The sequence below is a fragment of the Cryptomeria japonica genome, chromosome 5 (genome assembly GCF_030272615.1).
Source record: "Cryptomeria japonica chromosome 5, Sugi_1.0, whole genome shotgun sequence".
NCBI classification, from domain to species: Eukaryota; Viridiplantae; Streptophyta; class Pinopsida; order Cupressales; family Cupressaceae; genus Cryptomeria; species Cryptomeria japonica.
The window spans coordinates 487,538,282-487,610,370 of NC_081409.1; the positions used below are offsets into that span (position 1 = coordinate 487,538,282).

The 72,089-nt window shown below is 35.6% G+C and overlaps 2 pseudogenes; both read left to right on the forward strand.

Moving 5' to 3' along the window:
• The first annotated feature begins 17,579 nt into the window (after positions 1 to 17,579).
• On the forward strand, positions 17,580 to 18,435 carry LOC131069790 (calcium-dependent protein kinase 15-like; annotated as a pseudogene).
• A 7,037-nt stretch (positions 18,436 to 25,472) lies between these two features.
• Positions 25,473 to 26,788, forward strand: LOC131051771 (calcium-dependent protein kinase 1-like; annotated as a pseudogene).
• Positions 26,789 to 72,089: the final 45,301 nt, after the last annotated feature.

A 72,089-nucleotide genomic window follows, 5' to 3' on the forward strand; every position in this document is an offset into this window, starting at 1 on the left:
AGCAGCAACCAATTGTACTCAGGTATTATGGATTAAACAAATGTTGAAGAAAATAAAGGTAAAATGCAAAGAACCTATAATCATCTATTGTGATAATTCACCAGCAATTGATATATATCTAATAATCTGGTATTTCACTCTAAAACTAAACATGTTTCTATCAAATATAATTTTCTAAAAGAGAATATAGAAGCAAAAGAAGTAAGATTGGTTATGTGAATACTAAAGAGAAGATTGAATACATCTTTACTAAGCCTTTGCCCAAGGAAACTTTTGAATATCTCAGAGAATAGTTTGGGGTCATACCCTCATCGATAGAGACTTAGACAATTGATTCTTGGCATCAAACCAACAGAATTTACAGAGAAACCTTTTTCTGGCTTAGATGGAGAGCTTCTTCTCAAGGGGAGTAGTTGGTATTTGTAATTGGTTCTATGAACTAGTTGTATTTGGTATTTGTTTTTCTTTGGCATTTGATGTCAAAGGGGGAGATATATCTATGGAATAACTTTGTATTTAGGAATCATTATCCTAAGGGGAGAGATATTCTATATTTTGATTTCTGGTATTGATCTATTCTAGAGATTGTTGGTTTTTGGTTTTTGGCATTTTTGCTTTGGCACTTAGATGGTTTTTCCATAATTTTTGCTTTGGCATTGGTTTTGTCATTTATGTCAACACTTATCAACACTTATTCTTCTAGAGATTTTTGGTTATGTTCACCAACAAGTTCAGTGACTTATGCATTGTCACTGGTATCTGGTTAACTGATAGGTTATATTGTTCACCGGCACTAAGGATGACTTGTTATCATCTGGAGATCACTTGGTTATGTTGAAGACATGGTGTTGGATACTTGGTTTTGGAGATTTGGCTATTGGTCTAATCAGGTTGACATATTTGTTGTTACTAGCAAATTGGTCTAGGTTATGGACCGGCAAGCATTATCTATTCTAGATCAACACGACACATTATGGAGATGGTTTAATCAATTAATAATATTGTTGATCTGACATGATGCAACACATCTTGACTTACTTGTAATAGATTTTATTATATTATTCTTAGTAAGCTGACCTACACATTTGGTCTTTAGGTTTTGGTATATATGTAAGATCTCAATTGTGAGATTGATATAGGAGATGAGATAAGGTATTATAAGGTTGTGATATTTGGTATATATGAATATAAGAAGAGCTACTCACACATACATCATTTGAATATTTGGGGAAGGTTTGAAGGAAACAATCAGAGCTTAATCGGTATTGAATCCAGCATTGGAGATGTTGCTTTGAGCATTACATTATCATTAGATTTAATCATTCAATTGTAGTCAGTGTGACTCTCATTTTGTGATTGAGCAGTGAACTCTAGGCAGCTGGCCTATCTACATGTGCAGACCCCATTTGTAAACACATACTATTTGCAGTAGCATCATTTGATTATGGGTAAGGGTTCCCACCATGGTTTTTCTGCTTACAGGGTTGCCATGTACAAATCTATGTGTTATGTGTTGTGGATATTGATTCTCTTTTTGTTTCATGCATTAAGTTTTACTGGTAATACATTATTAAATGTTAATCTGTTTACCGACATTAAGTTTTGTTTACCGGTATTAAATATCAAGTTTGGTTAAAGTATATTTGGGTTGAAATTAATAGACAACTGATTCACCCCCCCCCCCTCTCAGTTGCCTCCGAGTCCTAACATATATCAATAAAGTATAACGTTTTGAAGGACAAGGTAGAAGGAAAGGAAGTCAAATTGGTTTATGTGAACACTAAAGAACAAATTGTAGATATATTCAGTAAACTGATGTCTAAGGAATCACTTGAGTATTTGAGAGACAGTTTAGGGGTTTCTTCCCCTCCGGTAGAGACTTGATTGATGCATTTTTTCATCAGCTCGATATGCATTATCAGAGACATTATTCATTCCGATAATGATGACTGGTGCTACTACTTAGGGGGAGTAGTCAGCTTTGAGATTCATAGGTTTACATTCTTGCTTTGATATTTTTGTTAGATTGTTGGCATTGATGTCAAAGGGGGAGAGATAGTGATGTGAAAAATAAATTCAGAACTTTACAGAGATATCATTCATAGGGGGAGAGTTACTAATATTCAGGAGATTGATGGTTGTCTTCCACAAGGGGAGACTTGCTTGGCATTTCTTGGTACTTAGATGTTTTTCACATCTAGTGCTACCATCAATGCTAAAGGGGGAGATTGTTGGCATTATGGATGAATTGATTGTGTTACATTGATGTTTTTTCATTGATGTCAACACTAGCTATTATGATTGGTTATGGGTAGATAGGTATTGGTTACCGATAGAAGATCTAGTGTTACCAGCAAAAGAGACTATCTGTTGGACACTTCCGCCATGTTTGGATCAATGGAGTATGTTTGATTTCATGTGTTACATGTTCCTTGAGCATGTTTTGGTTAGTTGGTATTGACTTGGTAATCAGATGTTATCATATACTCTTGTAAACCCTTACCGACATTGGTTTAAGGTTTAATTGATAGAGTTTTCATTGAGAAATCTTGATAGGATGCATAAGTGGTGCTGGTGCGGCTTGCAGATGGATTTCAAGATGCTGAAGATGTGCCTTGGCATGATGGACCCAAGATAGGTCTGGTGTTGCCTTGGTGTGATGGACCCAAGATAGGTCTGGTGCCTATCTAGGTTATGGATCAATATCATGTTAACGTGTACTCTACATGTTACTGGGATGTTTCAGGATGTTCTATGGATTGTTTATTGTTGTTTTGGTCTTAAGCCGACATGGCATATCAATGTAATATGGATTTATGTAATGATCTTATTGTAATATCTTTTAGGTGGCCGACCTAATTGGTTTAGGCCTTAGGGTTGGTATAAAATGATGTATGATCTCATTGTAGATTAGAGGATGGGAATTAAAAGATGTCCATGGTCTTGAAATACAATATAATATGCGAAGGAGATTCGGTCGATCATAGGTGATTGATTTGGGATTAAGGAAGAGGTCAAAGGCCTCCAGTATTGAGTTTAACCAGGACTGTAATCAGGCATGGTAGATGCTATCTTTGGCAGTTCATTATTCTGGATTGTTGTCCATTTTTCTTGAGGTGGTTATACCTCTCTGTAGTCAGTAAGACCCTTTTGTAATGAGAAGTATGCTCTAGGCAGTGTACCTTCCTGCATGTGTAGGCCCCTCATTGTATCACATACTTTATGGAGAAGCATCATCTGACTGCGGGTAGGCTTCCCACCATGGTTTTTCCCTTTCTGGGTTTTCCACATAGAAATCATGGTGTTATGTGGTATGGTTGCTTTGCATTGATTATCTTTTTAATTGTCAAGTTGTATTGTTTACCGATATCTGTTTCTGCTTTATTGGTACTTAATCTAGTTAAAGGTTATTAAGTGGATTAAATGCTATAATTTGTTAACAACTGATTCACCCCCCTCTCAGTTGTTCATCAATTATCCTAACTATTAATGTCATTACTATGGAGTATCTTTTCACTTTACATTTGTATAAACCAATTTATGATGACTCTAATGTGTTTAGGAAGTTATTTGATGGATTCTCTTGTCCTACGATTGGTTCTATCACCCTTCCTGTTGAAGTTCATACTAAATCTATGGATGTCAACCTTGTTATCATTCCTTCTTCTGAGAAATTCAATTTGAAGTTGGGCTATCCTTGGCTATCTTCTATGAAGGCTATTGCTTCTCCAATCCATAAGTGTTTGAAACTTCCCCACAATGGAGAAATCATAATTGTTAACCATAGCTTATTTCTACCAGCCGAGAGAAGCCCAGGTGTCCCTATTGATTTCTTTTTGCCTAAGTAATTTCAATCTCTTCCACAAAGGAGTGATGATCTCTTCCAATCTTGTCATAAATGAAAGAAAGATATGATCTTATCCTTAAGTCAACCTAGATCCCCAACAATTGACATTCCCATCCTTCTTGAAAATGAAATTCTTCCCCTAACTGATAGGACTAATCTTCCTCAACATATTCCTATGGATGTGACTATGCCTTCTCCTCAAAAGAACAACAATATTTCTTCTAAGGTTAGACCTATACCACCTCCCCATGATGGACCCGGTCTCCTTCCTACACCTAATATTACTCCTTTATATGGCACAGATCCACCTCCTTCCTCTTATAGATAGAAGAGGCCCACCTCTCCTCTTTTCTAACCTCAAAAAACCTCAACCTAAACCTTCAATTATCAAAGAGGCTATTCCTCCATCAATAAATGTTCTTTCTTCTTCCCAGCCTTCCGCTAAGACTCGACGAAATAGTTGTGCAAGAGACCACCAACGAAAGTTTCATTCTTGAGCTCGTGAAGTTGTTCCTCAAAGTATTTAATCTCCCAAGACTCCAACAGTTGACATGATTCCCTTTTCTCCTAAGAAAGATGTTGAACCTACATCTCCAAATCATAAGTTGCAAAAAAAATGTGATGGTTTTACTCCTATTCATGTTCGCGCTCCTCTTTCTATAAATCTTGATGAAGAAATGAGTGAAAATGTTATTCATGATGGCAATACAACTCCTAATGCTTTTGATAGTGACTATGATTATGCTGATGTGGAAAAACATTTATCAGCTGAATTTTGAAAAAGCCTAATCCTAGCTCCTAGAATCAAACAAAGTGACTTAGCATATGAGCATAGTCCTTGTTTGGATCTTGTGATAGCTCCATCTGTTGTGCTCAATCTCACTCCTCTAGCGTGTTTCTTGCCTTCCCAAAATATTGATCAGCAAGATCACGAGGTGGATGATATGCTAGATTAGCAACATTAGCACTATAGATCTTCTCCTTCTCTCCTCTCTTGCTCTTTGTAACTATTCTTCTATGTGTATCCCTATTCTTCTATTTTTCCCTTAATGGCTACTTGTGGATGATACAAAGCATTGAGATCTCTTTTGGTCTCTTTCATGTTCACTCAAAAATACATCCTCTATTCCCTTTGTTCCAAGGTAGTGTCCTTTCTTTGGGGAATGATGATTATTATATCACATACATATATGATATACATGAGTTATCATAAAACATATTGACCTCAAGGAAAGTGAAACTACCTCATGTTTTGTTTTCATTATCCTTGGGTTTATTCCTCAATTGGGGGCTAAATCCTTGCAATAATGTGCTCCCCCTCTCTCTTTTTCTCTTGGGTGTATCCTACCTTAAAGCAATTACTCCCAATAAGGCATGCACAATCGCTTTAACATGGGGGCATACACTCTGCTCATATTTTCCTTCTTGATAAATAAAGTTACTTAGTGAATTGGGATTTGCTTTGCAACATTTAGTATCCTTGCTTGTCATGACTCATAGTGAGGGGAACCTTGCTACTTGCAGTCATGGTTTTCCCTTCTCGATCTTCTCTTTTACTTTTTCAATCGATGTTGTAATATCCTAAGTCCACTGCGGGCTTGGTGTATCTTTCCTCCTTGACATGGTAGAAGTCTTTCAATCTTGTTTCCTTGTAATTTACTAATAATATTAGCATACGCTTATACTCTTGCTAAAGTGGGGGCTAAATGTAGTGTCATAAAATTGTGACCCTTGCAATTTTTGACCATATTAGGGTCTTCACAATGGTGAATCGAATTCCCAATCCTGATCAGAGACCCAAGACTTGCTCAATCCCCAGAAACTACAATTTTTCTGTCCCCCACACTACTTGAACCTACTTCCTATCTTGAGATAAGGGCTAGGATAGGGGCATGATGCCCCTGTCCATGCCCTATTTTGGGGGCCCCGTTTATCCTATCTTTGCATTGGTCTTTGCATTTTAAGCGTGAAAACTTCCCCTATGTCGGCCTATGAAAAAAACTCAGTCCAATAACCCTAATTGATGAATATATATGTTGTATTTTCCCTCCCATTTGCATAAGTGGGAATACATGAGTTCACACATTCAAGCATTGAGCATTCTCAAGTCTCCCTTCAAGGCTAGGTGTTGCGTTCAAGTCAAGGATTCAACCATTGAAGAGGATATCCCTTTCAACATTCAATTCTATCTACAACCTCCCTTGAGGTGATTTACATTTCAATCTTTTATTTACATTTACTTGCAAGTACTTTCTTTTATCATTTGGTTAATTCCAAAACTAGGGTTTGACCTGGTAGTTGTATTTGCAGAATCGAAATCTATTCACAAAGGCGAAAAAACCCTTTTCATTTCATGGATTTTTTGGAGGACCGTGTGCACTTTCAACATGGTCCTAACAGCTTTTCCTCAAATTGGTAGGGCAGCTTCATCTCGACATATTATAGCCAGATCTAGGTGCACAGTTTCATCTCATGCTTCTATTTCAAGTTATATAATTAGTTCTTTGCTACTTTTACACTTAGTCTCACAACACATAATTCAACCATTACTCATTCTAAAAGAGGGGTTAGCTTTTCATTTTCACACCATTATCAATTCATTTAGTATTCAATCTCTTTCCTAAGAGGTTGGATCTCCTTCCACCCCTCTTTTAAATGTAATATGGATGAAGTGTTTGAAGGGAAATCCACAGTGAAACTTATTGGTATTTTGGTATGATTTTGTCATTTATGTCAACACCTATAACACTTATCAACTCTGGTACTTTGGAGGATCAACAATGTTCATTGGCAAGCAAGTGACTTATGCACAATCACTGGTATCTGGTACACCGGCAGGATATATTGTTCACTGCCACTTGGAATGACATGGAACACTTGGTTATGTCGAAGACATCGTTTGGACACTTTGTCTTGGAGATTTGTTCATTTGCATATTCATATTTGTATATTTGTTGTTATCGGCAAATAGGTCCAGAATAAGCACCAGTAGGCTTATCTATTCCAAATCAGCATGACACGCTTTGGAGATGTTTTTGTTGTTATTGTAAATGCATTAAGCTGACATGTTGAATCAGATATTGCATCGGTTATTGATTTAATTGTAACTATTTTATTGTAATATCTTTTAGAGCCGACCTACTAAAATTGGTCTTAGGTTATGTTATATATGTAATATCTTATTTGTAAGATTGATATACGATTGAGATAAGGAATTGGAAGAAGGTATATGTGAGAATAAGCAGAGCTATACATGTAGACATCATTTGAAGGTGAAGCAAGGTTTTTGTAAAGGCAATCAGAACTACACTAGTACTAAATCCAGCATATGAAGATTCTATTTTGAGCAGTACATCAATATTGGATTTAACCATCCAATTGTAGTCAATGTGACTCCTATTTGTGTTTGAGCACTGAGCTCTAGGAACTTGGTCTTTTTTCATGTGCAGACCCCATTTGTATACACATACTATCTGTAGTAGTATCATCTTATTGTGGGTAAGGTTTCCCACCATGGTTTTTCCCCTTACAGGGTTTCCATGTACAAATATTGGTGTTATGTGTTGTGGATGTTATTGTCTTTCTGTTTCATGCATTAATCTTTACTGGTACTATAATTAACTGATAAACTGTCTACCGACATAAAATTTGGTTTACCGGTATTAAGCATTAAGGTTGGTTAAGTTGTTTTTGGTTTGAATTTATTTGATAATTGATTCAACCCCCCCCCCCCCGTCTTAGTTGTCTCTGGGACCTAACAATTGGTATCAGAGCCTAGTCCTCTTTTTGCAAGTTTAACAGCTTGAGGAGATCCAATGTCTACTTACTATTTCAAGAAGGACAATCCTAAACTTGATGGAACCAACTTTGGTATATGGAAGATCAGAATGGAGACACATCTAAATTGCATTGGAAAGGACATCTAGGATGTTACAAAGAATGGCTATATTGCTCCTACTCAAAGTCAGCCTAATCCACCTACCTTAGGAAAAGATGAAGAAAATGATTGCAAAGCAAGAGAAGCACTTTTGAGAGCATTATCAGATCAGCAAATCACTGGATTATCAGATAGGTCTACTGCTAAAGCTATTTGGGATCATTTGGAAACATTGAATGAAGGAGATTCCACAGTCAAAATTGCAAAACTTGAAAGCTTTTGGGTCAGGTATGAAAATCTGAAAATGGAAGAAGATGAAAGGATTTCTGCTTTTATGGAAAGAGTAAATGAAGTTTTTTTGGGTATTAAATGTTGTGGAGGAACCTTAAGTGAAGATGAAATTGTTTCAAAAGTTTTAAGAGGATTGCCACCGGCATATAAAATGAAAGTTGCTACTATAAATGAGTTGAGAACAATGCTTAATACATCAATAACAAGGGATACATTGATTGGAAAACTTTCAGCTTTTGAAATTGAGGAATTTGGTCCTGTTACTACTATAAAGACAGATTTAGCCTTTAAAGCATCAACATCATTTACACCATCTTTTGACAAATCTGATTGGAAAGCCTTTTATGCAAGAGAACTTGAGGAAAGCAGGAGAGAAAATGAAGATCTTGAAGAACTTGAAGCACTATTTGCAAGGAAAATGTCTAAAGGTCTAGTTGGAAGTAAGTATGAAGGTAAATCACCCTTTAAATGTTTTAACTATTATAAGATTGGTCATATGGCTTCAAGATGCCCTGATAGACATGCTAGACTAAGAGAAGAAGCTAGAAGAACATACAAGCCTATCCCTGAATATCCGAGATACAGATTTAAGAAGAATAAAGACAAATCTTGTTATCTTGCTGATGAAGGAGTCACTGATGATTCTGATGAAGATCCAATAGACAATGGATGGGTTTTTGTTGCTATAACAGAAGATCAACTGGTACCTACTGTTCAACAGGTAGAGTAGGCCCTAGCAGCTAAAGTTGAAGTTAAGGATGAATGGATCATTGATTCAAGATGCTCACAACATATGACTGGTGATAAAGGTAAATTCTTGAACTTTCAGGAATACAATGGAGGTCTGGTAAGATTTGGAGATGATAAAGTTTGTTCGATCAAAGGAAAAGGTACTATATATCTTGATGGTAGGCACAATACTGATAATGTTTACTATGTAGAAGGTTTAAAGCATAATCTTTTGAGTGTTGGTCAATTAGTTGAAAAAGGATTTCAGTTACAATTCAAGAATGGTAAATGCAAAATTATGAACAAAACTGGTTTGGAAATTGCAACTGGTAATCAAACTACAGGTAATATCTTTCATTTGAATACCAGTGAAAGGACATACTTGATTTCACACATTGATGAAAGTTGGCTATGGCATAAGAGACTTTGTCGTGTAAATTTTGATTGCATGGTAAAAATTAGTACTATTAAGGCAATTAGAGACTTACCTAAGATTGTTAAACCTCACAATCCGGTATGTAAGGAATGTCAATTTGGAAAAAAAGTTAGAGCATCTTTTAAAAGTATTCTAGAAAAATCCAATAATGCTCTTGACTTAATTCACAGTGATTTATGTGGTCCAGCTAGAACTAAAAGCTTACAAGGTGATAGATATTTTATGCTAATTATTATTGAATATTCTAGAATGTGTTGGGTTACTTTTCTCAGAGAAAAATTAGAAGCACTTGGGAAGTTCAAATTATTCAAAGCAATGGTAGAAAATGAAACCGGTAAGAAAATCAAATGTCTGAGATCAAATCAAGGAGGTGAATTCACATCTAAGGAATTTAATACATTCTGTGAAGTGAATGGAATCAGAAGACAATTATCAGCACCCCGAACACCACAACAGAATGAAGTTGTAGAAAGGAAAATCATAATTATCTTGGATGCAGCTAGAAGTATGTAATCTAAAGCAAATCTACCACATGTATATTGGAGAGAGGTAGTAAGAAAATTGATCTATACATTCAACAAAGTTCACATCAAAGGTGAAACCGGTAAGACCCCTCATGAACTATGGTTTGGTATTACTCCTACTCTTAAATATTTCAAAATATTTGGAAGTAAATGCTATATTAGAAGAGATGAGTATATTGGAAAATTTGATCCTAGAAGTCATGAAGGAATATTTCTTGGTTATTTATCTAAGAGAAAAGCATATAGATGTTTTAACAAGAGATTGTAGAAAATTGTTGAGAGTACAAATGTGAAGATTGATGAACAGTTTAGAGGAACTTCAAGGTATATAGACTCTGAACCAGCAACAGAGATACTATCAAATGAACCTACATTGAATCCATCGGTACAAAATGAAGATCCAGTATCATCTGAAAATTCCACTGTAATTGAGGAACAACAACAAACGAAGACACCCCGGTATGTAAGATTGAACCTCTCTGAAATTCAGATAATTGGGAATTGGGAACAAGTGTCAAGGAGTTATGACAAGAGGAAGATAGGCAAATGAAGAGGTATGTCTTATTTCTCAAATTGAACCATCATCAATTAATGAAGCATGTGAAGATATACACTCGATTAAAGCTATGGAAGAGGAACTAGAACAAATTGAGAAGAGTAACACATGGACATTAGTTCCCCGGCCTAAAGACAAAAATGTAATTGGAACAAAATGGGTATTTAGAAACAAACTTAACGAAGATGGGAAGGTAATCATAAATAAAGCAAGTCTAGTGTGTAAGGGATATTCTCAGAAAGAAAGAATTGATTATAATGAAACCTTTGCACCGGTAGCTAGAATTGAGGTAGTCAGATTATTCTTGGCTTTTGCAGCACACAAGAACTACAAAGTATATCAAATGGATATTAAATGTCCATTTTTTAATGGAGATATTGAAGAAGAAGTTTACATTGAACAACCTGATGGATTTTCTTTGACAAATAATAAAGATATGGTTTGCAGGTTAAGGAAAGCTTTGTATGGGTTGAAGCAAGCTCCAAGAGCTTGGTATGCTAGATTGGATAAATATCTTTTGAAGATTGGTTTTTCTAAAGGTAATGTTGACACCAACTTATACTATAAAGTGAGAAATGATGACATCTTGGTTATAAAGGTTTTTGTTGATGATATAATCTTTGGAGGAGAAGATGGATTATGTAAAGACTTTTCTATTGAAATGTAGCATGAATTTGAAATGTCTATGATTAGAGAGATAAAATTATTTTTAAGATTGCAGATCTCACAGATTGATAAAGGTATATTCTTAAGTCAATCCAAGTACTTGAAGGAGTTACTAAAGAAATTTGGGATGGAGAACTCTAAACTGGTAAGCACACCTATGACTACAAATGACAAATTATCACTAAGGGATGAATCAACACCTGTTAATCCAACTAGGTACAAATCTATGATAGGAGGCCTACTGTATTTGACACAAACAAGACCTGATATTATGAATGCAGTATTTATTGTTTCAAGATTTCAGAGTAATCCTAGAGAAAATCATGAATCAGCAATAAAAAGGATTTTTCGGTACTTACAAGGCACTACAGATCTTGGCTTATGGTATCCTAGAGATGAAAACTTTGAATTATGTGCATATAAAAATGCAAATTGGGCAGGAGATGTGGATGACAGAAAAAGAACCACTGGTGCAGCATTTTTTCTTGGAAACAAATTAATTTCTTGGTTGAGTAAGAAACAAAGTTGCACATCTTTATCAACAACAGAATCAGAATATGTTTCAGCAACAACTAACTGTACACAGGTATTATGGCTTTAGTAAATGTTGAAGGACATAAAGGTAAAATACAAGGAACCTATAACTATCTATTGTGATAACACCGCAGCAATTAAAATATCTAAGAATCCGGTACTACATTCTTAAACTAAACATGTTTCTATCAAATTGAACTTTCTGAAAGAGAATGTTGAAGCAAAAGAAGTAAAACTGGTTTATGTGAATACTAAAGAGTAGATTGTAGATATTTTCACTAAGCCTTTTCCTAAGGAAACTTTTGAATATCTCAGAGACCAGCTTGGGGTCATACCCCCACCGGTAGAGACTTAGATAGCTAATGTCTGTCATCAATCGACAGAACTAACAGAGAAATCTTTTATTCCGACTTTGATGAGGAGAGCTACTTCTCAGGGGGAGTAGTTGGCATATTGAATTGGTTGGTATTTTGTATTTGAACCTGGCTTTTGTATTGGCTTTGGCATTTGATGTCAAAGGGGGAGAGATTGATATGGAAAAACACAAGGAAAACACATGTTACTCTTACGGGGAGAGATTGATTACTTTGGGACTGAATTTTGATTTTTGGTTATGATCTCTTTTGGGAGATTATTGGTTTTTGGTTTTCAGCATTTTTGTTTTGGCACTTTGATGGTTTTTCCATCTTGTGTTTCCATCAATGCCAAAGGGGGAGATTGTTGGTATTTTGGTATGGTTTTGTCATTGATGTCAACACTTATAACACTTATCAACTCTGGCACTTTGGAGGATCAGCAATGTTCACCGGCAAGCAAGTGACTTATGCACAGTCACCGGTATCAGGTACACCGACATGATATATTATTCACTGGCACTTGGAATGACATGGAAAACACTTGGCTATGTCAAAGACATTGTTTTGACACTTTGTCTTGGAGATTTGTTCATTAGCATATTCGTATTTGCATATTTGTTGTTACTGACAAATATGTCCAGAATAAGCAGTAGCAGGCTTATCTATTCCAGATCAGCACGACATGCTTTGGAGATGTTTTTGTTATTATTGTAAATGCATTAAGCTAACATGTTGAATTGGATATTGCATTGGTTATTGATTTAATTGTAATTATTTAATTGTAATATCTTTTAGAGCCGACCTACTAAAATTGGTCTTAGCTTATGGTATATATGTAAGATCAATATGCGATTGAGATAAGGTATTGGAAGAAGGTATATGCGAGAATAAGAAGAGCTATACACACAGACATCATTTGAAGGTGAAGAAAGGTTTTTGTAAAGGCAATCAGAACTACACCGGTACTAAATCCAGCATATGAAGATGCTATTTTGAGTAGTACATCATTATTAGATTTAACCATCCAATTGTAGTCAGTGTGACTCCTATTTGTGTTTGAGCACTGAGCTCTAGGCACTTGGCCTTTCTGCATGTGCAAACCCCATTTGTATACACATACTATCTGTAGTAGTATCATCTGATTATGGGTAAGGTTTCCCACCGTGGTTTTTCCCCTTACAGGGTTTCCATGTACACATATTGGTATTATGTGTTGTGGATGTTATTTTCTTTCTGTTTCATGCATTAATCTTTACCGGTACTATAATTAACTGATAAACTATCTACTGACATAAAGTTTGGTTTACAGGTATTAAGCATTAAGGTTGGTTAAGTTTTTTTTTGTTTGAATTTATTTGACAACTGATTCACCCCTCCGCTCTCAGTTGTCTCTAGGACCTAACAAAACTTTCATCTCTCCTTGGAGGGGAGAAAATATGTCCTCTTGATCTCTCCATCATTCACTTTTCACCCCATTACCATATATATAAATAAATGAAATAATATAAGGTTCATTACACTTAGTTAAATCCTATCTCAAAATGGGGACATTACACTGAGTCTCGTAGAATAGTGAATTTCAGTATAATTCCACCTAAATTTTAAATACAAAAACAAAATGCCTAAGAACAATGAGGGATATAAAATAGCTAAAACAAGAGAAAGTTCAAAAAGGGGGAAAGGTTTCAAGAAGAAAGCTCAGTCATCTGACCCTATTGAAAAGAAAATACCACTTAAAAAATCTTTGTTATATGTATTACCAAGGTAAGAAGACACGAGGGAAAATAATATATTTAATGATAGGATGGAAGGTTTGTAGTGATGCCATGATTCCCATAGCTAGTAGGGATTTAATTTGGTATTTCTACAAAAATAGAGATGCCAAAATCCCATTGTCAAACCCTTGGACATTGGACATGGCTAAACTTATTGTGCCAAATTTATTTGTTGATGTGGAAATGATTCAATTATTAGCTGAAAACTATCATTCTATAAGTCAGGCAGTAAGAATGCCTAGTAGCAATCCATTGTTAGTGGTCACAAAGTCAACCATTATTTATTGTTTTATGTTGAACAAACAATCCCTCACTAGGGTTGATTTGGAGCAGTTTGGGATAGATTAAAGTAGGTTGCAAAAAACCTTTAGGAGAGATGATCTCTCACACTACCGAAGGAGGGGAATAAATAATCAGCCTATTGCAATTACAAATAGTGAACCTTTCCTAGTCGATGAGTTCCTTGTTTATTTCCAAAGGACATACTTTGCATTATGCCAAATACTAGGAGATGATGCCAAGACAAAAATTCCAATTTCTTTGATGTATATGGCAATAGGATTTGAAATTCTAAACTAAATCTTGTTTTTGACTTTTCCCTGGGGTTGGAGAAGAAGTTTCACACCTAACATGAATTGGAAAGAAAAGAAAGGGTATGACTTTTGATATTATTCTTTGTTATGCTATTTAATCATGTACCAAAATAGACATGCACTGGACTAAAATCTAAAGTTGGGAAGGGTAGATGATAGTGGAAACAAATTGCCCATACAATTATGGTGTTATATATGAGGCAAGAGATAGAGACAATAGCTATGAAGTTTTCCATGATGCATTTGTTTTTGTCATTTTCTACTCCCTGAATCATCAAGTTGAGAGGTTGTCATTGTAAATGAGAAAGGTAATAAGGCCATTAGCCCTAGACCTAGACAAAGGATACACACATAAATTTGTCAATTGGTTATATATGGGGGAATATACCCTTATCAGAGTATATGGTTGTCCTCAAGCTCCTCATCGACTACTTGTGTTTGTGTCGAACATAATCGAATTCTTAGAATTTATGTGGCAGATGATGTGGTTGGAGAAGGAAGTTATGGAGAAAATAAAGAAGGGGACATTCCTACCCCATGTAACCAAGTGTGCAAGATTCTCCATAGGGTCAAATGTGCTTGAAAAATTACAAGGGTACATAAAAACAAACTATTCTTTGAAACTTTATAAAGAGAGGATGTGTGACCTAGAAGGTCACATCAATAATATGGGCAAAGCTATAACTTATCAGGTGCTTGTAGTTGAGGACTTGATCAAGAATTATGTAAATATGCATGAAATTACCCAGAAAAGAAAGAAATGATATATTTTGATGAAGTTAGAGGAAGACAAAAGAAAAGAGGACCCAGATTTACATGGATTTTATGCTCAAGAAACTAATGCCTTGAAAAAAATTGATTTGTGTATAAACAATTTTGAAAAATTGTATGGAAAATTAAAAGGGAGATACTGCCATTACATCAACCCCAAGGGGTTGTAATCCATGATGTATGAGATCATGAGTTGATGCAAGAAGCCTCCCCTATCCCACCCCCATCAAAGAAACAAAAGAAGAATGATCATGAGCCCTTAGTGCCATACGAGGATACAAAGGGAAAAGGTGACACTAATGATGTCATTAGAGCATTCAGAGCTTTAAAGGATGATGAGAAAGTGGAGCAACCACAAATGTCCCTGTTGGGAGTATTTAAAATTGAGTCAAAGTTTGTAGGCCTATTTCAAAAGTTTGCTCAGTATGATAGAAAGGCACCTAAATAAGTCAGTTTGAATGGCTTAGTTTGCGAGAGGGCAGAGTACAACCGGTTGATTTTCAGAGGGTAAGGCTCGGGATTCATGCCCCACACCTTTCATTTGGCCTATTCAGTGATGTGAAACTTTTAGAATTCAATTTGGATAAGTTTATGAGGTACCCATTTTGAGGGGTGAGCTGGAAGTGCATTTTAGGCACAAATGCAGATTTTATTGAGTAGCCTACTTTGAGCGATTACATCTTTTGCCCTGTTGATCTTCATGAAGAAATTCAAAGTGAATTCAATTCTATGCATAAATGCGAGTGAGCTCACAAATTTTCAAGTCTTAACGAATCCATTTGCTCAGTTTTTGAAGCCGATTCCGTTTGCAGTTTGTGTGTTTTGGCAAGTCCCTGTTTCAACAGCTAGTCGGAGCCCTGTTTCGCATCAGTGTAAAAGTTGCCTCAGCAAGCGTCATGCAATAATGTTTGTTTCAAGCTGATGTTGGTATAAATGATGAGCTATGTTTCAAATTTCAAATCTCTACCAATCCGTTTGATCATTTTTCAAAAGAGCTCATTTTGCCATCAAATTTAGTTACCCGCACTCCAGTGTTAGATCAGTTAATGTTGCCATTTTTGTGTGCATGCCATTTGCATCCGGTCAGTCTGGTGATCGAACTGAGAATTCAAAGATTTAATATGTACTTAAAGGTACCTATGTTCCGAATTCGAGGACCCACAGAGGTCGTTTGATATTTTTGAGAAAGGCGTCATTTGTTGCCAAGACATTGACTTCATCAGGTCTGCAGTGTCGACAAAGCCAGTTGGGCATTTTCGGAAATTAATACCTCTTCGCTCGGGAACTGCCCTGAGAAAATGTTTGGTAGGAGTCATCCTTGTATATCAGAGTACACGCCTATTAGATGGCGAGCTCCAGAAAGGTGTTTTGACAGGTTTGAAAATTACGTCTTCGCGATTAAATGCGAAAATTGTAGCGTAATTGTCTGAAGGTTGTAAAATGCGGATTAATGATCCGAAAATGATGCCAATCGATTCCAGAGGTGTGTTTGAGGTCCATGAAGCTTTCCAAGGGTCAGTTGCATGAAAACAAATTTTTTTTTTAGTCGGACCCACTTTGGGGCCCGACCCGGCTCGACTGCAATTCGCCAGTTGGACAGTGAGAGAGCTGAGAAAGTTCAAAACAAAGTGCAAATTGATATGTATGTCAGGAAATGTAGTTGAGAGGATACCCTTGGGAAGTCCTTGGCTAATGATCAATGTTAATAATGACACAGACTTTCACTTCCGCAAAGCTCAATTTGATCCAGGAGATTGTCCAATTGATTGTTCAAGACCATGTGAAAGAGTTTGCCCTGCTGGTGCAAGTAAATTTGAAAGCTCAATTCATTACAATGATGTGCCTCTTAATGCTAGCTCTATTTCCAAGTTTCCAGTTTTTCCCAAGGCAAGAGTAATTAGTGAACGTTGCCATGGTTGTGGTTGTTGCTTCCCACTTTGTCCATATGGCAAAATCAGAGAAAATACATATGTTAGAACAAATGGTTTGGTTGATTGATTTCAAAGGCTGGACTGCAGCTAGTATATCTGTGAAGGTAACACATGAAACAACTAAAGTTTTACAGAATCATTATCCAGAAAGGCTAGGCGTGGCCATTCTATACAATCCACTAAAGATCTTTGAGTCATTTTGAACAATGCTAAACCCATTTTTGGAACCAAAGACATACCGGAAAGTAAAATTTGTATATTCAAAAGACTCAGAAAGTATGAAGATTATGGAAGAATTATTTGATATGGACAAAGCAGAAACTGCATTGGGTGGGAAATGCCTTGTAGAATTTAGTAAAGATGAGTATAGAAAACGCATGGGAGAAGACAATGCCAAAGACTTCTCTGCAGCGTGGCTCCTCCCTCGCATTTCCCCTCCTTCTGCGTAGTTCTCCCTTCCACATCATCCTCCCTGCACGTTGCATGGTGGAAGACTGAAGTTTTCAAAACTCAACAATGTGCTCGATGTTGAATCCCTTGCGTGGAGTATGGTGGGAGAAGACAATGCAAATCGCATCCCTGCAGCGTGGCTATGGAGTGTAGCTGAGCTTTGAGTGTTTCCCCTGCGTGGAGTTAAGTGGTGAGATACGTGGAGTCTAGGAGCACCATTTAAAAACACTAAAGCAAGAAAAAGGTATAGAGATATTGTGGGCAGTGCATATTATGTTGCCCCTGAAGTTTTACGGCGAAACTATGGGCCAGAAGCTGATGTCTGGAGTACTGGAGTTATACTTTATATTCTTTTAAGTGGTGTGCCCCCTTTTTGGGCTGAAACAGAGCGAGGCATTTTTGATGCTATCCTACAAGGACATATTGACGTTGAAACTGCACCATGGCCATCCATATCAGCTGGTGCAAAAGATGTGGTCAAGAAGATGCTGGATCAGGACATACAAGAACGTCTTACAGCTCAACAAGTTTTAAATCACCAATGGGTTAGAGAAGATGGCGAAGCACCTGATAGACCCATTGATGATGCCGTATTGACTAGGTTGAAGCAATTTAGGGCAATGAACAAGCTTAAAAGGTTGCTTTGAAGGTGATTGCAGAAAGTCTATCAGAAGAAGAAATAGTGGGTTTGAAGGAAATGTTCGGAAGTATGGATACCGATAACAGTGGCACAATAACGCTTGAAGAATTGAAGATTGGTCTTGCAAGACAAGGCTCGAGAATCTCTGACTCTGAAGTTGAACAATTGATGGAATCTGCAGATGTAGATGGGAATGGAACCATCGATTATCTTGAGTTTATCACAGCCACACTTAACATGAACAGGATTGAAAAAGAAGATCATTTGTATACAACCTTTCGGTACTTCGACAAAGACAACAGTGGGTACATTACAAGAGAAGAACTAGAGAAAGCGCTAATAAAGTATGGAATGGGTAACGAGGAGACCATAAAGGATATTATAGCTGAAGTGGACACAGACAATGATGGATGAATCAACTATGATGAATTTGCAGCAATGATGAGGAAAGGTAACCAAGAAGGTGTAGAGGCTATTGACATGGTTGAGAAGAAAGACTTTTGAATGCCAAGCAAATAAAAAAAATCACCATGAAAGCACTCAAGGAAGGCAAAAAATGAAGTCCCAGGCTTAATTGCATTATCCCACATTGGCTGTGCACTGGGAGCTTTTAGTATTTATATGCAAAAACGCATAGTAGTATAATGTCTAAGCCTTAAAGGCTTTTGACAGATGGTGCCTATGGGCGCCCAAGGTGGGGCCATATGCGAGCATGCTTCCCGAGGCGATGGAGGACCCCACGAAGGCACGCTTCCCGAAGCAAACAGGCAAAATTTTGCAGACGAAGGTCGGGTTAACGAGCGAGCAGGTTTGAGAGAGATCAATGGCTCACGCTATTTCGCGAAAGGAAGATGCACGTGAGTTAAACCAGTGAAATAGTGAAAGTGAATGAGAGTCGTCCATGTGTCGGTACAGTCAGCGGTCCAGCAGGCAGGTCTTAGTGAGGTGGCACCCAGTGGCGATGGCGTGGCATACGAGTAAGCAGCCCAGTGGCAATAACGTGGCGGCCAAGTGGCAGAAGATGAGGTGTCATCCCAGGTGGCACCCAGTAGACCCCATCAGCCAATCAGATGCCGCCACGTGGCAAGACGTCAGAGCACATTTGGAGATGAAAAATTTAAAATTAAAATTGTTTATTATATAGTTTAGACTATATTAATAAATGAAAAATTTAAATGTTTGAGCACATTGGGGAATTAATTCGCCCAGGATTCAATTTTTGGCCAAGGTATAAAGTGTTATATATTTTCGGAAAGCTCTCGGAGCGAGGAATCCGATTATGTAGTTAATTTGGACAAATGTGGGATATCTTAGAAGCAGTTTCCATGGGAACAAAATTTAGTTAGAGAGGAGAGACACTTGGCAATTTTCAGTTGTGAATTTGTTTTTCTTCCCTCCTCTTTTTATTCCCCATTCTTCTCAGTTGTAAGGGTTCCAGAATTCTATGAGGAAGTGCTCCAGTTTTCATGGCTTCCATTTTCTGAAATTCTTGACCCAAACTAGTAAAGTTATATGGATCTATTCAGGGTATAGAGGCTACATTGCAGGATGACGGATTGTTTTCTAGTTGCAGGTCTTACTTGTGTCAGGCATGAGTAAATTTCCCATGATATTGTCTCTGTGATATGTTTTTTCATTATTATGAATTCAATCCTAAAGGAGGATGAAATTTGTCATCTCAAGGAGATTGTGTGACTGTTTGTAGGTATCCTTCAAGGAAGGTTTTAAATTCTATAGTCAGTCATAAATGATGAAATGTATTTCCAGATCTGATAAATTTGTGAATGAATCAAATAATGCATTAATATCAGGTATTGGTGCATGAATATCTTGTTTAAGGAAAACAAATTTGCATCTATGATTCATATTTGTAGTTCTGTCTGTGACTCTGTTGCCCAATGAATAAGGCACTGATCTTACAAGTTTGGGGATGTCTTTCAGAAGAACATTTTAAAAGATAAATCTATTTTCCCTTCATGTTTAGGGGTGTTTGTGTTCCATTCTTTCCAAGCTCTGTTTCATCCTATTGTTTGTCTAGATCTAGCCAATCTATAATTTTTCCTAATATGTTGAGCTTGTGAAATGATCTATCTACTTAATGTTGATGCAGTTATGTGTCTGTAATTGTTGTATTTAGTGCATCAAAAGGGTGTCCCCCCCTAGGTCTAGCAGAATTTGAAGTGCAGGAGGATCATTAGGATCCTATGTTATGTTGTCCCAGCCCTGAAGTGTTTCATTGATTGAGATTGGCTACCTCATAGATAGATTTACAGGTGTCTTGGGTTATCACTTTTGGTGAACAACAAAAATGGCGACTCTGCTGGGGAGTAAATGAACTATGAAGAGCCTCTGGTTAAGAAAGATTTAATTCATATAAGGTTGAGATTATCCCATCTGAGTCACCACAACAAAAATGGTGACTCTGTTGGGGAAGCTGAATAGAAATTGCCTAATTTCATCTAGTTAGTTAGTCCATTGTGTATGCACAGAGTGTAAATTGGTTTTATGGTGAAGAAAATGCTCCTTGTTCTAGATCTGCAGAGTGATATGTGTTACATGTCATATTTTATGAAGGAGTAACAAAGAATTGAATAAGTGTTGAGTGGCGTTCTGCTGTTCAAACTATCCTCTATGCAAGAGGTGGCGACTCTGTGATAATAGACCGTGCTGAAAGTGGAAGTTAATCTCCGGATCTACAAGTTTTATACAGCTGCAAAATTTCCAGGTATTTTTAGAGGTTTCGAATGCAAAACAATTTCTTCTGAAAGTTTGAATTACTAAAATAGTTTTCCCACTCAGTGAACAGAACTAGTCTAGAGGGAAAAGGAGAATCTCAAAATCCATTTGCATATTTATTCTGCTGAAATGTCCAGAGTATATGTTCTTTAGTTGTAGTATGCAAATGTGGAAGAACGTAATGTCAAGCAGTGTTATGAATAGATCAGTATAAGGATACTTGCTTGAAGTTTTCTATCCAAGATTTTATAATCATTTGTGGAAGTAAGAAAAATGAATAGTGAAGTTTTTCAGTCTTGTGTATTTCCACATAAAGCCATGCCCAGTAAACCAGAACAACCATATAATAGGAGAAGTTTCATCATGAACCATTATGCTACTCTAAATTTCAGAGATATTCCAGGTTACCCAAATCCCATACCCACAAAAATTAGAAAGTATTTGCCAATTTTCAGTGGGAAGAAATCAGAATCAGCATGTCAACATGTTAAAAGATTTTCAGATTTGATAGGAGAGTTTGAAATTTGCCAAGAAGATGTATGCATGAAATTATTTATTCAGTCATTGAAAGAGGATGTAAGAGATTGGTTCTCTTTTTTACCAGGGAATTCTATTACCTCATGGGAAGAATTGATTTCAGATTTCATGGAGCAATTCGATGAGAAGGTGAGTGATTCCGACTCATTGAAAGAATTCACTTATATACAAATCAGGAAAGATGAATTGGTACCAACATTTAACATCAAATTTTCACAAGCATTGGCTAAAATTTCCAGAAAGTATAAGTTTGATGATAGGGTATGTCTGGATATTTATATGAGTGCTTTTGGTATGAAGATGGGTTTCCTATTGAGGAACAAAGAACCTAAGACTTTGTATGAAGGCTTTAACACAACTAGGGACATTGAAAATAATTTGAAATTCGGGATAGCCAAGAGATCTGTGTCTGCTGTAGTTTCTTATCAAAATGACTTCAATGATGAAATGCCATGTGAAGCTCAATCAATCATTCCTTGTCTAGGTACATCCAGCTCCGCAGTTCTAAATGGTCTTGTTGATGCATGTGCTTCAAATTTGAATGAGAGTCAAGATCCTCCACTATTAATGTCAGTCTCTTCTCACAGTGATGATGGAATGATTAGTGTGCAATGTTGTGATAATGCTGATGCAAAGATTGATATATACAAGGGATATGTACCATTTGATTTGTATGCCGGTTATGCTGACTATGTGACTGCAGATTATCAAGTTAATCATGCATCTCCTAAGGTTAACAATAATGAAAATTATGGTAATGATGACCATCTATCTTTAAATGTTGCTGATGTATTTGATGTTCAAACACCAAATACTGAAGGATTACCAAATGTTGTTGATTACGTAAGTGAAGTTGTGAAATATGATGAAAATCAGATTTTTGTTAAGTCTGATAAATCTGAAAATGAAATTGTGAATGATGTTGATAATGTGTTCAGTGCAAGTATACCCAGTGATGAATGTGTTTTAGAGTGGGGTGGTGTTGCTGATTATGAGGATAATGATTTTTATTCCCAGCACCTTGAAGGTATGCAAGTGAACAGTGAAGATCAATTTCAGAATGAGAACGATCTTGGCACAAGTGTTTCACTTTCTTTTGATCAACAGATGAATGCTAGTTATTCAGCTGAAAGTGGTTATAAGAATTCTTATTATTCATCTTGTGAAGATGATGTAATAGAAAACCAAATTATGTACCTTAGTTATGAATCTGAAAACGAAAGTGTTTTTGAAGATAAGAATGTATGTGACAGTGCTGGTAATGTTCTATTTTCAGATTTAAATGAACCCACACTTGAATGCTTTCAGAATTTCAAGTACCATGATGAGGATGTGAATGTTGACAAAACGCTTGAAACGGATTTGGAGTTCTTTGCTTTTGATACAAATATCCATGGTGCTGATTTCATCGATGAGAATGATGAAGTTTCCCCTTGTGCGGAACAAATTTGTAATGCCGATGTAGTTCCGAACAGCAGTAGCATGGGTTGTAAGAATTTACTTCATGATGAAGACAAGAGGCATGGGTTATGTTATAACTTTTTCAGACCACAAATGGAAGTGTTTCAGGTAGACATGAGTCTAGATGAAGAAGATTTAGCTGAGGATTTGCTTCAGCCAGAGGTATACATTCTTTTTCATGAATGGGATGTTGAGAATGTGGAGTTGTTTGATTGGATAAGAAAGGATAGTGTGAGGTGTGATCAACATAGTGGAGTATCACATCCGGATTGTAATATTCGTGTTCCTTGTTTGCATCAGTTGGTTTGTAGTATCCCTCATTCTATTGATTTAAATGATAATAAGGTATGTGCTGATGAGTTTTACAATATTGAAAATGAATGTTTTACTTTTAGAGTTCAACATGATCATGTCCTTGCAAATGGTAGAATTGATCGGGATAGTGAAGTGTATTACAGCTTGAGGGAAAATCCTTATGGTGAATTGCCTCATGGTTTTACTTGTGTTGAAGTAGTGTGTGATTACAAAGTCCGGAATCAGATAAGGGGTAAGCACACTAGCTGTTTCAGTAATGAGACAAGAGAGGTGGATTTTAAGAGTTATGCTCAGTTGTTACTGGAAGGTGCCTTTGTTTGGATCATGGTATCAAGTGATGAAAATCAGATTTTTGACAGAGGTAAATGCTAAGATTGATTGAGCAGCTTGTATTCTGTTTTAAGCATGTTTGTATCTCTTGTACAGTCGCTTTGCTTCGGTTGTGTGGTTTTCAATAAAGTGCCCTGCTATTTGGGTAGAATAAGGAAGCCCTGTTTTTTGAAATGAGAAGAGAAGAATGATCTGTTTTTGGGTGGTCTGCTTAACTAAAGATATCTGGATTCTTGTGTTGATCTCCCAATCAACCATCCCCAGTCAGAGCCATTGTTGGGAGTATTTAAAATTGAGTCAAAGTTTGTAGGCCTATTTCAAAATTTTGCTCAGTATGATAGAAAGGCACCTAAATAAGTCAGTTTGAATGGCTTAGATTGCGAGAGGGCAGAGTAGAGCCAGTTGATTTTTAGAGGGTAAGGCTCGGGATTCATGCCCCACACCTTTTATTTGGCCTATTCAGTGATGTACAACTTTCAGAATTCAATTTGGATAAGTTTATGAGGTACCCATTTTGAGGGGTGAGCTGGAAGTGCATTTTAGGCACAAATGCAGATTTTATTGAGTAGCCTACTTTAAGCGATTATATCTTTTGCCCTGTTGATCTTCATGAAGAAATTCAAAGTGAATTCAATTCTATGCATAAATGTGAGTGAGATCGCAAATTTTCAATTTTTAACGAATCCATTTGCTCAGTTTTTGAAGCCGATTCCGTTTACAGTTTGTGTGTTTTGGCAAGTCCCTATTTCGACAGCTAGTCGGAGCCCTGTTTTGCATAAGTGTAAAAGTTGCCTCAGTAAGCGTCATGCCATAATGTTTGTTCAAGGCTGATGTTGGTATAAATGATGAGCTACGTTTCAAATTTCAAAGCTCTACCAATCCGTTTGATCATTTTTCAAAAGAGCTCATTTTGCCATCAAATTCAGTTACCCGCACTCCAGTGTTAGATCAGTTAATGTTGCCATTTTTGTGTGCATGCCATTTGCATCCGGTCAGTCTGGTGATCGAACTGAGAATTCAAAGATTTAATATGTACTTAAAGGTACCTATGTTCCGAATTCAAGGACCCACGGAGGTCGTTTGATATTTTTGAGAAAGGCGTCATGTGTTGCCAAGACATTGACTTCATCAGGTCTGCAGTGTCGACAAAGCCAGTTGGGCATTTTCGGAAATTAATACCTCTTCGCTCGGGAACCGCCCTGAGAAAATGTTTGGTAGGAGTCATCCTTGTATATCAGAGTACACGCCTGTCAGATGGCGAGCTCCAGAAAGGTGTTTTGACAGGTTTGAAAATTACGTCTTCGCGATTAAATGTGAAAATTGTAGCGTAATTGTCTGAAGGTTGTAAAATGCGGATTAATGATCTAAAAATGATGCCAATTGATTCCAGAGGTGTGTTTGAGGTCTGTGAAGCTTTCCAAAAGTCAGTTGGATGAAAACGAAATTTTTTTTAGTCGGACCCACTTTGGGGCCCGACCCGGCTCGACTGCAATTCGCCAGTTGGACAGTGAGAGAGCCGAGAAAGTTCAAAACAAAGTGCAAATTGATATGTATGTCAGGAAATGTAGTTGAGAGGATACCCTTGGGAAGGCCTTGGCTAATGATCAATGTTAATAATGACACAGACTTTCACTTCCACAAAGCTCAATTTGATCCAGGAGATTGTCCAATTGATTGTTCAAGACCATGTGAAAGAGTTTGCCTTGCTGGTGCAAGTAAATTTGAAAGCTCAATTCATTACAATGATGTGCCTCTTAATGCTAGCTCTATTTCCAAGTTTCCAGTTTTTCCCAAGGCAAGAGTAATTAGTGAACGTTGCTATGGTTGTGGTCGTTGCTTCCCACTTTGTCCATATGGCAAAATCAGAGAAAATACATATGTTAGAACAAATGGTTTGGTTGATTGATTTCAAAGGTTGGACTGCAGCTAGTATATCTATGAAGGTAACACGTGAAACAACTAAAGTTTTACAGAATCATTATCCAGAAAGGCTAGGCGTGGCCATTCTATACAATCCACCAAAGATCTTCGAGTCATTTTGAACAGTGCTAAACCCATTTTTGGAATCAAAGACATACCGGAAAGTAAAATTTGTATATTCAAAAGACTCAGAAAGTATGAAGATTATGGAAGAATTATTTGATATGGACAAAGCAGAAACTGCATTGGGTGGGAAATGCCTTGTAGAATTTAGTAAAGATGAGTATAGAAAACGCATGGGAGAAGACAATGCCAAAGACTTCTCTGCAGCATGGCTCCTCCCTCGCATTTCCCCTCCTTCTGCATAGTTCTCCCTTCCACATCATCCTCCCTGCACGTTGCATGGTGGAAGACTGAAGTTTTCAAAACTCAACAATGTGCTCGATGTTGAATCCCTTGCGTGGAGTATGGTGGGAGAAGACAATGCAAACCGCATCTCTGCAGCGTGGCTATGGAGTGTAGCCGAGCTTTGAGTGTTTCCCCTGCGTGGAGTTAAGTGGTGAGCTGCGTGGAGTCTAGGAGCACCATTTAAAACCACTAAAGCAAGAAAAAGGTATAGAGATATTGTGGGTAGTGCATATTATGTTGCCCCTGAAGTTTTACGGTGAAACTATGGGCCAGAAGCTGATGTCTGGAGTGCTGGAGTTATACTTTATATTATTTTAAATGGTGTGCCCCCTTTTTGGGCTGAAACAGAGCGAGGCATTTTTGATGCTATCCTGTAAGGACATATTGACATTGAAACTGCACGATGGCCATCCATATCAGCTGGTGCAAAAGATGTGGTCAAGAAGATGCTGGATCAGGACATACAAGAACGTCTTACAGCTCAACAAGTTTTAAATCACCAATGGGTTAGAGAAGATGGCGAAGCACCTGATAGACCCATTGATGATGCCATATTGACTAGGTTGAAGCAATTTAGGGCAATGAACAAGCTTAAAAGGTTGCTTTGAAGGTGATTGCAGAAAGTTTATCAGAAGAAGAAATAGTGGGTTTGAAGGAAATGTTCGGAAGTATGGATACCGATAACAGTGGCACAATAACGCTTGAAGAATTGAAGATTGGTCTTGCAAGACAAGGCTCGAGAATCTCTGACTCTGAAGTTGAACAATTGGTGGAATCTGCAGATGTAGATGGGAATGGAACCATCGATTATCTTGAGTTTATCACAGCCACACTTAACATGAACAGGATTGAAAAAGAAGATCATTTGTATACAGCCTTTCGGTACTTCGACAAAGACAACAGTGGGTACATTACAAAAGAAGAACTAGAGCAAGCGCTAATAAAGTATGGAATGGGTAACGAGGAGACCATAAAGGATATTATAGCTGAAGTGGACATAGACAATGATGGACGAATCAACTATGATGAATTTGCAGCAATGATGAGGAAAGGTAACCAAGAAGGTGTAGAGGCTATTGACATGGTTGAGAAGAAAGACTTTTGAATGCCAAGCAAATAAAAAAAATCACCATGAAAGCACTCAGGGAAAGCAAAAAATGAAGTCCCAGGCTTAATCGCATTATCCCACATTGGCTGTGCATTGGGAGCTTTTAGTATTTATATGCAAAAACGCATAGTAGTATAATGTCTAAGCCTTAAAGGCTTTTGATAGATGGTGCCCATGGGTGCCCAAGGCGGGGCCATACGTGAGCATGCTGCCCGAGGCGATGGAGGAGTTGACTGGACCAAGACAAAGTGGACCCCACGTAGGCACGCTTCTCGAGGCAAACAGGCAAAATTTTGCAGACGAAGGCTGGGTTAACGAGCGAGTAGGTTCGAGAGAGATCAACGGCTTGCGCTATTTCGCGAAAGGAAGATGCACGTGAGTTAAACCAGCGAAATAGCGAAAGTGAACAAGAGCCGTCCATGTGTCGGTACAGTCAGCGGTCCACCAGGCAGGTCTCAGTGAGGTGGCACCCAGTGGCGATGGCGTGGCATACGAGTAAGTAGCCCAGTGGCGATAACGTGGCGGCCAAGTGGCAGAAGATGAGGTGTCATCCCAGGTGGCGCCCAGTAGATGCCATCAGCCAATCAGACGCTGCCACGTGGCAAGACGTCAGAGCACATTTGGAGATGAAAAATTTAAAATTAAAATTGTTTATTATATAGTTTAGACTATATTAATAAATGAAAAATTTAAATGTTTGAGCACATTGGGGAATTAATTCGCCCAGGATTCAATTTTTGGCCAAGGTATAAAGTGTTATATATTTTCAGAAAGCTCTCGGAGCGAGGAATCCGATTATGTAGCTAATTTGGACAAATGTGGGATATTTTAGAAGCAGTTTCCACGGGAACAAAATTCAGTTAGAGAGGAGAGACACTTGGCAATTTTCAGTTGTGAATTTGTTTTTCTTCCCTCCTCTTTTTATTCCCCATTCTTCTCAGTTGTAAGGGTTCCATAATTCTGTGAGGAAGTGCTCCAGTTTTCATGGCTTCCATTTTCTGAAATTCTTGACCCAAACTAGTAAAGTTATATGGATCTATTCAGGGTATAGAGGCTACATTGCAGGATGACGGATTGTTTTCTAGTTGCAGGTCTTACTTGTGTCAGGCATGAGTAAATTTCCCATGATATTGTCTCTGTGATATGTTTTTTCATTATTATGAATTCAATCCTAAAGGAGGATGAAATTTGTCATCTCAAGGAGATTGTGTGACTGTTTGTAGGTATCCTTCAAGGAAGGTTTTAAATTCTATAGTCAGTCATAAATGATGAAATGTATTTCCAGATCTGATAAATTTGTGAATGAATCAAATAGTGCATTAATATCAGGTATTGGTGCATGAATATCTTGTTTAAGGAAAATAAATTTGCATCTATGATTCATATTTGTAGTTCTGTTTGTGACTATGTTGCCCAATGAATAAGGCACTGATCTTACAAGTTTGGGGATGTCTTTCAGAAGAACATTTTAAAAGATAAATCTATTTTCCCTTCATGTTTAGGGGTGTTTGTGTTCCATTCTTTCCAAGCTCTGTTTCATCCTATTGTTTGTCTAGATCTAGCCAGTCTATAATTTTTTCTAATATGTTGAGCTTGTGAAATGATCTATCTGCTTAATGTTGATGCAGTTATGTGTCTGTAATTGTTGTATTTAGTGCATCAAAAGGGTGTCCCCCCCTAGGTCTAGCAAAACCTGAAGTGCAGGAGGATCATTAGGATCCTATGTTATGTTGTCCTAGCCCTGAAGTGTTTCATTGATTGAGATTGGCTACCTCATAGATAGATTTATAGGTGTCTTGGGTTATCACTTTTGGTGAACAACAATCCCCATTGAGTTATGATGAGGGAGTACATGATTATGAAGCTTAGATTGAAGAAGATACAAATGTCAGTTAACCATGTACATGAAAGAGTGGCGATGTCATAGTCATTCCTAGAAGATGATGAGTTCATCACCACTCCTGAATTTAAGGATTTTTGGATGAAGATTAAGATGAAGGAATTTGATGATAAAAAGTAGATGAATTTGATGGGTGTGGACAAATAAAAGCATGAAGAGGTGATAGCACAAACTTTCAAGGAAATCAAATTTGATGAGATAAACATTATCCTAGATGAGGCAAGAGAGATGGTGATGAAAAGTAATATGCTAATTGTTCCTAGAATAATTGTAAAGTAGATGTTTCTATTAGACCAGGTTAGGCATTAGGATGATCCAATGCTAGTGGCATAATTTGATTGTGAATAAGGGGTGAGTGGCAATGGATACAATCCCAATACAGAGATTATGGCGGCGTGGGTAAATTTAAAGACTACCAAAAAGCCCAAGTTGGTAGATATGGTCAAAGAAACTAAAGGAACAACCATCTTGAAGTCCTTGAAAGATACCTCCCCATTGGAGGTGGCCACCACGTCTATGCACTCAACAATGTTCACCTAAGATATAGTGAAACATATGAAACAATAAGTTAATTGAATTTGAGAAGGCAACAATTGAAATGAATGATAAAATAAACAGGTTATATGTTCAAAATGTGACACTAAAAGGTCACCAAAAGGAGCAATCAGCCAATCAAAATAAAGTCATTGTTCTCCATAAAAATGCTACACCACACCCAGTTGAGGGAATCCAATATAATCGGGGATGGATGGAGAGAAAATAAGTATGAAAAGGAAATCAATGATTTAAAGAAAGCCAATGAAGGACTTCTATAAGACATGCCACATCAGATACTGAGCACTTTTGAGTAGATATTGGCTCACAGGTTGAAATATCTGACTGACAAGTTGGATGATGTTTACAATAGTTATGAAATTTTGTTAAAGATGTTGGATACTTTGAAAGAAAATAAACCTGTATTAGAGGCATTGTCAAAAAGATGGCAACCAATTCATCACACTCGCATCACTCTATGTAAGGTTACATATAGGGATCCAATTGCTCACCCTTCTTTGAAAGTAACTGAGAAAATGGTGAGCATGATCATTGATGATTTGTAGTATATTGTCGGTGAGGAATCTAAGGTATAGGCCAAAGTAGACTCTTTTCACACTTTCAAGAACTGGACAATACCCTAGCTCCTTGATAAAGATAAGCATATTAAAGACTTAACTAATTGGAGGAGTGACTTCTACTAGATGGTGCCTAACATTATAGCACATATGAAGGAGGAGAGGGAAGTTAATGTTCAAAGTTTTAACTTGTTCCTAGATAGAATTGTGACATTAGATATTGGATACACCAGGTTTATCATAGAAGTGTGAGCCATGACCGACAAGAGGTGGAGAGATCACTTATGAAATGTGTCTGCTCTTCAAAAACACAAGTGGTCGACTGATTATGACATCTATTAGTGGTAGAACACATATATAAAGCCCTCAGAGGATTGATGCAGTGGAAGGGTGGACAATGGATATGAAGCATACCCTCGTTTAAAGTAGAACCTTGCTAGACCCAAGGGTCATGGATTACTACTCAGAATATGATTGTAGACACATAAATATGTCCACTTAATTAAATGAATATTTAGTATTTATCTGATTGTTTAACCATCAGCCAACCGTTAATTAAATTGATATTTAATTGATTCATCTTGAACCTCTTCTCCTATTAATTAAATAAATTATTCAATTTATTTAAATTAATTCATTAAACCATATTTCAACAATTAATTAAATGAATAAAGAATATTTGTTTAATTAACCCTTCTCCACATTGAAAATAAATAAATATTTATTTAAATCTTTAAAAAATCCCACCCCACTTGCATTCTCCTACAAATGCAAGTTGCACCAATAAATAGATTTTATTTATAAATAAAATCCTATTTTCTCTCACCCACGAAACCCACTTGCCTCCTAAACCCCTTCTAGATTCTTCTAATCCATTCCAATTTAGCCTAATTCATCTCCTAATAATTGTCACATTCCTAAGAAAAGAGAAGTCACTTCTCAAATCATCCAAAGTCTTTGAAATGCATTAAAGTCTTTTTATCCTTCAACAAGCTAACCCCCAAAGTCTTCCAAACCATTTATAGCTCTTACATAACCATTAATGGTTAACTCAAATCACCCACATGGTTAGAGGCTTTCCCTCTAACTCAACCCTCATTTAACTCATGGGTCTCTTCAAGCATTTATTGCTTTGACCATGGTTATCCCAATTAACTCTTGCACAAGAGTTTATCCATTGGATAAAGGCATTATTCATTGGATAAAATCTTTATCCTCTAACTCAAGCCTAACCAAACCCTCCTAGGATAACCTTCATGTCATTAAGAATTTAATGCTTCTTCCTTCTCCTCTGAAGCCATTTCATGTTAACACATGTCGTCATGGGATTGGGTTGAAATCCATCACATGGATTGATTAATTTTCAATCCTGGCCCTTATTAAGATTACTCAATCTTGACCATCCATTTCCCTATTTCCCCTATAAATAGATCTCTCATTCTTCATTTTTAGGATCAAAAGTCATCAAACTTATAGTTATTTTAGAGAGAATTAAGAAGCATTTGCATTGTTATTATACTAAGATTTACATAAGACTAATTAGGAGCTTTCTCATAGTAAATCATTCACACTTGCATAAGCATTTGTTTTCATTTTCACAACCATCTTTAACCTTCATAAGACATCCATGGATAGTGCTAAAAGCTAAGAGCTACACTCATGTGGGACTTGTAGAGGAGAGGAACAAGGGAGGAATATCTATGAGCATTTTGGGGAGCATCTTGGGGGGTTTTTATTCCCTTTTTCATTTATGTATGCTCTTTATTGTGTTCTTTATGTCTCTCTTGACATGCATCTTAAGGTTTTTAGGTTCATTTGTGTTTCATTTTGGTTGTAACTAATCTACTAATATGTGAGCTTGTCTTTTGTGCCTTGTGCCCCTTTTGATGTGCATCAATGATGATAAAGGGCTGACTTATATTTGCCAGCTATTCTCATAGTATGTCTTGTTTTCAATGTTTATTCCAAACATCCTTGCTCTAATCAAATTTCTTACTATTTTAAATTAACCTTTGTTTAAGTTGTGAATGGTCATGTCCTCTAGTTATGGATAGATATTTTGTAGACAGTTTGAATCTTGTAGCTTCTCCCATTTCATGTAAGGGAGAAACCAAGACCGAAAAAGATATGGATACACGCATGAAAAAGGACTTTTGTACTTTTTTCTTACAGTGATGATTATATATTACACAATTTCTATTCTTTCTCTCAATTAATTCTAGTTACTTTATTCAGTTTATTCATCTATTCACTTCAATAGTAGTAAAGGTATAAGAAGCAATTGTAAATTTGTATATTTGTATGTATGGGATAAGAAATGTAGAGATAAAAACTACAAATTTTGTCATGATGCATTGGTGATTGGTTTTCTATGTGGGTTGATGCATAGGTAGGACTTTCACAAAGACATCAACATACAATGACAATACATATTGTAATTCATCCCTTTAAGTGCTCTTAGATTTAGTCATTAGACCCCATGAGATGAACATCACTCTAGTGCTTGAACCAAAATTATTATATCATTCAAGAGAAAATTGCAATAACCCAGATAAAGTAGATTCACATTACTTTCATTTCCAATTGCTCTCAATTCATCAGGTTATAGATACCATGTTTATCGCCACAATAACATCACCATTTTTATCTCCACAGGAAGAAAAGGTGAATACACAGTATATCACCAGAGTAAAGACATAGATAAGGAAGTTATTATTGTTTCATAGGTCAGCAGACTGGGTTGACCAATGTTGTTGTGAAACAGTGACAACAAATACAGACAACACAAAGTGTGTATCACCACAGTGTAAATCGAGGAAGAGAGAGTCATCGTTGTTTCATGGGTCAACAAACCACGTTGACCAAGGTTATTGCAAACCAACGACAATAGATGTAGACAACACAAACTTCAACAATCAAAATATTATCATTAACAACCAAAATGATATCATCAACAAAGACCTCAACAATCAAAAAATTATCATTAACAACCATATAGTACAAATTACTGACAACATTACCTTTACAGAATCCCAACTTCATTAAATACCTGTCCAATCTAGCATACCAGGCTCTAGGGACTTGTTTAAGACCATGCAAAGCTTTCTTAAATCTGCAAACCATGTCTTCTTCATCTATTAATGAAAATCCATCTAGTTTCTCAATGTAAACTTCCTCTTCCAACTCACCATTCAAAAAGGTTGACTTCACATCCATCTGATATACCTTGAATTTCTTATGAGAAGCATATGCAAGAAATAGTCTAAAAACTTCAAATCTAGCTACTGGAGTAAAAGTCTCCTCAAAATCAATAACTTCCATTTGTGAATATCCCTTACATACTAGTCTTGCTTTGTTTCTAACAAATTCTCCAACTTCATTCAGCTTATTCTAGAATACCAATTTAGTACCAATTATATTCTTGTCCTTAGGTCTCAGAACAAGTTCCCAGGTTTTGTACTTCTCAATCTGATCTAGCTCTTCTTCCATAGCTTTTACCCAATTCTCATCTTTAGAAGCTTCAACAACATCTTTATGCTCAATTTTAGAAATCAAAGATGTCTCTTCAATAGAAATTCTTCTCCTAGTCATCACACCTTTACTCTTATCACCAATAATCTGATTCTTTGAATGATTTAGTCTCACACACCTTAGGGTCTTCTAATTATTCTAATTCTTGGGCTCTTGAACTTCTTCACCAACAACAACATCAACATGCACTAACTCTACCTCTATTAAATCACTCTGCTTCATGCTTTCAGCCTAGACTTGATTTGTAGTAACATCTTGATCATCAAACTCATATCCGCATGCTCTGATTTGCTTCCCATGATTCTCATCAACCTTCACATTTGCACTCTCCACTATCTTTCTCAGTCTCTTCTTGTAACACTAGTAGGATTTTCTCTTAGTAGAATATCCCAAAATATTCCTTCATCACATCTTGCATCAAATTTTCCTATTATCATCTCTTTTGATATAACATTTGCTTCCAAAGATTCTAAAATATCTAATTGTAGGAACATGACCAAACCATAGCTCATAAGGGGTCTTATCGGAATCACCTTTTATATACACCTAGTTGAATGTGTATATAATAGTGATAATAGCTTCTCTCTAGTAGATATGCAAAACATTCCTTTTAATCATCATAGTTCTAGCAGCATCCAAAACCGTTTGGTTCTTCCTTTCAAAGACTCCATTCTCTGAAGGGAATCTAGGAGCAAATAATTGTCTCTGGATTCCATGATCTTCACAAAAGGAATTAAACTCATCAAAGCTGAATTCTCTATCAATGTCAGATAGACACTTTAACTTCAATCCTATCTCTATCTCCACTCCGACTTTGAATATTTTGAACTTCTCTAGTGCTTCAAATTTCTCCCTTAGAAAAGTGACCCACATCATCCTGGAATAGTCATCAATCAACAATATAAAGTATATGTCTCCCTGTAGGCTTCTCACTCTAGATGGTCCACATAAATTAGTATGCACAAGATATAACAATCTATTATATGTATATAGTTTCCTCTTGAATAAAATTCTTGTATGCTTTCCCAATTGGCACTCTTTACATACCAGATTAGTAGGCTTCACAATCTTAGGCAAATATCGAACAACTTGAGTAGAGCTGATCTTAATCATATAGTCAAAGTTAACATGACATATTAAAATACACCACAACCAACTCTCATCAATCTAAGTAATCAAACAAATTTTCTCTTTAGCATTCAGATGAAAGATATTACCTTTAGTCTTAGTACTTGATGCAATCTCTATATTGGAGCTATTCAAGATCCTACATTTTCCATTCTTGAATTGAAAATCATATCCCTTATCAACCATCTATCCAACACTCAAAATATTATGTTTCAAACCTTCAACATACAAAACATCATTAGTATTATGCTTACCATCAAGAGAAATATAAGCTTTACCATGGATTACACAAGCTTTATTGTTTCCAAATCTCACCAAACCACCATCATACTTCTCCATATTCACAAATTTACCTTTATCTCCTATCATATGTATGATGTAAACAACCACTATCAATCACCCATTCATATTTCTCATCAATCTTAGCAACCAAAGATTTCCTTCAACAGTACAACTTGTAGAATTAGTAGACACCGGATCATCTTCCTTGATAGCAATGAACACAAATTCATCTTCAGAATTCCCTTTCTCATACTCCTCATCTGTTACACCTTCATAAGAAGCATAATAACACTTCTTCTGATATTTATACTTCTAGTTAGGCTTGTAAGGATTATCATACTTTGATACTTTTTCTTTTCTTTCAAGAAATCTGGAAGCAAAAGGACTAATTTTACTGCAATAAAAACATTTCATAGGCAACTTCCCTTCATACTTACCAACTCCCTTAGGCAATAGTCTAGCAATAAGTTCTTCAATCTCTTCTATCTCTTTCTCTTGTTCTTCCATCTCTCTCATTTCTCTTTCATATTTGGACACCTTAGTTGAACTTTCTCCCGGATCATACTTCTACTTCCCAGATATAGTAGCTTTAAATGCAATCTTAGTCTTGCCATGTGATTCACCAAGTTTGCTCAATTCAAAAGTAGCAAGCTTACCAACCAGCATATCTCTTGTCATAGTTGTTAGAGTCTGAATCTCATCAATAGCAACAACTTTATGTTTATAAGTAGGAGGCAAAGATCTCAATACCTTAGTTACAATCTCATCTTCTTCAAGGACTCCACCGACACATTTAATGTTCATCACAAGATCATTTATTTTAGCCATAAAGGATGTAATATTCTCATCTTCTCCCATTCTCAACAACTCATACTTCTCTTTCAATCTCTACAATTTAGCAACTTTCACATGTTTATCTCCTTCATACAGGGTTTCAAGCTTCTCCCAAATCTCATGTGCAGTCTACAATCCCATCACATTAGTCATCTTTGCATTAGTTAGGGCACTTAGTAATGCTTCCTTAGCTCTTATATTTGTAGACACCTAAAAAATTTATCATTAATCACACACTAATTATTCCTCCTAATTAATTAAGCAATTCTTTAATTATTTAAGATAATTATTCTTCTAAACTGACTCAATCATAACATTCAACATTTCTAATTATCAAATTTCTATTCTTTAATTAATTAATCAATTAACCCTATCTCAAATATTAATTAAATATTATATATTTAATTAATTATGATTATTTCCTTAATTAAATAATCTTTATTATTTAATTAATTCCATTTTTAATGTTTAAATAATTTCATTTGAATTATTTAATTAATTTATTTATTCCTCCAATTCCCCAAATTTGAATTTCAAATAATTCCATCTAATTTCATTTATTTCAAATTCATAATTTCCCAAATTCAAATTTCAATTAATTTCATCTAATTCCAAATCATCAAATTCACATTTCACCAAATCTAAATTTCAATAAATTTCAGTTAATTTCATGTGTATTTCAGCATTCGAAAACCCAAATTCAAATTCAAACGCAAATTGAAAATGAAAATCAAATTCAACTTCAAAATCCTACAACACATGTTGAAAATCATAACTGATTGATCAAATCAGTTAACTAATCAGTTAACTCAGTTAACTCTTCAATCACCCCTTTTTACTCTCAATCATCTTTTTTGACTGATCAATGAATCCACTTATCTCTCCAATCCATTCAATCATCTCCTCAATCTATCCAGTCAAATGGATAATCTATTCAGATCACTATCCAATCTATTTAGTTGACTACTCAATCAATCTAATTTAACAAATCAATCAACTCTATTAACTGATCAATCTAATTCAATTCACTCCCAATCAGGACTTGAGTGTGAAATCCCTCCCCATCTCTCATGAAAATCTATATAAACAAAATTAATTTCTCATTTCAAGATAGATTAAACCCTTCAAAACAATTTCCATCTAATGCAGGAAATCCCAGTGCAATACCTAAGAGCCATACATGCAATTTGGAGAAGATCAATGCAAGCAATAATTTGGAATAGTGAGTTTGAATTTGTTTAAAATCTTTCGATTCTAGCATTTATTCTATTGCCTTGTGTTTGATTTTAGCTAGATTAGTTAAGGATCTGTGATCATCCTTATTCCCTAATTAGCTTAATTTTTAATAATTTCAAGCATGAAAACAATGGTGAAACCAACGTGAAATTATAGCAACTGATTTATCTTTTCCGATTTTTTGATTTGTAGGGTCGTATAGAATAGAAAATGGAATGCACACTTGCTTTCACAAAAAATTGCAATTGCACATATTAATACGTAGTTGATATTATTTTGATTCACGTTTGCTATTATATTAATGTGCAATTTCTTTAACTAATGCACAATTGCACAGTCAACCCATAATTTCAATTTTTATTATCATTTTGGCTTTAAATGTATTTGCGAGATTAACCCATCAACCTTTTTCAATTCTAGAAAATCTATTATTTTGTACACGAAATTTCTCTAACCCCATGGCAGGAAGAGTAACCTTCAAAATTTCAGGTTCCAGAAAGAGAAAAGAACACAAGAGACAAAGAAGATCACATCAATAGTGGATAAAACTAGAAAAGAGATTTCAAGATCTTGAAGAAATAGCTGCCCTAGCCCGATATTATCACATTGTGCACAAGTACCTGGAAAGATTCAACATATTTGATGACATTGAGATCATGGAAAACCTGATAATGGATTTGGTCCATGTCAGAATTGACTGACTTCTTTCTTCTGACTTCTTCCTCTGTTTAAAATAATTTCCAAAACTGTCAAGTTTAAATAATGCGTAATTGCTCTACCAGTAATCCACAATTGCTAGGTCAGAAATTCACATTTTATTACACATTAATTCACATTTGCTAGTATATTAGTTTTGAATTTCTCAGTAGTTAATTCATATTTGCTAGGAAAGGTCAAAATATTTCTATCTTGTTTTCTTTGTGTATTCTGTTAGTAATTAGTTTTGTTTCTACAAACAGAGAGGTCAAATTTGTAACCAAAAGGAAGAATTAGGCTGGAAAGCCCACCATGTTCTAACAATATTTTGATTTTCTTGTAGAGGTATCTTAGACAATATTTCTTTTGTTGCTCTTAAAAAGAACAAACAAACAATCTTATTTTTATTTCCTCATCACTGCAATATTAGATAAAATGAACATCATGTCTTCTTGGAGCAACATCTCCATCTAGCCAAGACAATTTTGCAATGAAGGTTTAAAAATAATCCTTGTATTATGTGTTTGTGAGGTGATTGTTAGAATCAATGACAGTCCCAAAGACACTAAGAGGGGGGTGAATCAGTGTCTAACAGGTTAATAAAATATTTATACTTATTTAACTTTGCATCCCAAAAGAGTGTACCAGTAAATAAGAATTAATGCAATAATTAAGAATAACAAAGACAACATAGGGAACACACCATAACACAAGATATTTAACGAGGAAACCCAGTGTGGGAAAAACCTCGGTGGGATTTGTGACCCATAATATTTACTCACTGTCCAATGAATAAATACTACTTACAATGAGGGGCTTGCACATGCAGGGAGGCCAACAGCCTGGAGCACACTGTTCAATAAAGAGTCACACTGATTACAAAATGGATTATCAAAATCCAATACAATGTACTGCTTTGAAACAACATCTCTCATGCTAGGTTTAGTACTAGTTTAAGCTCAGTCAATAACCAAAACCTTCGCTATCAACTATATCACCTTATACATAATTGCCTTATACTTCACATCTATCTACATTCCAAAATGACCTAAAAGATTTCATACATATATGAGTCTATTACAATGTACCATGCCGGCTTTTACAAAAGATAATTACAATTCAAAATAATAAATAAAAATTTATTCCATGTTGGCCTGAGTGTCGATATGCATTATTGCCAATGCCGGTAAAGTGCCTACCGGTGTATGTAGAAGTCTACTATCAGTGCTAGTATTTGTCGGTTGGTTTCCAGATGATTGCCAGTTGGTTGCCATCAATGCCAACATCAACTATTCTCATAAGAGTGTAGAATACCAACAATGATAGCCATATACTGTCCCCTTAACTAGGTGACCAAAAAGCCAAACCCACCTCTTTCATGCTTTCAGTCAATTTCATGCAAATAGGATAAAAACTTTAGAAGTCCCTCCCTCCCGAGAAGCCCATAAGGCCGATGAGAGGGGAACAACCTAAGTGGGGAACAACTTTATAGCCAAGTTTACCAACCCACTATAATCAAATGTAGACGTTGATGAAATCTCTTCCAATGGCAATGTGCATTAATAGCTATGTGTGTAAAGTGGTAATCTGCAAGTTGTAAGGCACAAACACTTCAATAAATCACTGCATGCATGGTTAGACAAATATAATCATGAATATAAAAGCCATAACAAATCGACCTATTACCTTCTAACAGATGTGAGTATAGACTTGCTCTCAGATTTATCTAAGCAATACCAGTGACTAGAATACACCAAGATGAAGGATTTAATCTATATGATCATAAAATTGAGCTAAGTATGCAAAAAGATAAGATGCAATAATCTCAAAGCACAATATTCTCAATGAATCTAGAGAAAAAACAACATAATAACAATAAATCTCCAGGGTATCTTGAGTGAGAGATGAAAGGCTGAATTTATAGAGAATCCAAAGAGAGACCAACGGTCAAGACCAATTAATGAAGAGCGGTTGAGATTCCTCAAGAAAAAGCATAATCCAAGTGAATGGAAATAATTGGATGCTTTGATTCAGTTTAAGAGAAGATTAGATTGAGTTAATCTTGAGATAAATTCCAATTAAAGCTTGATTGAATGCATTGAGATTATAAGTCTGAGTTTGTATTGGAGATAAAATTAGTTGATTCCATGCACATGAGATAAAATTAGTTGATTTCATGCACATTCCTCTTATTTGCTCAAGATTTTTATTAGAAAAAAGTCTTTTCAATGCAACTAAACCTCTTTCCTCAAGATTTGCTTTGAGTTTTAATTTTAGAGAAAATGATTTATTCAATTTAATTGCTTTTCTTGCTTTTCTGAGATTTCTCAAGTTATCTCAATTTTAGAAAAAGAAATATCTCAAGTTGATTTCTTTTCTCAATTTAATTCCTTTTTGTAAATTAATTCCTTAATTTTGTAAATTTTCCTTTTTGATGATTTAATGGAAAATTTATTTATTAACTAAATATGCTAGGATATTTAATTAAATAAATAAGATAATTAAAATGATTTATTTGGAATGATTAATTAATTAAATAAATATTTAATTAATATAGAATGATTTATTTGCCATGTGACATTGATGATTTGAAGCGATATCGATCTTGAGCTTGATTGAACTAGGACTGATGAAGAATGAGATATCGATCTTGAACTTGATGGATCAAGAAGTGGGCACCGATCTCAAACTTGATTGAACTAGAATTGGTTGAGAAAAGAGATAAAAATGATTCTGAACTTGATTGATCAAGAACCGATTAACGAAACAGAATGTCCAGCTTGATTTGATATGATAAAACTAAACACCTTTTTGAAGTTTGAGTGTGTGATCATTGCCAAAAAGACTCTTTAACCCCTTGATTAGGTTTAAACGAATAACCATCTTGATGAGGTGTGATGAAACTAATTACCGTTAAGAGACTAATTCATATGAAGACAATATTAGCTTGATTTGGTGCGATGAAACTGATATGCCCCTAGAGATTGATTGAAGTTTGATTAAGCTTTTGATTTGAAAAGATTTTTTTCTTGGCTTTTAATGAAGATTTAAAAAATTTCACAACTTTTTGATGATGTAATGAGTATGCCCCCTTAGGAGAGAAATCGAAAGATAGCAAGATCACAATGATTTTTGGAAATTTTAATAAAATGATTTAGCAATGATAATCTGAGCATGAAGATTGATGTAAGAATTAAAATGAGATCAGAATTTATTCAAAAAATATTTGAGCACAGAATGATGTAAATATTGATGCAAAGATGAAAGTGTCAAGTGGTCAATATTGTAATTATTTGACTAGAAAACTAACTTGATTTAGATTTCGATCCTGAAATTAGCAAAGAAATGATGAGTGTTTCCATTTCAGGCTCCTATTCAAAGGATGAAGAGAATAATGTTATCATGTGAAAATCACTTGAAATGCACAAAGCTTAGTATGAATGCAACCTAAAACTTAGTTATTGGATTTGGTATACTTATTTATCATCACTAAGCATTTTACAATGTCGGAGATAGACATAAGCAGCAAGGCATGAAGAGCTAGGATGTCTTGAATGTCACATCCGTTTGATCTAGCAAGCGAACATAAGCACCAAGGCATAAAGAGCTAGGATGACCAGAATGCTACTTGCATGCAAACACACCAGAAAAAGAAGATTTCCTTCCTTTTCATATGCACTATTGATTATCTTGTCCACAATGACCCTTTTATTGTTCATATCCTAGGACACATTAAGCATGCATCCAGATTGCATAATAAAGAAATTTACTCAAAATAGACAAGGAAATGATTCCAACCTCCCTGTAGCATACAAATAAATAGAGTCGAGGTACGTGTGGAAATTTCACCTTGATGTGAAGGCACTTATCATAGACATCCAACTTATGAGATGTTTTCAGATCATTGAATTATTCCTACAAGAAGAAAACAAAGAAAAGTATTATGCCCCTAGTCCTTGCTCCTCTTAGTCAAGATAGACTTCCTTGAGTTACTCAGAGGGAATAATAAATGAAAATCAATTTAAAAGACAATGCACAAAGAAAAAAAATGTCAATCATATCTCAAACAGTAAAGCAAAGATACATGAAAGTGGGAAATAAAACAGGAAATGCCAAATTTGCGTTGATACGATTTGTAGGATTTTTTTTGTTTTTTATTTTTTTTTTAAATTCAAGACTTTTTATGATTTTTTTTTCTCAACTATGCCCCTAGTATGCAAACCTATATGATAGGATGATATGCAGAATGCATGTGGAGACAATGAATTTTTGATATGACCTATGTTAATGCAATATGCATGATGAAGATGCATTTCCTATTCGAACAAGGATGATTGTGTTTGTTTAGCACTTCGTAATACACCAATTGGATTGGAGGTACAAAACATTTCATAGATAAGAAGTCAATCGATCCTTAAGGTCCCTTGGAACATCCAAATTAACACACTTAGTGACTAGGATTTACAAATAGAGATGCGAAAAACTTCCCCATTGATTCTTGAAACTTTGATCTTCTTTTGCCCATGTGAGTGCAAATGAGTTAATTCCTGCTCTTTTGTTCACGAAAGATCCTTAGCATCCTATATGACTAAATACGTGGATTATTCTAACTTCAAAAGCATCTAGAATAGAGCCTTGCTACTAGCAAGCTTTTAGAGCTCCGACGAGGTTATAGAATGTAATTTCTCATATACTGCTCCATTGCCAGCAAACATTCATAGACTTGATGGAGATACTCACATGTTCTCATAGTCAAGCTTTTTGTCACACTTGCATGCATGATATTTCAGGTATATATCATTTCTCTTTTGCCTTGGGATGAAAATTTGGCATAACACTTTCTTTTTCTTTTTTTTTTCTTGCCTTGAGATGAATATTTGGCATAGCACTTTTTCTTTTGTTTTTTATTTTTCTTGTCTTGACTTGTAAGTAATGAAATCTACTTGGGTGTGACAATTACAACAGCGCTGAAGTAGAATTTTAGATTTTTCACTAGTCATATGATCAACTAGGTGTCTAAAGTAAATTAGAGATTTTGTTAATGTGTTTGAGATATAGCAATTGATAGATTTTGGGTTAACAAGTCTCAAATAGTGAAATCACTACCCAACCATAAGTAAAGCGTCATCATGAGTTGATGTTGAAAATGAATGACCTTAGGACCTCAAAGACTTCATGTTCAAATATCTAAGAAAGAAGATGACCCTTGTTTCTCTTGAATGCTAATAAATGATAAAATTGGATAGTTGCCTTATTTTATTAATGTTTCTATATGCAAATGCAAAAAAATTGTGAATGTGATGCATTTAAAAAAGAAACTATATGTGATGCAGTGCTTTGAATAAAATGATATGCAATGCAATTTTTATTTTTATTTTTATTCTTCTTATTTTTTTAGTTGTAAAGGTTGCTAGAGTAGAGAATGCTAAGTGTAGAATCTCTTTGTGTTGATCGGTTCACGGAGTTGTTCTTCTTTTGGTGTTGAGAGTTGATAAGCACCAGAGCCAAAGATTGCAGTAACAATGTAGGGACCCAACTAGTTGGGTTCAAACTTCCCTTTTTGTTCTCGAAACTGTTGATTTTTAGGATTCTCTCTCAAAACAAGGTTACCAACCTGAAATTCTCTTCATTGAACCTTCTTATTATAACCTCTAGACATTCTCTTTTGGTAAGCTCTGAGATGATCAAAATCCACTTGTCGACATTCATCCAGCAACTCGAGTTCTTGCAATCTAGATATTCTATGATCTTCATCAGTAATAAGACCTTGTAAAGAAACTCTCAAAGAAGGAATTTCAACCTCAATAGGCAAGACTACCTCGGCTCCATACACCAAATCAAAAGGTGTAGCCCCAGTAGGTATTTTGATACTTTTTCTATAAGCCCATAGTGTAGGATTGAACTGCAGGTGCCAATCCTTCCCAGATTTGTTGACCGTTCTGTGTAAGATAGTCAGTAGATTTTTATTAGATGCTTCAGCTTGTCCATTACCTTGAGGTTAGTATATAGAAGATCAATGTTATTTTTTTTTTAACTTGTCACAGAGTTCATCTATATCTTTGTTTTTGAACTGCCCTCCATTGTCAGTAACAATTGAAAAAGGGATTCCATACCTGCAGATGATATAGTTAAGAATTAACATAGCCACTTGTTTGCCAGTTACTTTGATTAGCGAAACCACTTCAACCAACTTACTGAAGTACTTAGTGGTAGTTATGATGAACTTGTGTCCATTAGATGATGCATGATAGATTTGGCCAACAAGGTCAAATGGCCATTGCTGAAAAGGCCAATGTGTGATAAAAGGTATTAGTTCCCTTATTGGAGAATGTATGAGATTCCCATGTAGCTGGCATTTCTCACAAGTTTTAGCAAATTTTATAGCATCTTTTTCCATATTTGGCCAGTAATAACCAGCCCTTAGTAGTTTCCAAGCTAGAGTAAGACCATTTTAGTTAGATCCACAAATACCTTCATGAACTTCAGATAACGCACATTGGGATTCTTCAAGTTCTAGACACCTAATAAAAGTGCTATCCAAACCTTGCCTATATAAATTATTAACGATGATGATATACCATGAAGCATTTTGAATCAGGCTTCTTTTCTCATTACGGGTAAGGTTATCAGGGTAATTTGGTCACGTAAGTAAGAGTAGATATGGCTATAGTGAGATGTGTCATGTCCAATGATAGAACAAACCATCTGGGACTTAGGGGAATCATAAGTAGGATAATGTAGCTCTTCCACCAAGAACTCATAGAGGAACTCGGATTCTTATTGTTGTGGTATAGATGCCAAGGTAGCCATATCATCTACTACTCTATTTGCTGATCTAGGAATATGTTGAAATGATACAAAGACAAAGTATTTATTAAGGTCATCAACCATTCTTTTATAGGGCATCATTTTTTCATCCCAAGTTTGATATAAATCATTGATCTGGTTGATTATCAGCTGGGAGTCTCCATAGATGTATAGCTCAACAACTTTCCATTCAAAAGCCAACTTGATTCCATTTACCAAGGCTTCATATTTTGCAATATTATTTGTACAAGGAAAGAGGATCTTGTATGCCTTTGGGATTGAGTATCTATGAGGAGTGATAAAAAGGATTCCACCACCAGAACCTTGTTGAGTAATAGATCCGTCAAATAAAATTTTCTAGGATCATTGAGTAAGATGCATTATAGATTCATCTAGAAATTCTATGTTTAAAGGTTGATTGTCTTCAAGCGGAGTATCAACAAGTTGATCTGCAATGACTTTCCCTTTGATAGCTTTACATTATACATACTCAATGTCAAATTCTATGAGTATCATAACCCATTTATCCAATCTTCCTATAAGTGTTGCTTTGCTTAGAAGATACTTCAGAGGATCAATCTTAGCCACCAGTTTGATACAATGTGCTAGCATGTAATGTCTTAATTTATGTGATGCAAAGACCAATGCCAAACAAGGTTTCTCAATTATAGTGTAGTTCATCTCATAGGACACCAATGTCTTGTTGATATAGTATATAGCTCTTTCCTTTTTTTTCTCATCCTTTTGAGCCAAAAGTGCCCCCAGTGATGTGTTGGTAGCTAATTTATAAAGAATCAAAGGCTTTCTTGAATTAGTGGCATCAAGATAGGTGGATTAGTAAGATACTCCTTGATCTGCTTCAAGTGTTGTTCACATTCTGCATCCTAGTTGTATGTAACTCCTTTGTGTAATGCTTTTGTGAATGGTTGCGCTTTATCTACTAGTTGAGAAATGAAGCATCTTATTGATTGGAGTCACCCTTGTAGAGTCCTCATTTAACTAACATTCTTTGGAGGTGCCATTTCCATTATAGCTTTAACTTTTTCTAGATCCACTTCAATCCCTTTTGCTGAAACAATATATCCTAGGAGTTTTCCAGATGTAACTCCAAATGCACTTTTCTTAGGATTTAGTCTGAGTTTAAATTTTTCCATCTTGTCTAAGATTGGACCTAGTTCTGAGAGATATGTTGACCTTTTCATAGCTTTGAGTAGGGTATCATCGACATAGTCCTCCATGTTTTTTGTGCATCATGTTATGAAAGATTATTGTTACAGCTCTTTGATAAGTGGCTCCTGCATTGTTTAAGCCAAAGGGCATCACATTTCAGCAAAAACTTCCCCAGGCACAGGTGAATGTTGTTTACTCTTGATCCTTAGGTGAAATTTTGATATGATTGTATCCATAAAAACCATCCATTAGAGAGTAAATTTCATATCCAATAGTCATGTCCACTATCTTGTCTATGTTAGGTAATGGAAAATCATCTTTTGGACATGCCTTGTTTAAGTCTCTGAAATCTGTGCAAACACGTATTGATTTGTTAGGTTTGGAAACATGTACAATAATTAGATATCCACTCAACATAATAAATTGCTCTGATGAAGCCTGCTTTTAGTAATTTTTCTATCTTGGCCTTAACAAGTAATGCAACATGAGGATGCATTTTTTGGAGATTTTGCTTGACATGTTTAACTCCAGGAGCAATAGAAAGATGATGCATTATGAGGTCAGGATCCAGACCCGACATATTAGTATATGTCCATGCAAAATTGATCTTTTTCTTCGTGAAGAAATTAGCAAGTTCTTTCAGTTCTTCTACTGATAAGGATTGAGCTACATGTATGATATGTTGATTTTCTTCTATTTTGATGTTCACTGCTGTGTAGGTTCAATCAACATTGATGATTGCTCTTAAAAGTGATAAGGCAAAATATCAAGTTTCTCACCTTCAAGTGCCTCGGAGACGTTTTCACCATTAGGTACATCTTTGATTTTTACTATTTTCAATTCTAACACCACCATATTGTGGTTTTTGCCATCAGAACACTTATTTTTCTTTTTTTGATTTTTGAGACTAAGATACTTGACATCTACTTCTATCATGTTCTCACTTTGTTCACTAGTGGAAGAGTTCACATGTTCAATTTCATTAAGATAGCATGCTAAGGTATAGTCATTGGCAAAAGTAGGGATATCTATGGGTTGATCTTTTAATGTATGGTCAATAAGATCAAGGTGTACCAGGGATAAAGATTCAACTAGTTCAAGGGAATTCACGGTACTATCATCACCATGTTGGACCAACAAGTTGAGTTCCAAAAGAGTACTTTGTGTAAGTGTCTCAAGACTAGGAAGAGTGATACCGTGATTATCAAATTTTACATTAGAATTTAGAGGATCTAACCCAGAAGACCTACTACTTGCACCTTCTTCTACTTTAGACTAGAATAGGTATTGTGGTTCAACAACAACAGGTTCTTCAGATAGATTTTAGACATTCATGACAAACTAGTCATAGTTTAGTGTCAAAAAGGTAATGTCATGATTAAATCTTATTTCAAAGTGATTAGAGTCATAAGATGAAGCATCTGACTCCTCTTCAAGTGGTTTAGTGAAAGCATGTATTGTATCAATATCAACATCTTTTGTGCTACAAGTTTCTTCATGTTCTAGTTCAATAATAACTTGTAGTTGACAAACCTATTGACATGGCTCTGTTAATATATGTCTTCTTTCCCATTCAACTTCCTCTAGACTGATGACCAGTCATACTTGTCTAACCTCTAGTTCTTTAGTCGTGTTCCCATATCTGATTTGTGCTCTCATTAGAGGGAGATACAATAGGTGAGGAATTTTCCTGTGCTTTTTCTTCTTTCAGCTATTGCTCATAATCTTCTTGTCTTTTTAGTATAATTTCTTCTATTTTGTGTTGCATCTTTAAGCGTATTATCTCTTGTGCTCCATCTATGATATCATTAGGTTCTTCAAGAGTTTCTTTGGTAGATGCATCTGATAGAGGCTCTGGACCCCATTCATACTCATTTGAGTTTGTTTCCAAATCTCCTTCTTGCATTCTTCCTATATATGTGATAGGAATGTTTAATGGTCCAAACATTTCTTTAATTCCTTCCACCTCTTCTCTCATGTCTTCTAGGATTTCTACTTTGTGTAGTGTTACTACTGGTACATTTGGAACTTGATTAAAAGCTGCTTCTCTCTTGATTTCTAGTTCTTCTTGTTCTTTCTCATACTCTCCCTGAGTTTGTTGAGTGTTTACTTCCTATGATGTTTGATATAGTATCTTTTTCCTCCACTTAGGTTGTTGATGAGAAGTGTGTTTTTGATTTGATGATACATCTATATTGTATCCAAGTCTAGTTTTATCATTTGTAGACTTATTTTGTAGCTTGATAGGTTGAGTGATTCCTTCTTGGCACTTTCCTAGAGGATTTGTACCTAAATATCCCATGTGTTGGATTATCTGATAGCCTTTATCATATTATTCAAGAGAAATTTCACAACGTTGCACTTCCCTATCCTCATTTTCCCCTTTGTAAAGACATTTGAGAACAACTGCCTCTTCTATTTCATTTGCAAGAGAAGTAGAGGATTGCACAAAAGTATCATCATAGATGATGTTTGTCATTGAAGTTTATGGCTTCATAGCCTCAAATAGTTTTCCAGACTATCTTGGTGATGGAGGAAGATTCATTAGTGAGAGTACAAGTTCTCTCTTGTATCCATCCATGCCAGTACTTGTGATTTTTCAGTTTCTTTTCTAAGTCTTTCATCAAGGTTTGTGAACTCTCAGTTGTAGAGGCTGCTTTGTTATGAGGAACAAGGGTATCGACATGCTATTTTAAAGCATTACAGGTGTAGCTTGTATCAGCAAGAACACTGACTTCAAATCAATTGTAGGGAAATTTCAAGCACTGATGGTATGTATATGGCACTGCTTGCATTTTATGAATCCATGGTCTACCTAGCAAGATGTTGTAGGACAAGGGAAGGTCAAGCACCTAAAAAATAACATCTCTTTCCATAGGTCCCACCCTGATTGGTAATAGTACCCGACCTTTAGAGGTTCTTTCTTCTTCATCATAAGCTTTGATTGTTATTTTCTTTGTTGGATCAATGATATTCTTAAAAAATCCCAAATGTATCAGTCAATTGTAGGTACAAATATTCAACCCAGTGCCTCTATCTATCAAAACACATTTGACTCGGTGTTTATGGATCATAGCTTCAACATGCAATGGTTGGTTATGTTGATTATTCGAGGAATTGTCATCTTCTTTAGAGAAGGACAAGTAGTGAGGTGAAGTCAAGTGACCCACCATAGATTGAAAATTACCCAAATCTAAGTCTTTAGAGATGTTCATAGTGAGAAAAGATTTATCTAGGATCTCTCTATGAGAAGAAGAGATCTTATGCAGTTCAAAAATGGAAATTTGAGCAGTAGTTCATTTTAATTGTTCAATAATGTTATAACCAGAAGAAGATGATTAAACCAGCTATTTAGATTTAGTCGTGATCATATCTAGTTGTTTGTTTGAATAATTCAGTAGGTTTGATGTTGTCAATGGATTTGATGATGTCTGATCAAGAGATGAGGAACTCACCCATTTGAGAGTAACTTTTTTCTTAGCTCGGGTCATGACATTTGTAGTTTGTAGTTTGTTTTGCTCATATTTGACTATGATCACATTGCAATATTCAGATTGGGAAGGATCAATCATGTTGATCACATTATCATTGTTGGTATAGGTGTAATTGATTTTGGCACCTCCCTTGGATTTTGAGGAATCATCCTGCTCATAAGCAGGTAAGAGATCTTTGAAAGCTTTGTGATCAACATTGTTTGCATGATTTCCAACAATAATTTTGCCAGCATTGATAAGGCCTCGAATCTCTTGTTTGAGTTTCATGCAGTTATTTGTTGTATGACCCTTGTTTCGATCATATTCATAGTTTTCATTTTCCCTCCACCATTTGGGTTTGACTTTAGGATCATATGGTTTGGAGTTGTTAGACAATGTGATCAGTTCATTTGCCAGTAGAATCTTAAGAGATGACTCATAGGATTCTCCCAGAGGAGTGAAATCGTGTTTAGGCTTTGAAAGCCAAGGCTTCTCTTTAAACCACTCTTTTGATTTCTTAGGAGGATTTTTTGCAACGCTTTTAGCTTCTTTGAGGGATTGTATACCACTAGTTAGATTGAATATTGTTGGTTTTGATTTTGGTTTAACAATATCAACCACTCCATCATTAACAATATTTATGTTGTTAAGTTTGTCATATTTCTAGTATTTGTTCTTCTCTTTGGAACTAGAGCCTTGTTCTGTTTCTTTATAAAGTGATATATCTCCTTTCCTTACAAGCACATCTTCCATTTTGAGAGCATTGTCCACCATCTTACTGAATGAAGGATATACTTGCATTTGGATATTATATTTCAACTCAAGAATTGGATTATTAACAAAGATGTTCATCTTCTCAGAATCAGGATTAGGTCAGGAATATCTTGAGAACATATTTCTCCAACATTGAAGGAAAGTGAGAAAAGGTTCTCCTATTTTTTGTTTGGTATTACAAAGCTCGATCATGGTGACTAGATGATGAATGTTATAGGAGTATTGTTGGAGAAATAATTCAACCAGCTCCATAAAATATTTAATTCCCACTGGAAAGCTTGAAAGCCACTCCATGGCTTGTCCTCCTAGACTTCTTGGAAAGAGACGCATGAGATATGTTTGTTCATGCATGATATCCATACATAAAGCATAGAATTTTTTAACATGGTCTTGAGGATCTTAGTTTCCCTAATATTTGTCAAACTTAGGAATTTCCATTCTTGAAGGAAATGGATGCATGTAAAGGTTCTTGTCAAATGAGAATGGGAAAATCATGTCCAAAGAATACTGCATAGATGATTTATCCTTGTTTTCCATTTCCTTGATTTCAGTTTGCAATGCTTGCAATTGTTTATTTACCAACACTGGTGGTGTCTCTTCTTCTTTAGTGATAAGTCTTTTAATGTTATAATCAATGGGAAGTTTAGCCCCTTGTTTTGCTAACCCTAGAAAATGCTCTTCTTTTTCTCTGGCCATGATAATTTTCACCATTTTTTGGAAATCCTTATCCTTTTCACAAATATTTATAACAACTTCTGTAGGTTCAAAAGCTTCAGACTCGCTAGATGATGAGCCATTGTTAGTAGCATGGGTGCTAACATTACCATTAGTATTGTGTTTAGCATCTTCTCTTTCTTGCCTTTCTCCAGACATGGTGGGAGATAAGGGTTGATAAAAAAATGGTACACTTGACGATAAAGGTTTGTCAGAGATGGGGTCTTCTATAAACAATGGATTAGTCTGCAATAAAAAAGGACTATCCCTTACCTTTCTTACAAGAACTTCTAGTTTGAACAGGCATTTATAATTGATGTAACCGAGAGCTAGAAGTGATACAAATGTCAAGATCAAATCGGAGCTACTTGTGCGTTTGAGGCAATGATTGAATAAAGTGATTGAGACCAAGTCTGGTTTCAGGATTGATCTATCCTATATAAGACGTGATCTAAGTAGATTAGGTTGATCAGATTGATGTAGGATTGATTGAACTAGCTAAGATATAATCAACAAAATCATGTAACACAATAACAGGGGTACACTATCAAGATTGTTTATGATCGGATTAAAAAGACCAGATATATGCTCACTATAGATTGATTAGGCAAGTATGATAGATTTGGAAAAGCACACAAAAAGATAGGCTTGTGGACTGACAAAATTAGAGGCTTGTATGACAAAATAATATGACTTAGATGACAGTTTACTGACCTCCAAACGACAAAGACATTTTCTCGTATGAGTTACTGTTTAAACTCGCATGACAGTATAGACTTTCTCAAATGACAGTGGTAGTAGTGACTCATATGATAGTTTAGACTTTCTCAGATGACAAAATGGCAATGTTGAACCTAACTAGTACAACATTATGTATATGGTAGGATGTCAATTCTCAGAGGGGTGTACGTCAAAATAGAAGACTTGTACAAAATAGGACTAGATAGGGACGGGTTTTTGATAAGGACAGAGTTTTGATCACTGATTTTTTTGATGTTTTTGATTGTTTTCTAGTTTCAAAGTTTTTGTTTTTGTTTCCAGGACAAAAACACAACAAACATAGAGGATGTAAAGTGACTTCAAGCACAACACGCTAACCCTAAGGAAGTTAGCTGAGAGAGAAAACCTTTTCTTGCAGACTCAAGTACACACCCAATAGCTAATCAAAATACAATCGTTGAATCTCACACAATGGATTCTCAACGTCGTATTAGCCAACTCCAAATGCTAATGGGGGAATGATATGGCAAGTATCTTGGGAGAGTTACTATCTCTCCTACATAAAGACTATTCCCCTTTTAGAGGTGAACTGGATAGCTTCTATCTTAGAGTTCTTAGTAAGGACTTCCATTCAAAATTACCCCTTGAAGTTGCGCAAGCACGATTGTGTTGGAAATTGACACTCATTTGATTGGTTTCATATATTGTCATTGATGGTAACATGTTCTAACTTTATTCTTTTGTTTGGTACTTCACCAGAAGACACTTCACCGATAGGCACTTCACCGATAGGCACTTCACCGGCACTGGTAGGTATCTTCACCGGTAGGAAGGATTCTATGGGTATCGATATTGAAGGCTAAAATAATTAGCAAATCAGGCAAGGATTATAACCAGGAAACATGGTACTGGTATAGGAGGCTGACATCATTGGGAGATCCAGTAAATGATAATTCATTTTGTTATTTATGTATATATGTAATGAGCCAACATGTATAATTATTTTGTATTATCTATGTAAGCCGACTTGAGTCATGAAGGAATGTAAGGGTATATAGGTCAGCTATTAGATCATTTTGATATGATGAAGTTGTGTGATTACACAAGTAATGTGAAGATCATGCATATGAAGTCATTTATGTAAGTGATCAATATTCTATAATGATCTGTAGATGATTTTGGATGCACTCACAGAGTGAAGGTTATTCTAGTAAGGGTTTAAGGTTTTAGAAGCGGAATAGTCAGAGCTTGAACCAGAACTCAATCAAGCATAGAAGATGCATTAATGAGCTCAATCTTATGTTTCATTATTCAAAGTGACTATAGTCAGTGAGACTCCTTTGTGTTGAGAAGTGTGCTCTAGGAGGTAAGCCTTCCTGCATGTGTACACCCTCATATTATGTAATATCTTTTCATATGGCTAATGGATTGATATTGTGGGTCACAAATCCCATCATGGTTTTTCCTCTTTGAGGTTTTCCACGTATAAAATCTCTTTGTTATGGTATTCATTTGTGTGATTGGTTCATTGATTTCTTTATTTATTTCAATTATATATGTATCAGTTTACTGATTGGTGAATGCATGTTATAATAAGGTTAAAATTAAACATTCCTGTAGAACACTGATTCACCCCCCTTCTCAGTGTTCTCGGATTCTAACAATTGGTATCAGAGCCTTGTGCCTCGGAGGAAGCCTAACAACTTGATAGAGATCATGAATCCGAAATCCATAGAAATGAGTATGGAGAAGCAACTTGAGGTAGCACTTGAAGATTATGATGTTGAAAGGATGAAGACCCTAAAGTTACAAGATGAATTAAATTATGCAAAGGAATTCATTCTTATCCTATAGGAGAGGCTATCATTTGTTCAAGCTAGGAGGAAGGAACTTCTGCAAAATCAAGATAATGAAGAGAGAGATGCCCTTAATGAAAATGTCAAAAGATGAGTCAAGAGAATTTTGTCATGAGGAATGAAATGCACTCCCTAACTATGAGGATGTCAAAGGAGATTGAATATCGGAAGATGAATAGAGAAAACCTAGGGAGATCTCTGAAAGACAGACCTGAAGAATGCATCTGGTTGGCTCATGAAAATTATATGTTGAGAACAAAATTAATACAATCCCAAAGAAATGAACAAGAACTTGAAAGACATGATAATCTTAAGAGATGATCTGACTATTGCAAATGGGTACAAGGACAAATTCAAGGTTAGTTAAGCACAACTTGATGAACTATTGAAAAGCCAAAGACAAAATGGACATTCTAGTGGACTTGGATTTGAACAAGATCAAAGCTCTAATACTAAAATGAAGATCAAAACAACTGGAACCAAAGGACACTGGTAAGGCAGCTCAATAATTACAAATTCAATGGTAGATTCTTTATTTGTAATAAATTTGGTCATATGGCTAGGCAATATAGAAATAGAGAAAATTAGAACTATAATTCTACTCCCGGTCAATATTCCAAATGCAATAAGTATGGTCATAAAATAAAAGATTGCAGAATGAATGTAAAAAGTCATGCATGTGGAAAATTTGGACATATGACTAATCAGTGCAGGTCAAGCAATTATTCTGGTTATAGAAAAGCAATTCAAAATAAAAATGTTACATGCTATGCATGCAACAAGATTGGACACATAGCTAAGTTTTGTAGAAACAAAAATCCACCGGTTAGCAATGATGGATAAAATGATAAAGGGAAAGAAAGGATCAATGAAATCTGGCAAGATCATACCAAGAAATAGGTTAGGAAGTCAAATGATCAATCAACAAATAGGACTTCTCTGGTTACTCAAATGATAGAGGAGATTGCTCCTACATTGACAGGAAGCTCATCCAGTAAATGAGGTAGATGCCTTATGGGTAGGCAAATTTAATGAAAATGTTGCATAAGCCCTAGGAAGGAGATCTGGAAGAAGTTCCAGACATTGGAAACGGTTTATCTGACATGGAGATTTCCAACCGAGTTCTAGTAAGTTCCATTGGAAGACATTTATATCAATGAAGAATTAGGGTTTATCGAAGGTTAAAAGGTTGAATCCACTTTATTTTTATCACCTTGCATTTAGAGCGATTAAGAGTGATATAGAGTGAGTCTAAGGCAATTCAACGTGATCTAAAATCTTCTTCAACAATTCCACTAGCACTCGAAAGAATTCTATAGGGTTATTCATTGACAACCATTTCTTAGGTATTTATTGCAATCATCTCTCATCATGGAAGCTAGATCATCCTATGCACCTACTTTCATTGCAAATCTAGCTATTATCAAGGTTAAGGATCATCCCAGGCCAATTTTTAAGCCATGCCCGCATATTGCCACCTTGGATGATTTAGTTGGTGCATTTTCCCATGTTCCGAAAGGATTTTTTTATGTTGGCATTTCATGAAGATTGCATTAAAGAAGTATAGTGTTGTCATTGATGTCAAAAGAAACTGGCAATGAAGTAGTAAAGCAACTGATAATGAAGCAGTGGAGATCAACTAGTACCCCTAACCAGTTGAGAAGCAGAATCCTAACTGATGAAGCTTGGAGATCGGTTGTGATGATTTATGACCGAATGATGATCAATGATGAAGATGCCACATAAGCATGTTGCACATGATGAATTTTTAAAAGGTTTTGGTGTTGGCATTATAGATGAATTGATTATGTGTTGCATTGATGTTTTGTTATTGATGTCAACACTAGCTATTATGGTTGGTTACCGACAGACGGGTTTTGGTTACAGGTAGAAGATCTAGTGTTACTGGCAGAAGAGACTATCTGTTGGACACTTCCAACATGTTTGGATCAATAGAGTATGTTTGGTTTTATGTATTATATGTTCCTCAAGCATGTTTTGGTTAGTTGGTATTGACTTGGTAATTGCATGTTATCATACACTCTTGTAAACCCTTACCGACATTGGTTTAAAGTTTAACCGGTAGAGCTTTCATTGAGGAATCTTGATAGGTTGCATAGTTGGTGTTGGTACAGATTCTAGATGGATTTCAGGATGCTGAACATGTTCTTTGATTGTGCTTAAAACTTCTTGAAGACATTTCTTTGTCGTAGTGGACCCAGAATAGGTCTGGTACCTATCTAGGTTATTAGTTGGTATCATGTTAATGTGTACTCTACACATTATCGAGATGTTTCGAGATGTTCTATGAATTGGTTATTATTGTTTTTGTCTTAAGCCGACATGGCATATCATTGTAATATGGATTTATGTAATGATCTTATTGTAATATCTTTTAGGTGGCCGACCTAATTGGTTTAGGCCTTAGGGTTTGTATAAATTGATGTAAGATCTCATTGTAGATCAAGGGGTATGGGAATGGAATAAGTGGTCATGGTCTTGGAATGCAATATCATATGCAAAGGAGATTTGGTTGATCATAGGTGATCGAATTGGGATTATGAAAGAGGTCAAAGGCCTCCGATATTGAGCTTAACTAGGACTGTAATCAGGCATGGTAGATGCTATCTCTGGCAGTTCATTATTTTGGATTGTTGTCCATATATCTTGAGGTAGTTTTAACCTCTATAGTCAATGAGACTCTTTTGTAATGAGTAGTACGCTCTAGGCAGTGTGCCTTCCAGCATGTGTAGGCCCCACATTGTAACACATACTTTCTGCAGAAGTATCATCTGACTGTGGGTAGGCTTCCCACCGTGGTTTTTCCCTTATCGGGTTTTCCAAGTACAAATCATGGTGTTATGTGGTATGGTTTCTTTGCATTGATTATTTATTTAATTGTTTAGTTGCATTGTTTACCGGTATCTATTTCTGCTTTATTGATACTTCATCTGGTTAAAGGTTATTAAGTGGATTAAATCTTATAATTTGTTAACAACTGATTCAATCTCCCCCTTTCAGTTGTTCACTAGTTATCCTAACAATTTGTATCAAAGCTTTGGTCCTCTTTTGTAGAAGCTTGACCGCTTGAGGTATATCCTATGGCAGCTAACACTTCTAATCCACCGACAACTATTTTCAGAAGAGAAATCCCTAACCTTGATGGAACAAATTATGGGATATGGAAAATTCGAATGGAAACTCATCTTATATGTATTAGCAAGGATATTTGGGAGATCACTGAGAAAAGATATAAACGTTATGATCCAGTGTCTGGTAATCCTACTCCTATAGACTTAGAAAAGAATATTGAAAATGATTGTATAGCTAGAGAAGCCCTCTTGTATCCACTTACTAATCAACAGATCATGGGATTGACTGATAAATCATCAAGTAAGGTTATGTGGGATAAACTCTAAACTCTGAATGAAGGTGATCCTATTGTCAAAATTGAAAAACTTGATGGTTACCGGGTAAGATATGAAAACTTGAAGATGGAAGATAATGAGAGAATTGTTGTGTTTATGGAAAGAGTAAATGAGATTGTTATGGGAATTAAATGTTGTGGAGGATTTTTGAGTGAAGATAAAATGGTTTCCAAAGTATTGAGAGCCCTTCCACCATCTTACAAGATGAAGGCAACTACAATTAATGAGTTGAGAACAATGGAAAACTCTTCAGTTAACAGAGCCATTCTGATTGGAAAATTATCTACTTTTGAGATTGAAGAATTTGGATCTTTTGGAGCTGTGAAGTCTGAACCTTCTTTTCATGTATCATCATCATCATCTACCCGCAAAAGTGATTGGAGAGTTCTATATGCAAAAGAATTGGAAGACATGAGGAAAGAAGATAAAGAACTTGAGCAACTTGAAGCCTTATTTGCTAGAAGAGTACCTAAAGGTCTGACATGAAGTAAGTATGAAGGAAAAGAACCTTTTAAATGTTTTGCATGTAATAATATTGGTCATTTTTCATCTAGATGTCTTGAAAGGAATGCAAGGTTTGAGGAAAGAGTTAAGAAATCATTTAAGCCTAACCAAAATAGATATAGATTCAAGAAGAGTAAACAATGCTACATAGAGGATGAGGAAGGAGTAACTGATGACTTTGGAGATGAATCGATAGAAGACACTACTACTAGATCTGGCAATGGAAAGGAATGGGTGTTCTATTCTTTAAAGGAAGATGAACTGGAACTGACTATCAAAAATGAAGAAAAGGTCCTAGCAGCAAAAGTTGAAGATAAGGATGAATGGGTAATTGATAGTGGATGCTCACATCACATGACTCAAGATAAAGGAAAATTTTTATCCCTGCAAGAATACATTGGCGGTCTATGTCAGATTTGGAGATGACAAAGCATGTGTGATTAGAGGTAGAGGTATCATTTCTTTGGATGGAAACAATAACATTGATAATGTCTATTATGTAGAAGGTTTAAAGCATAATCTTTTGAGTGTTGGTCAATTGGTGGACAAGGGTTTCCAACTTGAGTTTAAAGATAGAAAATGCAAAATCTTTAACAAGATAGGTTTGGAGATTGGAACCAGTATTCAGACTAGAGGTAATATCTTTCACTTGAACACTAATAATAAGACATATTTGATTGCTCATATTGATGAGATTTGGTTATGGCATAAGAGGTTGTGTCCTGCTAATTTTGATTGTATTATTAAGATTAGTTCAACTAAGGCAATTAGAGATATACCTAAGATTATGTACCCTCATAATCCGGTATGTAAGGATGTCAATTCGGAAAGAAAGTTAGGAGTTCTTTTAAGAGCATACATGATAAATCTAATTATGTACTTGATTTGATTCACACTGACTTATGTGGTCCAGTAAGGACTAGAAGCTTTCAAGGTGATAGGTATTTCATGTTGATTATTGATGACTATTCTAAAATGATGTGGGTGATTTTTCTAAGGGAGAAGTTTGAAGCCTTTGAGAAATTCGATATTTTTAAAGCAAAAGTCAAAACAAAAACTGGATTGAAAATTAAATGTCTAAGATCAGATCATGTCAGTGAGTTCACTTCTTATGAATTTAACAGTTACTGTAAGACAAATGGTATAAGGAGGTAGTTCTTTCCACCTTGGACTCCTCAGAAGAATGGAGTAGTGCAAAGAAAGAACAAAACCATTTTGGATGCAGTAAGATCTATGATGATGGAAACCAAATTGCCTCATATCTACTTGAGAGAAGCAGTCAGTACAACATTCTTCACATTCAATACAACTCACATCAAGGTGAAATCGGTAAGATGCATTATGAATCATGGTTTGGACATACACCTACTGTTAAATATTTCAGAATTTTTGGAAGTAAATGCTATATCAAAAGAGATTATTCAATTGGAAAGTTTGATCCTAGATGTGATGAAGAGATATTTCTTGGTTATTCAATTCAATTCAAAGCATATAGATGTTATAACAAAAGATTGCAAAAAATTGTGGAAAGTGCTAATGTGAAAGTGGATGAGAAGTATAGAAATCAATCTATGTCATATGACAATGAACCAACAGTGGAAATGATCATAACTAAACCGACAATGCCTCAACCAATACAAGACACTGAAACTAGGATAGTTACACTGGCACAATTAGAAAATTCAACTGTGACTGATGATTAGAGTAGTGAAGCTGAAGTTTAGAAGACACCAAGGTATGTAAGATTAAATCATTCTGAAGATCAAATTATTGGAGATAGGAACAAGGGAGTTATGACAAGAAGAAGACTAGCAAATGAAAAGGTATGTCTTATTTCTCAAGTTGAACCGACATCTGTTATTGAATCTTGTAAGGATAAACATTGGTTAAAGGCTACGGAAGATGAATTAGATCAGATAGAAAAGAATGAGACTTGGTCTTTAGTTCTCTGGCCTAAAAATAAGAATTTTATTGGAACTAAACAAGTTTTTAGGAATAAACTGAATGAGGATGATCAAGTTGTAAGAAACAAGCCTATATTGGTTTGTAAAGGATATTCTCAAGTGAAAGGAATTGATTATGGTGAGACATTTGCACCTATAGCTAGAATTTATGTTGTTAGACTATTTATTGCCTATGCAGCTTATAAGAACTATAAGGTTTATCAAATGGATGTTAAATGTGCATTTTTGAATGGTGAATTTGAGGAAGAAGTATACATTGAGCAACCTGGTGGATTTTCACTGATAGATGATAAAGATATGGTTTGTAGATTGAAGAAAGATTTATATGGATTGAAACAAGCTCCTAGAGCTTGGTATGCAAGGTTGGATAAATATCTTTTGAAGCTTGGTTTTAGTAAAGGGAGTGCTGATAGTAATTTATATTATAAGATGATAATGATATTTTGATTATTGAAGTATTTGTTGATGATACCATTTTTGGAGAAGATAAATTGTGCATGGAATTTGCTAACAATATGCAAAATGAATTTGAAATTTCCATGATTGGTGATATGATATTTTTCTTAGGTTTGTAGAGTACTCAAATTGACAAAGGCATTTTTATCTATCAAACTAAGTATTTGAGGGAATAGTTGAATAAGTTTGGTATGGATAATTCCAAACTTGTAAGTACTCCTATGGTGAAAAGTGAGAAATTATCTATCAAGGATACTTCTACACCGGTAAATCCGACAAGGTATAAGTCTATGATTGGTGGTCTATTATACTTGACTCAAACTAGACTAGATATTGTGAATGCAGTAAGTATTGTTTCTAGATATCAAAGTAATCCTAAGGAAAATCATGAATGTGCAGTAAAGAGGATATTTCGGTATTTACAAGGAACAACAGAATATGGTTTAATGTATTCTAAAAAAGATGATTTCACTTTATGTGCATATACTGACTCAGATTGGGTAGGAGATATTGATGACTAGAAGAGCACTCCTAGTGGAGCTTTCTTTCTTGGAAAGAAACTGGTTTCATGGATCAATAAAAAATAGTCATGCATTTATTTATCTACTGCAGAAGCTGAGTATGTTGCAGCACCAACTAATTGCACTCAAGTCTTGTGGATGAAGAAAATATTGAAGGATACTAGGGTAAATTGTAGTGAACTGATAGTTATCTACTGTGATAACTCTACAGCTATTGACATGTCTAAGAATCTAGTATTTCACTCTATGACTATGCATATATCAATAAAGTATAACTTTATGAAGGACAAGGTTGAAGGAAAGGAAGTCAAATTTGTTTATGTGAACACTAAAGAATAGATTGCAAATATATTCATTAAACCATTGTCTAAGGAATCATTTGAGTATTTGAGAGACAGGTTAGGGCTTTCTTCCCCTCCGGCAAAGACTTGATTGATGTAGTTTGTCATCAGTCCGACATGCATTATCAGAGATTATTGATTCTGGCACTGATGAGTGGTGCTACTACTCAGGGGGAGTAGTTAGCTTTGAGATTCAGAGGTTTACATTATTGCTTTGATATTTTTGTCAAATTTTTGGAATTGATGTGAAAGGGGGAGTGATAGTGATGTGAAAAAATAAATTTAGAACCTTACAAAGATATCATTCATAGGGGGAGAGTTAGTGATATTCAGGAGATTGTTGGTTGTCTTCCATAGGGGGAGACTTGTTTGGAATTTCTTGGTATTTAGATATTTTTCACATCTAGTGTTGCCATCAATGCCAAAGGGGGCAATTGTTGGCATTATGGATGAATTGATTATGTGTTACATTGATGTTTTGTGATTGATGTCAACACTAGCTCTTATGGTTGGTTATCAACAGATAGGTTTTGGTTACCGGTAGAAGATCTAGTGTTACCGACAGAAGAGACTATCTGTTGGATACTTTCGACATGTTTGGATCAATGGAGTATGTTTGGTTTTATGAATTATATTCTCCTTGAGAATTTTTTGGTCAGTTGGTATTGACTTGGTAATCAAATGCTATGATACACTCTTGTAAACCCTTACTCACATTGGTTTGATGTTTAACCGATAAAGCTTTCACTGAGTAATCTTGACAGGATGCATAATTGGTGTTGGTGCAACTTCTAGATGGATTTCAGGATACTGAAGATGTTCTTTGATCATGCTTCAATTTCTTGAAGACATTGCTTTGGCGTAGTGGACCTAGAATAGGTCTGGTACCTATCTAGGTTATGGATCGATATCATGTTAACGTGTACTCTACACATTAACGAGATGTTTCAAGATGTTCTATGGATTGGTTATTGTTGTTTTGGTCTTAAGCCGACATGGCATATCATTGTAATATGAATTTATGTAATGATCTTATTGTAATATCTTTTAGGTGGCTGACCTAATTGGTTTAGGCTTTAGGGTTTGTATAAATTGATGTAAGATCTCATTGTAGATCAAGGGGTATGGGAATGGAATAAGTGTTCATGGTCTTGGAATGTAATATCATATGTGAAGGAGATTTGATCGATCATAGGTGACCAAATTGGGATTATGAAAGAGGTCAAAGGCCTTCGATATTGAGCTTAACCAAGGCTATAATTAGGTATGGTATATTCTATCTCTAGAGGTTCATTATTCTAGATTGTTGTCCATATATCTTGAGGTTGTTTTAACCTCTATAGTCAATGAGACTCATTTTTAATGAGCAGTATGATCTAGGTAGTGTGCCTTCCAGCATGTGCATGCATGTGCAAGCCCCTCATTGTAACACATACTTTCTGCAAAAGTATCATCTGACTGTGGGTAGGCTTCCCACTGTGGTTTTTCCCTTTCTAGGTTTTCCACATACAAATCATGGTGTTATGTGGTATGGTTGCTTTGCTTTGATTATCTATTTAATTGTTAAGTTGCATTGTTTACTGGTATCTGTTTCTTCTTTACCAATACTTTATCTAGTTAAAGGTTATTAAGTGGATTAAATGTTATATTCTGTTAACAACTGATTCACCCCCCTCTTAGTTGTTCATTGGTTATCCTAACATTTGGTCCATAAAGATAACCATTTGTCTTGGGAATGATCAAACTCATAGTATTAAGTGAAAAAAACATGATGTGTTACAAGATTCAAAGTGCAATGATCCAAGAGCAGTTGTAGATTCCTAGAAGAATGTAAAGTCTATTTCATTTAATCTAATGGTCAAGATTGAACCGATGTGTTTGTAATCTCTATGATATTTTTAGGGTTTGTGTTGTGTTACCAACCCAATGTATTTTCTTATAAGGTCGATGATTTGATTTAATGAGTGGTTGACAAATTTGATTAAGTGTGAAAATGATTATTTTCAAACTAGGAGGTGTGTCTGAAGAATGATGTGAAGGCATATAGGAGCGATAAAGGATCTGATTCAGCAAGGAAGTGTTGTTTCCAGATCAGTCAAAGAACCCATTGTTCTCTAACCATTACAATAGTAAAATCCCTTAACCGGGTAAGCTCTAATAGGCTTGTTGAAATCCTCTAACCAGGTGATCCATTAGCTTGTATTTGAAATCCTCCATCAAGGTTACCTTTAACAGGGTATTAACTTTGATAGGGTATTTGTAGTCAATCCGTTATGCAGGTGCTTCGTAACTAGATCTGTTCCTAACAAAACATTATTGTATAAGCTTCTAACTGGGCTTGGCTCCTAACAAGGAAAACTTTAGAAGAGTTCAAAATAGTTGTGGGTATTCATCCCCACCGTGGTTTTTCCCATTTGGTTTTCCATGTGAAAAATCATTGTGTCAAGTGGTGAATGATTTTGTGGATGTGTTTTTGGTATGGTTGATATGAATGATTGGTAAATCTGCATAAATATATCTAAATGATTGGAAATGATATGAAATATGTTATTATTGGTATTAGTGGAGTGGTTTAAGGTTTTGGTCAAAGGATATTTAAGATTTAGATTGTTGGCAATTGACACTCTATTGGTTAGGTTTCACTATGTTGTCATTGGTGGCAACATGATTTTGGGTTTCGGTTTCATATGGTGTACCGATAGGCACTTCATAGACTCTACACCAGCACCGGCACTGGCACCGACACCGACAGGATAGAAGATTTCTTTGGTCATCAACAATGTAGGCCAACATGGTATAGTAAAGGTTATTGGTATTGGATGCCGATACATCTTGGATCCAGCATCGGTAACTTGTTTTAATGTTTATTCATTTATGTTAAATGGCCGACATGTAATTTGATATTGTATATATCATTGTAAGCTGACATAAGGCATAAATTTGTATAGGGTATATATGGCAGATTGATTAGAGCATTTTGACATGATGGTAGGAAGGTAAAGTAATGGACATGGAAATGTAATATGATGCAAAATCATTCAGAGAGACTATGTATGTGAGGAATTCATTGTAAGGGTTATTCCAGTACAAAGGTTTAGGGTTTTAACCGAAACAGACAGAGCTTAAACTGGAACTATATTTTGGCATAGAAGATGCTATATTAGTAGTTCGCTATTCTCTGGATTGTTGTCTAGTATGTTATGTAGTCAGTGAGGATCCTATTGTGATTGAACAGTGTGCTCTAGGCTGTAAGCCTTCCTACAAGTGTAGGCCCATCATATATTGTAATATATCTTCATATGGCTAGTGAATTGATATTGTGGGTCACAAATCCAATCATGGTTTTTCATCATTGAAGTTTTCCACGTATAAATCTATGTGTTATGGTTCTCATTTATGTGTTTGGCTTATTAGTTGCATTACTTATTTCAATTATGTTTATACTGGTATAGCGGTTGGTGTATGAATGTTTTGTTAAGGCTAAAATCTACTATTCTGGTATAACACTGATTCACCCCCCCTCTTAGTGTTATTGGTTTCCAGCAATTGGTATCAGATCCTTGTGCCTTAGAGAAATTTTAATAGCTTGAGGAAGATCCTAAAACCAAAATCATTGAATATGGCTTTGGAGAAGCATCTTGTGATGGCACTTGAAGATTATGATGTTGAAAGATTGAAGATCTTAAAGCTACAAGATGAGTTGAATTCTGCTAAGGAATTTATTCTTGTCCTATTGTTACCAAAACTTTGCACATGCCAAATTTGGTTCCCTAATGAAGCCTTGCATTTATTTTGAAAAGGTCCAAATCATGAGCGAGAAATCAGAAATACACCTTTTTTTCTCTAACTTGTTTGCTTCATGTGCAGATATAGGAGAAGCAATGTAGCATGTGGGTTAAAATGGGCTCCTGAAGAGGTTGAGCTCAGCATGTTGATTTAAGAATTCCAAATGCACTCTATCACCTGATGAAGTAGTGGCAAAGAAAGGCTCAAAGGTTTTCATTACTAATGCTCAGGTGCAGGCCACATACAACAACAAGGGCTGTGAAAAGAACTTATCCCACATTGGTAGTGGGGAGGAACTCTTAACTATTTAAATGTAAAGCCAAACACATATCAAGCATCAAAATCTTGAAAGATTTTGGCAAGAGGCAACTAGTGGCCTAGTGGACCCCGTGCGTGTGCATCTCAAGGCATCCTAATTTTGTGACCAGCTGGTGAGAAGAGACTAAAGAGTGAGAAAGTTGAAGAAAGATCAACGGTGATGCAAGTGATCCAACAGCTATCGTAATGGTTAGATGCTCGCCAGATAATCATAGCGACTTGGTGACTGATGACATGGCAGAATAGAGATTATAAGACCAAAGACAAGTGGCAGTCCAGTGGCTGGTGACATGGCACAGATGGGTGACTTATCAAGAAAATCTTGGTCGTGATGAGTCCTGAAAAGGTTTCATCAAAAGCTTAGTTCTATCAAAATCAAGCAGACCTTGGCCGCGATGAGTCCTGAAAAAGTTTCACCGAAGGCTCAGTTCCATCGACATAGGGTATTTCAAAGAAATCAAAAGCAGTTCCACCAAAAGAATAATATTGATGAAACTGCAGGTTTGATGAGACTGGTAAACGGCTCACTGAGGGAGTAATTTGGCCGAAAGAAGGATATCTGACAAAGCAAGATGCGTGGCAGGCCTGATAGATAGGTGGTGCCTAGGTGGATCTCTAGAGCCAATCAGGGGGTGACACATGTTGACACGTTGCACAAGAGAGAAGATCAGTCAAGGTTAAAGATCGAGCAGTTTGAGGACAGATCAATGGTCATCGCTATACCGCATGATGAAGATGCTTGATGATTATCCCCTACAACATAGCAACTGATGACATGGCGGTTAAGGTGGCACCCAGTTAAATCCAAAAGTGGTGACACGTGGTGACACCATGGTATAAGAGAAAGTTCTTAGAGAGGCTAAAGATCATACAAATCCGAAAGATATGACAGTTGTCGCTAAGACGCAAGGAAAAGTTGCTCACCTAGTTATCGATGCGACTTAGCAACAAGGTGGGTCTAGGTTGAGATGGCAATCAAGATGATAGGTCCAGATGGTAGACAAAGTGGACCCGCGAGAAAATCAGAGGCTGACACGTGGCAAAAGTCTATAAATGAGTGGATGTCTATATTTTTAAGTAAACTTTAAACTTGAACTTTGAACCAATTCAAAGTGGTTCAATTGTTCAAAGTTCATTATCATCGCTCATTCCCATTGGCTCAGGATGAAGAGAGAAACAAGAGTGATAAAAGCAAACAAGTAGAGGTAAAAAGCAACTAGGTTCCTAACAGATCAAACATTTGTTGTCATATCGCAGTGAAAAACTGCTTGATGGATAATCATGTGGATTTGGCAACAAACAGTGGGGCTTGCTAGGAAGTAAATGAAATAGTTAATGCAAGTGACCATGGTTAATGCAGGCAATCCAGTGGCTGACAATAATAAAAAATTGCATGGTGGACTCAGAATTAGTTGTTTGAACTATGAAAAGTTCACCAAGCAAGGAGATGAATTTTTGCATGTAAGATTAATGCAGATGCTTATTGATTGTCTGAATATGCAAATGTTACATACCATTGGAAAGATCACAAAATAGGAAGATCATTTCCACAACCATTTTTAACAGAAGTTTTCAACACAAAGAGCAATTGCTAGGGAATGCATAAGATTTTTTCAGTGAGATTTCTTTTCCATACAGTTACAGTTCAGTACATCATGCGATTTTCACATGGGGATAGCTATTTTTCGCATTTAGACATGCAGATTTTAAATAGGAGGATCAGTGGTAGTCCTTTTGAGTAGTAAAGATTATTATTTTACAGTATTATGCATGAGTTTTTATGCCATTTTTGGGGGCAGATTCACCCAAGGCTTTTCTCATGCAGTCTTTTTAGGGTTTTGAAGGGGATTCATCATGATTTCTATATATTATTTCTCTCCTTTTTTCTCTCTGGTTATTTCTTTTTTGCATACATATTTTTTGCAAAAAAGCATTGTAGCTCAACAGTTTTTGAGTTTTGTAACAACATCACTCCTTTATTTTTCAGTAATATAGTAGCAAATTTCCTTCTTGGTACTTCTTGTATTATCTAGTGAATGAATGATTTGATAATTTCTATTGATTTTTATCCTCTAGTTTATCTCATTTAGTCAATTTGTGGTGCAAGGAGATATGTGTTAGTTGCAGGTTCTAGTTTACGTTAGTTGATTTTAATTGCTTGAAGTTGTGAAAACTTGTTGTTTTCCTTCATGCATGCATTAAATTCATCCCTTTGTAGGAAATGTTTATGCATCTACATGTTCAGTTGAGTTGTGAAATAATCAAGGTTATTTGTTGATGGTTTTGTGAGTTAAGCAAGTTGCAGATCTCAGATAAGATATTTGGTGCATCACTTTTATTGGAATATATTTTCATTACATGCAAGATTTCTATCCCTTTCTATCCTTTTTCTTATCAAATTTTTTTACAAGAGATTCACCAAATAGGAAGCTGACTTGATCTTCAGAGATTCACCTTCACTTTGAGTAACCCATAGGCTTGAAGGTTCCATGTTTCATAGGATTTCTTGTTTTTGAATTTAGCATCATAGGTGCAATCCTTAGTAACAATACCTACAAGAGAGGCTATCATATGTTCAAGCTAGGAGGAAGGAACTTTTGCAAAATCAAGATGATGAAGAGAAAAATGCACTTAAGGAACAATCTCAAAAATTGAGTCAGGAGAACATGGTTATGAAGAATGAAATGCAAGATATGACTATGAGGATGTCTAAGGAGATTGAGGATAGAAAGAAAAAGGAAGAAAATCTTGTTGTATCCTCGAAGAACAAATTTGAACAATGTGGTAGGTTGGTTCATGAAAATAATATGTTGAGAAATGATTTGGTACAATCCCAGAACAATGAGCAAGAGCTTGAGAGACAAATGACATTACTAAGAGATGATTTAACTGTTTCAAGTGAGTACAAAGAAAAATTCAAGATCAACTCAGCACAACTTGATGAGTTACTGAAGAGACAGAGGCAGATTGGAGATTCCGTTGGACTTGGATTTGAGCAAGGATAGAGTTCTGGTACTGCTAATGAAGATCAAAGCCACAAGGCACCGGTAAGGCAATTCAATGCTTATATATTCAATGGTAGATGTTTTGTTTGCAATAGATTTGGACACATGTCTAGGCAATGTAGAAACAGAGAAAATCAGAACCCTGATTCTGCTCCCAGTAAATGTTCTAAATGCAATAAAATTGGTCAGAAGACAAAAGACTAAAATGAATGTAAAATGCTATGCTTGTGGAAAATTTGGACATATGGCTCATCCATGTAGGTCAAGCAATTTCACAGGTTTTAGCAAGGAAATTCAAAAGAACAATGTTACATGTTATGCATGCAATGAAATTGGACATATTGCTAAGTTCTGTAGAAGCAGAAATCCACCGATTGGCAATGGAGGATCAAATGAAAAAGGAAAAGAGAAGGTTAATGAAATCCAACAAGATCATACTCAGAGATGGGTGAGGAAGACTGAAGAGCAATCATCAGATGGGAATATCCTAGTTACCTATTTGGTAGAAGAGCTCCTGCACTAGCAGTGAGCTCATCCAGTAACTAAGGCAGATGCCTTAGGGGTAGGAATTTTTTATGGAAGACGATGCATATGCCCCTGGAGGAGATTCTGGAAGATGTTCTAGATATTGGAGTGGATTATTCAACATGGGTATGTTCAGAGTGAGATCCATTATCTTTCATCGACAATCATTTATGTCAATGGAAGATTAGGGTTTTCTCTCGATGGATAAAAGGTCGAGTACATTTCATCGTTAATCACCCTGCATTCAAAGAGTGTTTTAGACCGATTTAGTGCAATCATAGGCTATTTAGAGGCAATCAAATTTCTTCTTGAGTGATCACACCGACATTTGGAAGAATTTGTTGGAGGTTTTTGTTGGCATTATGGATGAATTGATTATGTGCTGCATTAATGTCAACACTAGCTATTATGGTTGGTTACCGATAGATAGGTTTTGGTTATTGGTAGGAGATCTAGTGTTACCGACAGAAGATACTATCTGTTGAACACTTCTGGCATGTTTGGATCAATGGAGTATGTTTGATTTTATGTGTTACATGTTCCTTGAGCATGTTTTGGTCAGTTGGTATTGACTTGGTAATCGGACGCTATCATACACTCTTATAAAATCTTACCAGCATTGGTTTAAGGTTTAACCAGTAGAGATTTCACTAAGGAATCTTGATAGGATGCATAAGTGGTGTTGGTCCAGCTTCTAAATGGGTTTCAGGATGTGGAAGATGTTCTTTATTCATGCTTCAACTACTTGAAGACATTGCTTGGCATGGTGGACTCAGAATAGGTCTGGTACCTATCTAGTTTATGGACTGGTATCATGTTAATGTGTCCTCATAATGTTCTATGGATTAGTTATTGTTGTTTTGGTCTTAAGCTGACATGGCATATCACTATAATATGGATTTATGTAATGATCTTATTGTAATATCTTTTAGGTGGCCGACCTAATTGGTTTAGGCCTTAGGTTTGGAATAAAATGATGTAAGATCTAATTGTAATAATGTGTCATGGTCTTGGAATGCAATATCATATGTGAAGGAGATTTGGTCAATCATATCGAATTGGGATTAAGGAAGAGGTCAAAGGCCTCCGGTATTGAGCTTAACTGGGATTGTAATCAGGCATGGCAGATGCTATCTTTGTAAGTTCATTATTTTAGATTGTTTTCCATTTATCTTGAGGTGGTTATAACCTCTCTGTAGTTAGTGAAAGTCTTTTATAATGAGTAGTATGCTCTAGGCAGTGTGCCTTCCTGCATGTGTAGGCCCCTCATTGTATCACATACTTTCTGCAGAAGTATCATCTAACTGTGGGTAGGCTTCCCATAGTGGTTTTTTCCTTTTTAGGTTTTCCATGTACAAATAATGGTGTTATGTGGTATGGTTGCATTATGTTGATTATCTATTTCATTGTTAAGTTTTATTTATTACCGGTATCTATTTCTTGTTTACCAATACTTAATTTGGTTAAAGGTTATTAAGTGGATTTAATGATATAATCTGTCAAAAATTGATTCACCCCCCTCTCATTTGTTCACTGGTTATCCTAACAATTGGTAGTAGAGATCTGGTCCTCTTGTGCAGAAGCTTAACCGCTTGAGGTAGATCCTATGGCAGTTAACACTTCAAATCTATCGACAACTATTTTCAAATGAGAAATCCCTAAGCTTGATGGAACAAATTATGAGATATGGCAAATTCAAATGGAGACACATCTTAGATGTCTTGGCAAGGATATTTGGGAGATCACTAAGAAAGGATAAACACCTTATGATCTGACATCTGGCAATCCTACTCCTACAAACTTGGATAAGAATATTGAAAATGATTGGAGAGCTAGAAAAGCCCTCTTGTGTGCACTTACTGATCAGCAGATCATGGGATTGGCTGATTAATCAGAGGAAAAGGTTATGTGGGATAAATTGCAAACTCTGAATGAAGGTGATCCTACTATCAAAATTCCTAAACTTGATGGTTAGTGTGTAAGATATGAAAACTTAAAGATGGAAGATAATGAAAGAATTGTTGTGTTTATTGAAAGAGTAAATGAGCTTGTTATAGGAATTCAATGTTGTGGAGGATTTGTGAGTGAATATGAAATAGTTTCCAAAGTTTTGAAAAGCCTTCCATTGGCTTATAAGATGAAGGCAACTACAATTAATGAGTTAAGAACAATGTCTAACTCTTCAGTTAATAGAGACATTCTAATTGGGAAATTATCTGCTTTTGAGCTTGAAGAGTTTGGATCTTCTAGAACTGTAAAGTTTGAACCTGCTTGTCATGCATCATCATCATCATATACCAACAAAAGTTATTGGAAAGTCCTATATGCAAAAGAATTGGAAGACATGAGGAAAGAAGATGAATAATTTGAGCAACTTGAAGCCTTATTCGCTAGGAGAGTACCTAAAGGTCCAGCAGGAAGTAAGTATGAAGGAAAAGAACCTTTTAAATATTTTGCATGTAATAAGATTAGTCATTTTGCATCTAGATGTCTTGAAAGGAATGCAAGATTTGAGGAAAAAGTTAAGAAATCATTTAAGCCTAACCAGAATAGATATAGATTCAATAAAAGTAAACAATGCTACATAGTGGATGAGGAAGGAGTAAGTGATGACTCTAGAGATGAACTGATAGAAGACTCTGCTAGTGGATCCGACAATGGAAATGAATGGGTGTTCTATGCTTTAAAGGAAGATGAGCCAGATTCAGATATCATGAATGAAGAAAAGGCCCTGACAGCAAAAGTTGAAGATAAGGATGAATGGGTAATTGATAGTGGATGCTCACATCATATGATTGGTGATAAGAGAAAATTTATGTCCTTACAAGAATACAACGACGGTCAAGCCAGATTTGGAGATGACAAGGCATGTATGATCAAAGGTAGAGATATTATTTCTCTGGATGGTAAGCATAATACTGATAATGTCTATTATGTAGAAGATTTAAAGCATAATGTTTTGAGTGTTGGTCAATTGGTGGACAAGGGTTTCCAACTTTAGTTTAAAGATAGAAAATGCAAGATCATTAACAAGACTTGTTTGGAGATTGCAACCGGTACTCAGACTGGAGGTAATATCTTTGATTGCTTATATTGATGAGAGTTGGTTATGGTATAAGAGGTTGTGTCATGTTAATTTTGATTGTATTGTTAAGATCAGTTAAACTAAGGCAGTTAGAGATTTAGTTAAGATTATGAAGCCTCACAATCTAGTATGTAAGGAATGTCAATTGGGAAAGTAAGTTAGAACTTCTTTTAAGAGCATACATTATAAATCTAATGATGCACTTGATTTGATTCACACTAAATTATGTGGTTCAACAAGGACTAGAAGCTTTCAAGGTGATAGGTATTTCATGTTGATTATTGAGGACTATTTTAGGATGATGTGGGTGAATTTTCATAGGGAGAAGTCTGAAGCCTTTGAGAAATTCAAGATCTTTAAAGCAAAGGTTGAAACAAAAATTGGATTAAAAATCAAATGTCTAAGATCAAATCAAGGTGGTGAGTTCACTTCTCATGAATTTAACAATCACTGTGACATAAATGGAATTAGGAGACAATTATCTGTACCTCAGACTCCTCAGTAGAATGGATTAGTGGAAAGAAAGAACATAACCATTTTGGATGCAGCAAGATCTATGATGATGGAAGCCAAATTTCCTCACATCTACTAGAGAGAAGCAATGAGTACAACAGTATACACATTTAACAAAGTTCAAATCAAAGGTGAAACCAGTAAGACTCCTTATGAATTATGGTTTGGACATACACCTACTATTAAATATTTCAAAATTTTTTGAAGTAAATTCTATATCAAAAGAGATGATTCAATTGGAAATTTTGATCCTAGATGTGATGAAGGGATATTTCTTGGTTATTCAATTCAAAACAAAGCATATAGATGTTATAACAATAGATTGCAGAAAATTGTGGAGAGTGATAATGTGAAAGTAGATGAGCAATACATAAATCAATCTATATCATATGACAAGGAACCGGTAGTAGAAATAATCATAACTGAACAGACAATGCCTCAACCGGTACAGGAAACTGAGATAGTTACACCGGCACAATCAAAAAATTCAACTTTGACTGATAATCAAAGCAGTGAACCTAAAGTTCAGAAGACACCAAGGTATGTAAGATTAAATCATTCCAAAGATCAAGTTATTGGAGATAGGAACAAGGGATTTATGACAAGAAGAAGATTGGCA